The sequence below is a fragment of the Neofelis nebulosa genome, chromosome 13, assembly GCF_028018385.1.
Source record: "Neofelis nebulosa isolate mNeoNeb1 chromosome 13, mNeoNeb1.pri, whole genome shotgun sequence".
NCBI classification, from domain to species: domain Eukaryota; kingdom Metazoa; phylum Chordata; class Mammalia; order Carnivora; family Felidae; genus Neofelis; species Neofelis nebulosa.
In genome coordinates, this window is record NC_080794.1 from 15404389 (window position 1) to 15476477 (window position 72089).

The following is a 72089-nucleotide window of genomic DNA, read 5'->3' on the forward strand; positions in this document are numbered from 1 at the left end:
CCCAGGATTTGTTTGTGTTGTCACAAGAAGGCCACCAGAGTGTCTGATCTCTAATTTTGCCAGGATTTAAGCTCATTATGTTTTCTTTTCATCATTATTTTTTTTTCATTTTTTATTTTTTAGAATTTACATCCAAATTAGTTAGCATATAGTGCAACAATAATTTCAGGAGTAGATCCCTTAGCATCCCTTACCCATTTAGCCCATCCCCCCTCCCACAACCCCTCCAGCAACCCTCCGTTTGTTCTCCATATTTATGAGTCTCTTCTGTTTTGTCCCCCTCCCTGTTTTTATATTATTTTTGTTTCCCTTCCCTTATGTTCATCTGGTTTGTCTCTTAAAGTCCTCATAGGAGTGAAGTCATATGATTTTTGTCTTTCTTTGACTAATTTCACTCAGCATCATACCCTCCAGTTCCATCCATGTAGTTGCAAATGGCAAGATTTCATTCTTTTTGATTGCTGAGTAATACTCCATTGTATAAATATACCACATTTCCTTTATCCATTCATCCATCGATGGACATTTGGGCTCTTTCCATACTTTGGCTCTTGTCGATAGTGCTGCTGTAAACATGGGGGCGCATGTGTCCCTTCGAAACAGCACACCTGTATCCCTGGATAAATGCCTAGTAGTGCAATTTCTGGGTTGTAGGGTGGTTCTATTTTTAGTTTTTTGAGGACCCTCCATACTCTTTTCCAGAGTGGCTGCACCAGCTTGCATTCCCAAGTTTTCTTTTCATTCTTATTATCTGTATCGATTCAGCAGGTGAGAAAATATTTCATGTCGAGTAATTTGCACTGTCTCACCTCTAGTGAGGCTGTCCATTTTTCTCATATATTGATTGTCCATTTTCAGTTCATCTTTACTCCCTTGCCTATGTAGATCATGTGTCCTTCTAAGTTGGTCTTTCTCTTTGCTTCATCAACTGCTGAATACCTTTTGTATATTTATAACATGAGTTTCTCTTCTCTCATATGCACCTGGGTTTCTTCTCTAGACTATTACTTGGTGATTGCTTTTATTTATGGAATCCCTTGCAGAGGAAAACACAAGTAATCCCACAGGTATTCAGACTCTGAGAAACGAGGCCATCTTGCCCTCTGAACTGAAGCCCCTGTGGGCTGTCCACTGTCCTGGCCAGCCTTAGCCTGCCATGCCCCGCAGTGCACCCTGGCCCAGAGCGTAGGAGTAAGTAAGGTACAGACCTCTTTCCCAAGGACAAGCATCAGTGTTTTTCTGCAGATCTTTTACTTCCCTTATTCCAGGGCGTCTCACTTAGGCATGGAATTAAATAACCATCTCTTCATCTATGTTTTTGAAATCTATTGCTAATACCCTGGGTCTTTTAGAGCCTTGACTTTTAAAATACAGGAGCAAAGTGTTAACTTTATTGGTTTCTACGTTTAATTCTTCCATCCTGTTCTTGGAGCAGTGGAGAGAGAATGCGCATGTTATTTCCTGAACAGGGGAGAGTACCATGCTGTAACGCGGAGCGGAGTTTGCATATGGGAAGACACGCCCAAATCTATCAAAATGCGATTACAATAAATGTGAAGTAATATAACAAGTATGATATAGCACAATATAATATCAACATGTACCAAGAGTGATTAAAAAGTAGAAACCATCACTTCCTATTAAAATCACTAACCAAATAAGTCTAGGAAAAGAATTCTAAAACATAGTGACAAACATAAAAAGGGTAAGAACAATCTTTGTAGCAAATGAAGACTTATAAACCATTAAAAGGGAAAACAAGGCAAATATCTTACTGTTAGCATTGATATTTTAACATTGCTTAGAAGGTTCTGGATGACATAATGAAAATAAAATATAAGTATTGGAAGAAAGAGACAAATGTGTCTCCACATTTACATATCTATAAACATCTGAAGAGACCATTTCAATTCTTGGGTGATAATGTAGCAAGAAATAGTGAAATAGCCCAAATTTAAATATGTATAAAATAAGTTTTATTTAAGAGAGTAATATCTCCCCCAAATCCTCTGCAAAATATTTTAGATGGCGTGAACTTATTTTGTATAAATTCACTCCTTGCAAGACATGCTATAAATCATTGATTAACAAAAGTAGAGTAAAAAATAAATGTTTCCTCTTTGCATCTAACTATATGCACATAAATGTGTGTTTGTTTTGTGAGGCCCCCCTACTTCCAAATTTGCTGATATTATCGTCCTTTTATTTTTTAAAACTCTCATGTTGCGTATCTGCCATACCTTAATGCTCCCACTTTATAAATGCCATAATTAACTGTCTTCTCTTGGCTTCCTTTTCTAAATTTTTAAAAATGTTTATTTATTTTGGAGGGGAGAGAGAGAGGGGGGGGGGCACAGAGAGAAAGAGAGACAGCTTGTGAGTGGGGGAGAAGCAGAGAGAGAGGGAGACACAGAATCCCAAGCAGGCTCCTGCACTGTCAACTCAGAGCCTGACATGGGGCTCAAACCCATGAACCCTGAGATCACAACCTGAGCCGAAGTCAAGAGTTGGACACTCAACTGACTGAGCCACCCTGGTGCCCCTTTTTTCCTTTTCTTTCTCAGGCATGCCCCACTGAGATCACACCCTGCTTCCTGCAGTGTCATGAGTTTGGCACCCCTCCATCCTGTGCAATCCCTTGTATCCCCATCAATACCTCTCCTGGGAACTCTAGACCCACACATACATGTATTTCCAAATAAAGTTAAGTCTAAAAGGAAAATTATTAAAATAGGGCAACCCACCACAGAAAAATCAGCTGCACGCTTTGTTGGCAAGGGTGACTTAAAAAACATTCCTCTTTAAAAATGAATGATGAATGAATGTATGAGTGAATGAATAGATAGATGGCCAGTGCCTTACCATCACCTTTGCTATTTAATATCATTTGGAAGTTTCTAGACAATAAAAAAATAGAACACAGAAATACAACCACTTGGAGAATACCCCCAGGATCTCCTGTTCCAGGAGCATATCACAGTCACCATGCACAGCACTGAACCTGCCCCCAGCTCTTTGCAAACACTCACCACGGCTCCTTGTCCTGACTGCCCTCTTCCAAATGAGCCTGTCCCTGTCACTGAGGTTTACACTAGCGAAATCGTCATTCAGTTCTTCCCTCTTCATATTTTTTTTTAATCTGTGTCTGTGACCTTACAAAAATCCCTGCGCCTCTTGTCATTCTGCTGATATTTTCCCCTGTCAAATTTTCAGCTTCACTTGGACTTGTAAAGAAGGTCATTCTTTCTTTAATGAGACTCAAATGCCCAAGCCACTAAACACTATCGCCATATTTCTCTCTATATAGACATTTAAGTAATGTCAGCCATAACAAAGCCTAAACCAGAACCTCAAATGATTTCTGTCACCTCCTAAAGGCCACCCTGCCAGCTATGCCGAACAGAGGTGGGTCCACCCCGGGCCCCACTATACCTTTCGTTAGTGACACTGCACCCCTTACGGTTCTCGCCGATTTCTCTTCCTTTCTGGACGCTGAGATTAGCTTGCAAGCATCCTGCACCTAGGATGCCGTCCTTCTTCATCCATCACACGTTCAAATCTACCCATGTTTTAAGGTACAACTTAAATGCCATTTCCTTAATGAAATAGTCTGGCTAGAAGTCCTCTCTCCCTGAACAGCGCTAAATTTTACTTTCAGGACCCCTGTGACATTTATTCCCATCTATTTTATATCACAGTGATTCTCACCAACCGTTCTCTGTCCTGGGTGAACTTAGGGCTTAGAGTTACAGCCATGACTTGAGCTTTTTTTTTTGTTACCCCTTATTATTAAATAAAGTGCTTTTCATGGAGTAGAGGATGAACACTTAAGTTTTAAATGAATATTTTATATGAAATTGACCACTTGTGATTAAGTTCACCAATTGGCTAAGTTTCTATAAAATAGAAGGTGTAGAAATAGCCTTAAGTGCTTGTGGTTTTAAGGAAACATTACTTTCTGGCTTATGTTTGAGCTTTTAGCTGAGGATTTTATTGCTCCTGTTAGTTCAGAATCCATTAGGAACTAAAATGCGCCTCTGGAAGGTTTTGAAGAGAGAAATTTCTCTCTAGCCCTTGTTAGACATACTCTCGAGGCTGAGTACAGCTTTCAGTACAAGGAACAGAGGGAATGGAAGTCCTGCAGGGGCGTCCAGGGGACTGTACAACGGGTCTCTGTGTCCCCTGTCTCAGTCACATCCATGAGTGGATGTCCCGCTCCTCAGAGCTGGCAGAGAAGGCACTGGCTCACTTCTGCCAGGAAGTAGGAATTATTGTCTTCGTTTTGTCAATGAAAACTTTGGCAACGAAGAGTCATCAGTTGATAGTAATATAGTTAGTGTTATTGATACTGTTACTATTACTGTCGTCCAAATGGTCATGTGCCCATTGGTATGGGAAGTATGTTGGGATCCTCCAGAGGGGCAGAACCAGTGTGCCATATGTATATAGACTACAGCGTGGCAGAATGGACACACACACTTTGCCATCACCGTGACCATAGAACTTATGGTCCAAACGGGAGATCTTTGAGGGTACCTGGGTGGCCCAGTCTGTTAAGCGTCCAGCTCTTGATCTTGGCTCAGGTCGTGATCTCACAGTTCGTGGGAGTGCGTGGGTTCGAGCCCCACATTGGGCTCTGCACTGACAGTATGGAGCCTGCTTGGGATTCTCTCTCTCTCTCTCTCTCTCTCTCTCTCTCCCTCTCTCTGTCCCTCCGCCATTCACGCTGTGTCTGTTCTCTCCAAAACTGGAAAACTTTGAGAACAAAGCCTTTATTTATAATTATGTAAGCCCTCAGGCATAAATTTTACATTTCTTGGGCAAATCAAAGCTGTTAGTAATCCTACTCACAGCTAAAAAATGTGACTCAAAAGTGGTTTCCTAGTGACCATACATCTTCTGATTATCTGCCTTTCTATTTTACCTCCCCACTTGGTGCCCTTTATGATGTTCTAGTCTAACAAGCAAACTATGTTTTACCTTTTTCCTGTTTTGTACCCTGGGTGAGTTAGTAGACGTTATTTTGAATTTTATTTCTCAGGGAATCAAATGATGGAATTAGTATTTTAACTGTCAGATTCACCTGTCACAGGAGATAGTCGTAGGACCCCCCCCCCCCCAATACCGGGATTTCCCCAGAATTTTTCCTATCTCATTTGAAAGATCTTTGCAGTGTTTTTATATGTGCTAGGATTCTCCGTGTTTTCTGGGGGGAAAAAATGACAGATTTTGGAAGTGAAGGAAGTAGGTGTAGGATGGGGGCCACGAAATAGAGGTGGGCAGGACCAGCAGGCCAGAATTGGTGAAAGATGGTCATAATTAACGGCTTGTAGAAAATGACCATCTTGTAGACTGTTTATCAACAGTACGTTCTTGTTCTTGTTTTTCTTCAAACGTCTCTTCAGGGCGAGGCAGCAGGGAGCAGAACAGTGTCACAGTTACTGGTGTGCCTGGGGAGCCACAGCCTCCTGGGGACACATCCCATGGCTGGTAGTGACACTGTGTGTCTGGGTGCGGGCTGTTTCCCATCTTTGTAAGTGAAATGCCTTCGAGTTGGCTGTGTGTTTTATGAGCCTGCAGATTTGCTTCCCCACTAAGGAAGTCGACTGTCCCCGAAGATAAGTCTGTAGGTCCACTGCTATAGACAACCCCTCCTTTAAAAAATATTTTCACGGGGCGCCTGGGTGGCTCAGTCGGTTAAGCGTCCGACTCCTGCTCAGGTCATGATCTCACGGTTCGTGGGTTCGAGCCGCGTGTTGGGCTTTGTGCTGTCAACGAGGAGTCTGCTTGGGATTCTGTGTCTCCTTCTCTCTTTGCCCCTCCCCTGCTTGTGCTCTGTCAAAAGTAAATAAACATTAAAAAAAACTTAAAAGATATTTTCATAAATTCCTAAGCACTTGGCATAGCATCACACAATCCCCATATGGTCCACGGGGTGGTGCATAATCCGCTGTCTGCCTATCATTTCAGCCTCAGCAGATGCAGGATATCATCCACTCGTCCCAGCAGACCGCGTTCCGGGTCCTTAACTCGGCACCCTCACAGAGCGATGTTATCTCTGCCCCGGCTGGTGCAGGCCGCCCTGTCACACATCGTACCCGCACGTGTGCACACACACTTCCGGAGCTAACTTCTGCTCTGGTTTTAGGAGCCTGCCCTTACTCGTTAATCTAAATCTTTCCCTCTCGCACACTCTCCTAGTAAGCCTTCGGAGTATTTATTTTTGTTACTGCTCACTTGTATGATTATTAGTTTAATTCTGGCCCTCTTCAGAATCTAGGTTCCGTAAGCACAGAAGCTGGATCTGTGTTGTTTCCCCCCTTCTGTCCCATCACTGGCCCAGCAGGTGGCCTGGACTCTGTTTGCATCCAGTGTGGGTGAAAATACACACACATTATAGCAGGTGTACGTGATGTTTACACACAGTTTTGTTTCATGTGATGTCTGTTAGAAAATGTGCCTCTCTTATGTTTGTCACATAGAATTGTAGCATCTACTAGAAAAATGTAATCCTCCCGTTCATGGTCAGCCTTTGCCAGTGCAGTTAGATGTTTTCTTTCTTGACTCTTTACTCCAGGTTCCTAGCTTTGAGGCTGTGGCCACATGAGTCACTTTGTAGGTCCTAATATTTATGCACATATGGATGTAATTGCTCGTCTGTTTCATTTCCGGTCCCTTCTGCAGGCTGGCCACGCCTGGCACCCTGAGGAACGCTATAGTACGTATGCTGAACTCACACCTGTGTGCTTCCGGCCTTCTAACACATCACAGTCCAGGGCCTCAACTGTCTTGAACACGCTATGATAATTATTTATAAAAATGTATATTGTTAGGGAAAAAGAGCAGTCTGACCCTTTTAAAATATTATTTTCGTGTTCTCTCTATCCTGCTGAAATTCATCCTTTGTTATCAGTTCTGTACTTCTCTGTGTTCTGAAGTTATAGACATTTGAGAATACTGAGCAGGGTTATGAGCAGTGACATAGCAGCAGATGTGGGTTTCCCTCTGTCCACTTGTTGTTTTGGTACATTCTGTACTTCCCTGGGGCTGTATGGACTTTGCCTTAACCCATCTGCAGTTTGTTACCTGCTGTCCCTTGCTTAAAGGAGAGATCAAGACAAGGCTCTATCTCGTGGGGTCTCTCGGGGCCAGGGTCTCATCCTAGACTCAGACAAGGGTTTTGTAGCAACCTCGGGTGTTCCTGAGAGCAGGGAGCACAGACGGTAGCCGTAGCATACATTTAGAACCAGGAGAATAACATGCTCAGTGAAATAGTGAAACAGCGGTTCTCTTGGGCAGGCCAAGGTTTCCTCTCCCTGCCCCTCCAGCCCGTTCCTTCATCCCGTGGTTCTTTACTTATAATTGCCAAAGTGGGGAAGGATATTTAAAATTTTAACAGAGATATGTGTATTAAATTATTCAGATTTCTGATGCACCTTTTCCTCCCCCAGGTTACGTATTCTCTGGCATAAATAATACATTGGAAACAGCAAGTGAGTTTTCAACTATTTTCTGCCCTTCTTTTAACAGTGCCTCGAATGATTGTGAAATACAGGTCTAGAAGCTAAAGAAAGTCTCCGGGGAGCTTTTCCTTCCGGGTGACTGTGTCTGATTTGAGTTGGCAGCGCTTCTGAGTGATGTCAATACCTGACAGCTGGTGGCCTCTTGAAATGTTGCGAGTTACGTATGGTTTTTATTCCATCTCCTGAAAAGCTCTGCTAGACACAGACTCGAGCGATGTTTGTTTGTTAGCATTTCAGGGGGAAGCATCACATTGTACTTGGATGCAGGAGAGGATCACAAAGCCAGCCGTCTAGACGCTCGGTTTCACAGCCTGGTTTTGGGAACGTGCAGAGCACAGGCATCACTAGACGGGAGTTCAAGTCCTAGCTGTTCCATAATTGCCCGTGTGGCTTTGGGCCTTAACTTTCGTCCCCTATAGTGTGGGTCGATTGCAGAAGATGGCATTACATTTTCGTTTTGTTTTCAATTCTAAAATTGATATACACCTAATATTGAAAAAACTGATAACAGTACAGAGAAGTCTAAAATCACTTACAATAGCACAGCTTAGAGAAATTCAGGGGACTAACATTATTACGTGTTTACTTTGATCCTTTTTTATGCAAATGTATGTTAGTTACATATTTGCATATTCTGTAGGTACATACATATGTTTTACGTGCATATCTGTATTTCCCATACCTATGTTTTACGTATTACAGAATTGATTCATACAGCGGTGCATTCTGGTTTTTACTTACTATATGAACAGCATATCCACATGTTATAAAAAAATGTAGTTTTAGGATTTTGTTAATTCTATGGAAGGCATAATTTATTTAAAAGCTACTGATTGTTATTTAGCTTCTGCTTTTTCATAATTACAAGAATGATGAATGTCCTTTCACCCTAATGTTGGTCCACATTATTTATTATCCAACAGTAGGGAATTATTAGAACGAAGGACTGCATTTAATTACAGTAACCATTTGGAAAAAGGTAAATTCTGCTCTGAATTGTTATTTTCATAGAGATTCAGAAAATATGGGAGGTATTCAACAAGAGCAATAGAAACATTGCCCAGAAAGCTCTTGACTTAGCTTACATGGAGAGGGTCAGCTCGAGTGCTCTCCACCGAGTTCATCCTCAGCAAGACCTTATGTTGATAAAAAAGAATAAAAATGAAATAAGAAAAAAGGTCGAATGACCGTGCGGAAGGAAAGCTTGTATTTCGCATTGTGTGCCTGCTGGTTTCATCAGACTGGCTCTTTGTGGTCCCTACGGGCATTCTCAGGAACAGCGATAGGCGAACACGTGCCGGGAGGTTATTTTGATTGTGTATTTTAGACGCAAAGTCATTGCAACATCTGTGATTGCACCCTCCCGGGTGGCACTTTTCAAACATCCCCTCTACGGCCATCCACCACTCTGCACAGTGCACTCATTTCCGGGAGTTTCCGTCTGCATTCTCCAGATGTGTCACTAGATGGAAGAAGAGGACTTTGGTTAGATTCTAGCGGCCGCATTTCACTCGGTAATTTTCTAATCTGGGATCCATTCAGTTTGATTCCATTACAATAATTCATTTGGTGAGATCCTAGGATAGCTTTTTGTACCCACCAGCATTTTTTTCTGGAGTTATCTGAGTTCTGTTTAGAGCATCCCAGAATGCGTGAAGCCACGGGAATTTGCAGAGCCCTCTTGCTGTGATTTCAGGGTTCCGCCCAGGGTGGCCCCGCTTGGTGGTCAGCCTGTGTGTCTTGTTGACCTACCTGGCGTGGGGGTCAGCCTGCCTCACATCATCAGTCTTTGGCTCACAATCCTTTGGGAGCTCTCTGCCATTTCTCTGGGGACGGGATCGTAGCCCATCTGGTGACCACAGCTCCTTGTCCAGGACAGCTACTCAAATCTACATTCCTGTGTTCCCACCTTTGTAAGCTGTGCATTTCGGGTTTTGTACATACTCGGCCATTTGGCCGTTTGATTGTGCTGAAGGCTGTCTGTGACCTGCCCACCCGGGCGCCGTGCCCCTCTCCTGCCTTGACATGGCCTCCAGTACCTTCCATCCGATCTTTAAAAGCAGGATCCACTCAGTGTAGAGTTATCTCCGTGAACGTGTGTCCACTTAATGTAGTTTATTTCCAGAGAAAGGGTTCCTAGGCATTACCCCATCTGCCGTGACCAGGTCACTGCAACAGTTTGCAAACACGCCATGCGTATACCCAGTGGTGCTACAGGTGATCGCGTGTGTTTTGGTCGACTTCGGCATGGAACAGTTAACGGTAGATCGTGTCGCGTAACAAGTCGTATTTATGTCCTGACTTGCCTCATTCAGCTCTTTACTTTTAAGCTCCGTCTGTATTGCTGTGTGTCCTCTCCATTGTTCTCGCTGCTGCACAGTTGGAGAAGCGTTTCAGAGTGTGCATCCACGATGTTTATTTATTTATCTGTCCGTCTCTCAGTTATGGAAAACTAAGTTGCATCAGACTCTCTGCTATCACAAACAATGCTTTGATAAATATCTTTTCATCTGTACCTGTCTTGCCGTATACTTCGGCAAGATTTTTCCAAGATTTGGATCCTGGAGACAGATCACTGACTCATTGCCTACATGCATCTCACATTTCAGTAGCACTTTCCAGAATGCCTTTATCAGTACATTTCCAGCTCCTGCGGGCAGACTGGTGTTGATGGTGTGCTGCTCTCTGATGTTTGCCTTTTTTTTTTTTTTTGTGCTTGTTGAGTGCATTCTAATTAGATGGCAATGTGATATGGTTCAATTTAATAGATGCGAACTATTTGTTGACTTAGTCCTGCAGATGTCTTTTTTTCAGGTTGTCATCTGTTTGCTGACTTTGTCTGTTGTGCCCTTAGATTGAACTGAAATCCTTGCAAATGATGTAGCGATATGCATCAACAGTTTGCGTTATGGTTTGTGCTTTTTGTGTGTTCTTTAGGAAGACATTTCTCTTTGGTTAAAATTATATTCTCCAGGCATTGTCTCTTTTACTCTCCAGGAGTGTTTTCCTCTACTTCCGTGGTTTTACTAATTGTCTGGCTATAAATCATTTATAAATTACTTTGGTTTCATCAGCCTGTAGAGGGGTACGGTTTATACCTATATAAACAGTGTATACACTTTATACCTGTCATATTTTTCCCATGTATGGCATAAAGTGAAAGAGACAGCAAAATTTTTCTTTTCTCTAACACCATCTACTTATTCAGTACATTATTCCCACATGTTTTTTGGGTGTTACCTTCACCAAATATCAGATTTCCATATGTCATCTACCTGTTCCATCCTTTTACCTTTTCTTTCTATCCTATGTATCCTATGTCTACCAAAAAAATCCATTTGTTTTGAAATGAGTTTGAATGCTTAATAGAATATGTCCTTCTTTCCTCTTTGTCCTTTTTTTTTTTTTTTTCAAACTTTGCTCTTTGTAGATCTTTATACCTTCATAAATTGGCTTTATTAAGTTGATTTAAAAAACAGGGGGATTTTTTTTTATAGCTATGGCACTGAATTTACAGATTATCTTGGCTAGGAGTAACAAGTTTGCTCTATTGGCTTAGTTACTTATTTTTTCCATTCATGGTTGTAAAATAAAACCAGGACTAATATGGGCCTTTTTGACTTGTCCCTTGTCTTAGTCTGTTCAAGCTGCTGTAACAAAATCCCACCTACTGGGTGGCTAAACACAGCAGGAGTGTACTGCTCACAGTTCTGGGGCTAGAAGTCTGAGATCAGGATGTCAGTGTGGTCAGGGGAGGACTCCCTTGGGTTCATAGCTGCACCTTCTCTGTGTACCCTCACATGTGGGAGGTCTAGGGAGCTCTCAGGAGCCTGTTTGGCAAGGCAGCATCCTCACCCATGAGGGTTCTACTCTGTGATGTAAACACTTCCCACCTACGTTGGGAGTTAGGGTTTCAACATGTGAACTGAGGGTGGGGAGACACTGACATTCAGGCCACAGCATCCCTGAATATTACTAGAAATAAATTTAAAGTTTCTCTGTTAACATTAAGATGTTTGCACTGTCCATTTGGTTTGTCACTTGAATGAGCTATCCTACTATTTCAGTTTCCTGAAAGTTGTGTCATAAAGATGTAAATAACATTATAGTATGGTTTTCCTGGAAATATTACATAATCATAAAGTATTATCTTCTACCTAATCATGAATGGGACTTCTGTTGGTGGATTCTCTGATGCTGAATCATTCTTGTATTGCTGATATGAAACTAATCTCATCCTGATATACTATGCAATTAGATTTTATAAATATTCTTTACTTAGAATGTTTAAATCCATTATCATGAGTTGATTGGCTTATAACTTTCTTTTTTGAGTCTCATAAAATGAATTGATCAGTTTTCTGTCTCTTATATAGTCTGGAATACCTTCTGTAATATAGAGATTCTATTTTATGAATGTTTGGAAAAAACATCCTTGAAAAATTGTCGGTATATTTTGTTTGAGACAGAGAGGTGTTCTTCATTGGTCCGGTCTGTTTTTTGAAGTCGCTAATTCTTCTTTAGCAACCCTGGCACTTTATTCTGTTCCAGAAATGTATCCATTTGGTCAATTACCAAATTTATTAGTATGTAACTGGTAATATTTTATTTTTCTATCTATTTCTTAGCCCTGGATATGTCCTTTTTATTTCTGTATTTATTTATTTTAAAGTTTGTTTATTTATTTTGAGAGAGAGTGGTGGGGGGTGCAGAGAGAGAGAGAGGAAGAGAGAGAATCCCAAGCAGGCTCCACTCCAGCAGCAAGGAGCCTTACCTGGGCTCGAACTCATGAACCATGAGATTATGACCTGAACCAAAACAGAGTCAGAGGCTTAACCAACTGAGCCACCCAGGTGCCCCAGTTTTTGTATTTATTTATTTGCATATCTTATTTTGATCAATTTTGATCAAGAGGCTTATCTATTATTATTAATTAATCTTTTCAAAGACCCAACTCTTAGTTTCATTATTTCTCTTTATTGCATGTTATTTATTTTCCTTTTTTTGTTTATCTTGTCTTTTATTAAATCTTTCCTATCCTATTTTCTTCTTTCTTGATTTTGACATTTGTCCAGTTGCTCTGGAAAATAAAAGCATTTAGCTCTTTATCCATATATTGTTTTAGACTTTATTTGTTTGTTTGTTTGTTTTAATTAATCTCTGTGCCCAGCGTGGGCATAGCACTCACAACCCCAAGATCAGGAATCTCATGCTCTCCTGACTGAGCCATCCAGGCACGCCTCTTTGTTCATAGTTTTAATCATTCATTTTCTGATTAATGTATACAAAAGAGTACATTTGTATGGAATACATATTATAAAATTTTACTCCTCTGTTCCTCAGATTTTAGCCTGTAGAGATTTCCCTTAATGGCCAATTCTAATCATTTTGTAACATCTATATTACTTTGATTTTTAACCTGAGTTACTGATTAATATGGTTTATTGATTAATTCCAGATATATTGATGTTTAAAACATTAATGTTCTCAGGGCGCCTGGGTGGCTCAGTCGGTTGAGCGTCTGACTTCGGCTCAGGTCATGATCTCGCAGTTCGTGAGTTGGAGCCCCGTGTCGGGCTCTGTGCTGACAGCTCAGAGCCTGGATCCTGCTTCAGATTCTGTGTTTCCCTCTCTCTGTCCCTCCCCTGCTTGCACTCTGTCTCTCTCTCTCTCTCTCTCTCAAAATAATAGACATTTAAAAATTTAAAAAATTCAAATAATTTTATATAGAAGCATTCAATAAACATGCTCATTTTAGTTATGAAAAATAAATCTAATATGATATGTTAAGATCATATCATAAAAGGCTTTAATAGCTGATCTAATAAGGTAACTTTTGAAAGTTTGAGAACTAAGGGGAAAAATCATACATGGTATATGTTAGGTTAATCTGAAATACAGAGGGAAGGTTTGCTGCAGGACGAACTAGAAGCTTATTCTTATAGGTCAGACAAGCTATCGTTGGAGCCTGAACATCTAGTGGTAGTAAGAAGACAGAAGAATTAAGGACAATAGGACCACAAATTTACTGGATGTGGGAGATAGAAAAAAAATCTAGTAATAAGATAAAGCTATCCTATTCCAGTTGAAGGTATGCCCTGAGAAAGAAATTACATTACTTTGTAATCCTATTCCAAATGCACAGTTTGAATTTAGTCATGAGAAATATCAGACAAACACAACTATAGTGATTATTCTGCAAAATAACTCGGTTATACTCCTCAAAATGCCTAGGTCATAGAAGAGAAGGATGGAGACACATTCCCAGATTAAAGCATGAAGTGACATGATAACTAAATACTGTTTTTTAGTGCTACATGGAACTGCCCTTAGCTTTTGTTAGTTTTTGTTCTAATAGGACCCCTGTGTGGTAACTGGGAAAATATACAATGGTCTTAAGATTAGGTGATATTGCTGTGTCCGTGTCATTTGTGGATTTGGATAAAAGCACTGTGAGTTTGTAAGAGAGTATCCTTTTTCTTGTGATATAATGTTAATATATTTTAGAGTTGTTGTAAAATTTGAAAGCATACAGAATAATGACCAATCCATAGAATTAAATTAGAAATAAAATCAAAATAAATACGAAAGCCTCATGTAATTGAGAATTAAGTTACACATGTCTAGGTAACCATTGGTTTGAAAATATTTTGAAGTAAATAGTAAAAAACTGACATATCAAGATGTTGGAGAGGCTGATAAAGTATCTAAAGGAAACTACTTAAGGACAAATGCTATTAGAAAATAATAAAAGTCTACAGTTAGTTAGCTAAACCTCTCTTCTGAGGCTTAAGAACATGAGCAAATTAAAGCCAAATTGATAGAAGGAAGGGAATGATAAAAGTACAAGAAGTTGATACACTAAAAAACAGAGAAGTAGAGAAAATTAAAGCCAAACTGGGTTCAAATCCCACTCTGTCACTCATCAGCTGCCAGAACGGGGGCACGATGAACCTCTCGGGCCTCAGTTTTCACATCCGTAAGTGGGAGTGTCAAGCGTGTCTATATCAAAGGTTGCTGAGAGTAAACAGAGTGCAGATAAAGGTTAGCACAAGGGCCCAAAGGTTGGCTACCATTATCAGAACCCAAGCTTCCCGATTCCCTGTCCTGGGCGCCAATGCACTGCACTGTTCTTTACGGTTCCTTAGATCTGAGCATCTCTCAGATCTGGGAAAGAAAGTTGTCCATGTTCATGCACCAAGGCTGCGGGCCCACCGAGCACCACGTGGGTGCCTGGAGGATGTGAAAAGCCAAACATTTTTTTATTATTAAATTAATAAAGTCCTAGAAACACTGATCAAAACATAAATGACCAGTGTCAGGAATAGAATGGGACATCACTACAGATCAAAGAGATACAAAAAGGACAATAAGAGAATAAAAACTTTACGCCAATTCATTCAAACTTAAGTGCAATGGACACATTAAAAAATTATACACACACACACACACACACATACACACACATAAAACTTACAAAACCAAGATGAAATAGAAAACTGGAATAACCCCATATGTATTAACATTTTGAATCTGTTGTCAATGTCCTTCTATAAAGAAAGCTCCAAGACCAGATGGTTTCATTGACAAATTTTATTAAATATTTAAAATAAGAGGCCTTGCCAGTACTACACAAATTAAGAAGATAGAAGAGGTGGGATACTTCCCGGCTAGTTTTATTAGGCTGTTATGAGAATGGTACCCAAACCTGCCAGAATCGATGGAGAGAAGGATGCTGTACAGCAATATAGGTCATGAACACGAATGCAAAATATATTTTTCAAAACTGCAGATCATATCCAGCAATCTGTAAAAGGAGGATACATATTTCAATCACTGTGCAATCCCACCTGACTTTTATATAGAAATTAACAAGCTGAGCGTAAAAATCTATGTAGAAAAGCAAAGAACCCAGAAGAACCGAAACAACGTTGGAAAAAGATGAGGACTGATGGGGATGACTCTTACTTCCCAACTTCAAAACTTACTGAAAAGCCACTGTCATCCAAACAAGGTGGTGTTTGCATAAGGATAATCCTATGAATTAGTGCAACGGAATTGAGAGTCGGGAAAGAAACCCAGACATCCCTGGGTAATTTTGCCTCGGGAGGAAACTGTGTAGAAGGCTGGCAGAAAGAGAAAGGCTGTGTTGCTGGAAAAGTTTCTGATTCTTTGTGATTCCAGGTGTACAGGTGACTCTTCCTGCAAGGTTTCAGAACCTGAGGTGTTTCAGTTAATGCATGTTATTTGTGTTGGGTGTTCTGGCATGAGCTAGGGCAAGGGGAATAAAACTGGCCCCAAATTGGCCACGAGGGCATGAGTGCCAGAAGCTCAAGAAAGCCAGCGCAACGGGATCCAGTGTGACATCCGCCCTAGTTCTGGGAAGCGCAGGGAGCGTCTGGAAAGTGTTTTTCATGCCCAAAAGAAACTTAGAAAAACTGCTAATATGAAAATAATTTTCAGTGTTTTTTATATGCATAGCTTCATAGCCATTCTATAATGAGCAGCAGGATGGAAACATTACGAATTAAAACTGGTGAACCTTGCAAGACACTGTTTGAAGTGTGACTTCAGGACTAACCACAAAAAAGGCTGCTGTTCTGGGAAAAAGCGAATCAGGGAAACACGAGTCAAGTGTCAGGGTCAGACTCTAAATTGTGCCTGACGCCACCAGTGGACCTGAAGCCAGAGCCGGTTAGTGTCGGAGAGAAGGCATGTCAGCCCGTCAGCCACAGGATGCTGCGCTTCCCCAAACTGCCTGCATCTTTGAGATCCGGGAAGAAGCAAGGAAGACAAGCACAAACGCCAATCTAAGAAAAAGAAGTGTCTCTGTTTTTTTCTAACGTTGACGTACCCGCCATCTCTGATCTCCGAACCCTCTTCTCTCCGTCCCACGTGTAAACCTGTCAACACCGATGCCGGGTCTGGCTGCAGCCTGACGTGGCTATCCTGTTGTTCAGTGTGCAGAAGATAACGTACGCGTGCGGTCTGGCCCGAGCTGATCATGGCATTGCAGCTTCTCAGACAGAAATCTGTACAGTGGGGCGCCTGGGTGGCTCAGTCAGTGGAGCATCTGACCTCGGCTCGGGTCTTGATCTCACGGCTCCTGAGTTCAAGCCCCACGTCAGGCTCTCTGCTGTCAGCTCAGAACCTGCTTTGGATCCTCTGTCTCCCTCTCTCTCTCTGCCCCTCCCCTGCTCACTCTCTCTCCGTCAAAAATAAATAAACATTTAAAAAAGGTTTTAAAAATTCTATAAACGTAATTTGCAGAAAAACAGCATGAGAAGCACCACACAGTTTCTGTGGAATTTTTTTCTTCAAAAAATAATCCAGGGTTGATTAATACCCTTATTTCAGAAGTCCTACCCCTGGTGAACTCAACAGTAAGCAGTACTGAGAGCTTCCAGATGATGAATATAAAATGGCCTTAGAGGGGGAAAAATAATAACTCTTAAATTATTAAAACCACCTAAAGGAATTTGCAGCCTTAGAACGGAGACCAATCTTTCATGAAGCAGGAAGGTTACTTTCTGGGCTCGGCCGTTTACTTTGAAAGTAGTCAACTGCATATTTTATGTAACTTCCCGTCATCATAAGCAAGGCTGGGTTTGAATCCCAATTATGTGACACAGGTTGTCCTTTCCCCTTTCTCATGAGGATATTGTGCGGCTCCGAACAGATTATCTCCGTAAAACAACACGGTCAGTACAGCTCATGTTAGTATGGGCCCTCGCGTCACATAGTCCTGCTCTCCCACCCAGCTGTGCAGCCTTGAACCGACTCCTTTAAAAGCTTTAGCTTCTTTATCTGCACGGCAAGGATGACTGTATACCTAGTCCATAAGGTTGTGGTGAGGTTACAAACACCATCCACATGTCACAGGAGCACAAAGGATTAGTATCCAGCATTTGCCTCACTCCTGCATCATTGCACAGGCTTGGTAATGCCCAGCCTGACCCCAAGATGTCTGTCTGTCTGTCTGTCTGTCTCTATCTCTCCCTCAGTTTTCTTCTGCACACTGACCTTCCACAACAGTCTTTTCCTCATTGCTAGTTGTCTTTTCAGAATAATTTTTAATATGAAATTTATTGTCGAATTGGTTTCCATACAACACCCAGTGCTCATCCCAACAGGTGCCCTCCTCAATGCCCATCACCCACTTTCCCCTTCCTCCCAGCCCCCATCAACCCTCAGTTTGTTCTCAGTTTTTAAGAGTCTCTTATGCTTTGGCTCCCTCCCTCTCTAACCTTTTTTCTTTTTTCTTTTTTCTTTTTTTTTCCTTTTCAGTGACTCCTTTCTGCCCAGCGCATGAGGTCTGAGACACAACGTCATGTACATGTTCACTGGCCTCAGGATCAGCCTCGTTCAGATATTAGCTCCGTCACAGACTAGTTATTGAAACCATATGACATTTGAGTGACTTTCTTCATCTTGCCGGGACTCAATTTCTTTTCTTTTGTAAAGAAAAATAATATAGTCCCTTTTTTCAGGAGAAACAAGATAGCAGTAAAGCATGTAACCTAAACCTGTTAGATAGTAATTGTTGAGCAAAATTTAGCTGTTGTTTTTCCTAATTGTGGGGGAACTCCAATTATTATAAAGTATTATTTTATATATTCTCAAACACTTCATACTGTAACTGTTTTTATTCTATAATCATCTTTTGTGGCAACAGTTAAAGCAAGCTTATGTCACCTTCAGCAGGGTAACTCTTTAACTGGTATGTCCTGGTGAAAATTTTTCATACAACTTCTATGCATTTTGCTTCACCCGTGAGTCAACATATCACTTTAAATATTTTTAAAGAATCCTCATTAAAAATTTGTTCACAAAGATCTTGAATATTTGAAAAAGAAAGTGGTAGTGTAAATACTTATCTCCCAGATTAAATGGCTCTTCAGGCCTTCAGGTCTCCAGGTTTCACTAGTAAAGCTAAAGAAACGTAATAAAGAAATAAAAATAGATCAAAGAACTCTGTCCAGAACAGGAATGTCTAGTGCATGTTACCTCTGGGCTCCGACACCTTTGCAAGATACTTTCATTTGAAATCATTTGGCCTCGTGAGCCTGGGAGGGACTAGAGAGCTTTTCCAGTAAAACCCAAAGAAATTTCACTGAGTGCATCTCTTCCTTTGGTCCAAAGAAAGCCTGAGCTGAAAGTACTTTTTTTTATAGCCAATTTTCAGTTTCTTCCAAACCAAACACAGATTTTTTTTTTAAGGGAAATTGCAATTCTAACCTGCTGAATATGGGAAAAGAATCAGAGAACAAGGACTGATGAGGAGGCATGTGATATTTTCTGGGGGTTAGTTTTGTCAGAGCTGGGGTTGTTTTTATTCCACCGCTCCTCTGAAGGATGGCAGGAATGTTCCCGTGGTAGCCAGTCTTGCAGAGATTCACCAAGAGTCTTGTGTGCACCACCCGGGCCAAGCTCCTGCTTCTATGAGGAACAGATGATTTAGGGTTTATAGGAAGCCATAAAATGTAGCCCATCGACCTGATGTGGTCTCCTTTGGGGGGAATTAGTTTCTGGATAAACCTGTGTCTCCCTCAGGTACTGGCTTCTACACATGCTGCCAGAAATAAGATCCATTCAGCCCATTTGCAAACACAGCCCACACCCCAATCTTTCAACTTGGGATTTACATGTTTGTGATTATCACCGTTAATTTAAATTTTAAGGGTCAAGATAATCCAGGTGTATTACATCTTAAAAAGATGATGGCAACTCGTAAATATTTATAGAACCCTTACTGAGAGCCAGCCGCTCTACTATGTGGCCTACGTTGAGTTATTTCATACTCATGGGCAGGACGAGGGTAGTACTGTTATTACCCTCCCTATTCCATAGATGGCACTACGCAGGGTAAGTGAGCTCCCGGTGTCACCCAGACAGGCTAGCTCCCACACTGGCGTCCTTACTAGGCCCTATGGTACCTCACACAGTACGACTTTCAGGCAGTATTGTTGGGATCTTTAGTGAGCTATCAGTTTTATCTTTGAAGGCTCATTGGATTTTTTACATTTTAAAACAAGTTTTAGTTCTTTTTTTCTTTTCTATGTAAGCATTTATTGCCGTATTGTTTTGCTTACATGTCCCCGACTCCTTAAGCTGTGCCGAAGTCCAGTTCAGGAGATCAGGCTGCCCCTTAGAGTGTGTCTCTAGCAAAGAGCTTCCTAGAAATCATGCCAATGTGACGGTGTTTGCAGAACAAAGTTGTAGTATGAGCTCTTTAATCAAGTCTGTGAAACATGTGCAGACCCCGTAAAGTCACCTATTTTGCTGATAATTTCTCTTGCAGTCCCAGACATCAAAAAAGCATAAGGGGAAGCATTTTCGAGATGAAGTCATTACAGATTTGCTTGGGGAATGAACTTACTACGAATTAAAGTCACTCACAAAATATTCCTCCTTTCATTTACTTAGTCATTCGACCAACAGTGGCTTTGTATGCCCTTTAGCCAAACAGACTGTAGTTTATTTTTTAGCTTATCATTTACTAATTCTCTGACTTTGAGCAATGTCTTTAAGCCTTTATAAAATCTGTAAGCCTTTATAAAATAAGAATAAATGTTGCAAGCTTATTAAAGGGTTAATAAGGATATCCAATGGGAAAGTACATGTAAAGTACATAGTGTCTGCTTAGGCACTAAAAATGGCCCCTCACACCTGTATATTTTTCTCTTCTAACCTTGCCTGTACCCTGGTCCGGATAAATAATCTTAAGACCTAGCTCAATCCATGAAATCCATGAAGAGGCTTCCTTTATTTTTTTCTGATTTAAGTGTGGATTTTTTCATTCTGGCAATCTTAATCTTTGACAGATATTTTTTAAAAAATCTTTTAAATGTTTTTATTTATTTTTGAGAGAGAGAGAGAGAGACAGAGACAGAGACAGAGACAGAGCACAAGCCGGGGAGGGGCAGGGAGAGAGGGAGACACAGAATCCAAAGCAGGCTCCATGCACTGAGCTGTCAGCACAGAGCCCCATGCAGGGCTTGAACCCATGAACCACAAGATCATGAGCTGAGCTGAAGTCGGACACTTAACAAACTGAGCCACCCAGGTGCCCCATAAATCTTTGACAAATCTTGACACATTCCCAGTACACACACACACACACACACACACACACCATAAAACCTCTCTTCAGACTGTGCGTCCTTCCTCAGCACCCCCATGTGGCATACTTCCACACCCAAGGCCAAATTTCCCCTTCCCCAGCCTTCCTGCTAAAAAGATTTCCAGCTACTCAAGGTCCATTGCACATGCCTTTGCCCTGTAATCTCAATTCGTACAATGGTGTGTTCCTTCCTGTCTGAACTGCTACAGCAATTTGTATGTACTTCTTTTGTGTCAAGTATCTTAGGTTGCCCAGCCTTCCAGTGTCGCATATATGTCTCTGATCTCCACAGCTGGACAGTGCGTCTCCTGGGAATACAAGGCTTCCTCAGCTTTGAATCCCTTTCAGTGTCTGCCACAGTGTAGACATGTAATAAATATTTGGCCAAATTGGATTGCGTGGCTTGGTTGGTTCATTCTCATGGGGGTTGTCATACAGGTCACACAACAGCATGAAATTCCTGCATTTGAATTTTTCTAGCTGCTTATTAAGGTCCATTTACTTCCACTAACAGTTGGACAGGTGGTGGGATCATAAAATCATTTTCAAGTTGTGGATTCAGCTATACTTTTGAATGGTCATCAGTGCTCTTTATTGTAGGTAACTGTGTTGAAAGGCCTTTTGGTATCATATGTATAGTCAAAGAAATGTTCATTGAAAGTAATAGAAGATAATGACTTTAATTTTCTTCTTTGTATTCCCCATAGGGAATATATTTAAGTACAGCCATTGGTAGGCCAATCTGGTACATGGAAGCATCATTTACATATTTTTGACTGTTGTATTACGAGTCAGGTTCAAGTAACCTGTGAAGTATATCCAGCTGTCATGTTTTATTGAAACACAAATAAATAAGCAAAAACAGAACCAGAAACAATCCTTTGGGGCCCTTTAGCTTTAATGAGTCCTTCATTGGTAAGCATGCAGAGGCAAGGTGGTCAGATGGGCCTCTGTTCCAGTCCCCTTTCTGGCCCAGTGCATTTATTAGTGAGTGAGTAAATCGTAGATCTCAGACATTCTCTCACACTTATTCCTGAAGGAAAAGCAACATTAATGGATAGCATGAAGTAAATAGCTTATTCCAGATCCTCTTGTAGCTATACACTTAGACCCAGTTTCAAACACGTCTTTCTGCACTTTTTTATTGATATAATTATTAAGGAAGCTATCATTTAGTTTTGTCAAGGTGTAACATGGGTTAAATCAAGGTTAAATTTCAGTTTCTGAAATTCATCTCAGGATGCACGCATGAAAAGATGAGCCCTTGGGGCGCCCGGGTGGCTCAGTTGGTTGAGTGTCTGACTCTTGATTTTGGCTCAGGTCATGATCTCATAGTTGGTGAGATCAAGACCCACATTGGGCTCTGTGCTGAGAGCGCGGAGCCTGCTTGAGATTCTCTCCCTCTCTGCCCCTCTCTTGCATGCACACACACTCTCGCCTTCAAAAGAAATAGATTATTTTGAAAAAAGATGAACACTTTTCATATCCAGTAACGATGTGTCCTTTCATAAGATACTTGTAAGCATATCTGCACTGAACGTTTTGGCACTAAGTAAAATGTAGGGGAGTGTAGGGTTTTTTGCCAAGTAGAGATTTTACATTTTTGAAAACGTAGTTGATCCTCATTCTTTGCACATTTCATATTTGCTCATTTGTCTGCTTGCTAACCTTCTTTGTAGTTCCCAAATCAATAATCATGGCACTTTTGCAGTCAATTACAGACATGCACAGAAGTGGCAGAAATTTCAGTGGCCTCGCAAGCTCACTCCCAGGGGAGGATGGACAGGGCAGTGGTCTGCCTTCCTGTCTCAGCTGTCATGTTATAAACAAGTGTTCCTTCTGCTTAGCTCAGCATTTTTCACATTTTCACTTTTCACTTTTCCTGGGTGATTGATTGATTGATTGATTTTGTATTTAGTATTTTTTAAAAAGAGAGAGTGTGAACAGGGAAGGGGAAGAGAGAGAGAGAGAGAGAGAGAGAGAGAGAGAGAGAGAATTCCAAGCAGGCTCCACACTGTCAGCACAGACTCCTATGTGGGGCTTGAACTCATGACTGTGAGATCATGACCGAGCTAAAATCAAGAGGCAGACGCTTAACCGACAGAGCTACCCAGGCACCCCGTGATTTTGCTATTTAAAATGTCTCCTGGGGGCGTCTGGGTGGCTCCATCAGTTAAGCATCCGACTTCAGCTGAGGTCATGATCTCACAGTTCGTGGGTTGGAGCCCCACGTCATGCTCTGTGCTGACAGCTCAGAGCCTGGAGTCTCCTTTGGATTCTGTGTCTCCCTCTCTCTCTTCCCCTCCCCTGCTCATGCTGTGTCTCTCTCTGGCTCAAAAATAAATAAAAACATTTAAAAAAAAATTTAAATGTCTGCTGAAGGAAGTGCTGAGATGCTGTCTAGTGTTCTGAGTGCAAGGAGGCTATGATGTGCCTCCCGGAGGAAATGCAGGTATTACATGGAGCATGTTCAAGCAGCGTTATGGTGCCCTTGGCCATGAGTTCAGGGTAAACGAGTCAACAAAATATATTAAAGAAGGTGTCTTTAAACAGACAAAAAATATATATAAAACAAGGGTATGTATTGATGGTAGATAAAAAGGTGACCAAAAGCTTGCAGGAAACTCACCCTGTATTTTCCCTAAGAGCATTGGTTCCTTATTCACTAATTCAGTGTCTACGCTGAGTGTATAGAACCTAAGTACCATGAATAATGAGAATTGCCTATATATTTTTAAAAAAAATTAATTGAAGTATAGTTGAATTATATTGATTTCAGGTATACAACATACTGAATTGATAATTGTATATGTTACGATATGCTCACCACCAAAAGTTGTGGCCATCTCTCACCACACACAGCCATTACAGTCTTACTCCCTATGTTGTATTTTTCGTTATAACTACAAGTGCGACCCCTTAATCCCCTTCACCTCTTTTCCCCATATTCCTACCTCTGCCCCTGTAACAGCCACTAGTTCTAGATGAGTCTGTTTCTCTGTCGTTGCTGTTGATGTTTTGTTTGTTTGGGTTTCTAGATTCCACATGTAAGTGAAATAATATAGTATTTGTCTTTCTCTAAGTTATTTCACTTAGCAAAATTCCTTATAGTTTCATCCATATTGTCACATATGTCAAGATTTCATTTTATATCTTCTTTGTCCATTCATCTATTGATGGACACGTAGGTTGCTTCCAATTCTTGACTATCGTAAGTAATGCTGGAATAAGCATAGGGGTGCATATATCTTTTCAAATTAATGTTTTTGTTTTCTCTGCGTAAATGCTCGGTATGAGAATTCTTGGATTATATGCTAGTTCTATTTTTCATTTTATGGTGAGCCTCCATACTGTTTTCCACAGTGGCCGCATCGACTTAACGTGCTCACCAATCGTGTACGAGGGTTCCCTTCTCTCCACATCCTCAAGAACACTTGTCAATTTTAGCCACTCTGACCGGTGTGGGGTGGTATCGCACTGTGCTTTGATTTGTATTTCCCTGATGATGTGGTTTTGATTTGTATTTCCCTGACGATGAGATGTTGAGCATCTTTCCATGTGTCTGTTGGACATCTGGATGTCTTCTTTGGAAAAATATATATTCAGGTCCTCTGCCTGTTTTTAATTAGATTACTATTATTATTATTACTTGCTGTTGAGTTGTATAAGCTACTTGATATATTTTAGATATTAACCCTTTATCAAGATACATCATTTGCAAATACCTTCTCCTGTTTAGTCGGTTGCCTTTTTGTTTTGTTGATGGTTTTCTTCACTGCAGCAGAAGCTTTTTAGTTTGATGTTCTATTTATTTTTGCTTTCGTTTCCCTGGCCTGGGGAGACACATCCAGCAAATACTGCTAAGGCTGATATCTAAGAGATTACTGCCTATGTTTTCTTCTAGGAGTTAAAAAAGTCTTTTTTTTTTTAATTTTTTATTTGAAAGAGAGAGAAACAGAGTGAGAGCAGGGGAGGGGAAGAGAGAGAGACATAGAATGTGAGGTTGGCTCCAGGCTCTGAGCTGTCAGAACAGAGCCCAATGCGGGACTCAGACCCCTGAGCCTCAAGATCATTACCTGAGCCGAAGTCAGAGGCCCAACCAGCTGAGTCACCCAGGTGCCTCTTTTCTAGGAGTTTTATGGTTTCAGGTCTCACATTTAGGTCTTAGAGAATTGCCTGTGTTTTATGAATTTGTCTCCTGTCTCTGATTGCTGGGTCAAAATAAAACTGAGGCTATATTCATCTTACCTTTGATTTTTATATACAGTGCACTGATATGGTCTTTCTTTCTCCTCCTAATGGTAACCTACATATTCTGTGCCAGTCACATTGCATACAGTAGCTCATTTTGTGTCATCGGCTCAATGATCCCATGAATAAATTGCATCACACCCCTTTCGTATATTAAAATATTGAGACTCATATCTGCTTATCAAAGTTAAAAAATGTAATATTCCATAATATCCCATGACAGTATGCAAGGCAACTGTACTCTTTGATACTGATGGATTGTAAAATGTTAACACACATGCACACACACGTGCACGTGACCCTGCAAACACACACAATCACACAGACATAAAGTATTGTGCAACCTAAACGAAGTCATTCCCTTGCCTTGTAAATTATGTGTTTAATAACAACTATGAAAACGTCTGATGACATAGAAAAGGCTTTCTGCAGTCTGTAATGGATTGGTACAGTACACAATTCAATAAGAATTAATTGAGAATCTGTAGAATTAGAAGCAGTGTGTGAAGCATCATGTTTAAGCACATTTGCCCTAAAACATTTTACATTCTCGTATATACACACAATGCAAATAGCTTAAAGCTAAGCGGGTGATTCCAGTCAGTATTTCCATGTGTTTGGTCACTGGGGAACATTAAGGTAGGTTAATGAACTTTTTTGTATTTACATGATTTAAATTAGCTACGTTTAATTTATCCAGATGATTTTAAGTCATATGATTCTATAGTGCAGGCTGGCCATTTCAGCTTCCGAGTAAACTCTCAGAGCATCCTGGCTTCTTTTTGCTGGAGGTACTGGAGTCCATCTTATGGGCTTTTTTGGTAGGATCCTTCCACACACATCTGAAGCCTGGCTGCCTTCTGGGCTGTGAATTATGCCCATTTGAAATTGTAAGCATCCTCTTTTGTACCTAGCTCTCTCGTGCCGAGCACTTCACAGGACTTTTTCTGCTCAGAATTTCTAGTGCATGAAGTTGGCCTAGACAATGAGTTTTGTGTCTCAACAATTATCCAGCCAGGGGTTGAGATGTCAGTATCCTCCCTTAAAAGCAAGTCCATTATTCAAGCTAGGTTCCAAGTAGTAAGAGAGACCCCACACTCTCTCTCACATACATACACACAAACACACATACCCACTTACGCACTGAAGAGTATGGAAATGCAGAGTCACTATGAAGCAGACATTGCTTCTGTAAGAATTTTTTTTCCTTCCAAATATCTTTATTCTTTCCCTATAGAGACTGAAGTAGGCTAAAGAATAGGATTCTAGGGCACCTTGGTGGCTCAGTCGGTTAAGCGTCCGACTTCGGCTCAGGTCATGATCTCATGGTTCGTGAGTTCAAGCCCTGCATCAGGCTCTGTGCTGACAGCTCAGAGCTGGAGCCTGCTTTGGATTCTGTGTCTCCCTCTCTCTCTGCCCCTTCCCCTGGTCATGCTTTGCCTCTCTCTCTCTCGAAAATAAAATGAACATTAAAAAAATTTGAAGAGTAGGATTCCAAGCATGTTTCTGGCTACCTGCTTGCGAGTTACTTCTTTAGAATTTGTGGTTTTGGTAGGTGTGGGGAGGGGTGATTTGCCAACTCTTGTTCCTGGGTTGGTATCCCAGCAAATATACACAGATAACGTACCCTTTTATCAAGAATCTCAGTGTATATGGATGTGCTCATCTTAACATTCTGGAATGTGAATTGTGTTGCTATAAAAGTAGATGTAATATCTTCTCTGTTCCTTGCGGGCTTTTGCCAAGATTGAAAAATATAGCTCTTTGATGTGTGATGAAATTTGCCACTGCTGATTGCATAGAAAATAATGAAAATAAGTTCCGTGACAAAAGGCGATGTTAACACATTCAAGTCATCTGACCAAAAGTTGTGGTGGTGAGGTATTTTCCCAAGATAATTAAGAAAATGCATGCTAGGTAAGAGAGCTACGTGTACCCCTGGGCAGAGCCACGGACACTGCTCTTCCTGGAGGCACATGTGAGGCTATATTGTATAGCAGAGTGTCCAGCCATGCCGTAACCCTTAAGGAAAGGAAGGTGGCTAGTCACCGGAGGCTTCTAAAACAAGAGAGGGGTACGTTGGTGATGTTGGGGCAAAGCTTCAAATGTTCCAGCATTAGCCTAAAAAGCCAATTCGGCTTACGTGTCGCTATGGGTAGATAAAGACTTGTGGCTTCATGGTCTGAAAGATTCTCGAAGAGCATGTCCTAGACAAGGCTGAAAACCATATTCCATCAGCACATGAGGAAGGGGGTCAGCGCTCTATTTGTCAAAAGGACAAACATGGAGGAAATGTTCCTTTTCATCAAGGTAATTCCACGATACCTATTTTAGGACTGTTTTCCTTTTCCTGTTAGAATAAATTGGCTTCTTTTGCTTTCCTGGATAGTATCCTGAAAAGGATACATACTTTTAAAACAGAAATAACCCTTGATATTCTGAAATCCTAGTTTGTACCTTTAAGTAAGTGTAAATATAGAGGGAAGATGTAACATATTGTCTTTTATAGTAGATGGTCTCCAGCTAAAGTTTCCAGGAAATTTTCATTTCTACATGAATCATTTCTTGAGATCCTGGTTCTTGACAAAGATGGAAAATTTGGGCTCCATTTTTAAAAACCTGATTGAGGGTTTCTGTTAAGTGTCTGACTTCAGCTCAGGTCACAATCTCACAGTTGGTGAGTTCGAGCCTCACATCAGGCTCTGTGCTGACAGCTCAGAGCCTGGAGCCTGCTGCTTCGGATTCTGTGTCTCCCCTCTCTCTGCCCCTTCCCCTCCCCACTCTCAAAAATAAACAAACATTAAAAAAATTAAAAACAAAATGAAACAAGAACAACAGAACAAGGTGATTGAAATGTGAAGACTTGTGTTTGTTGGTGTTTTGATCCATGTGTTCCAGGAGAGCAAATACCTTATTTAGTTAGGAAAGGAAATCACGAGTATGGGTGTATTCCATTACACAAATTGGCAAAATGTTTCCATTTGAGTCCCGGGGGGAAAAAGACTAGCAAAAACGCAGTCCCCCGCTATTTTCCTAAAGCAGACAAGTAAACACAGTACTGTATCTCTTCCCTTTTCAAGAGGACAGAAAGTGTTGGAAGGACACAAATGTTTGGGGAAGCCTGGGGGGTGGTAGAAACTCAGTTACCAGTGTTCTTCTCTGTCCTCCTGGGCTTCATTTCTGTACAAATCAGTAGTTTCTCTAACACTTGTACTAATGAGTATACGGGCATTACTTGTTCCACCCTCACCACACGTTTTCGTGTCAGTAAAACAGACAGTTGAGCACAATTAGTTCCTTGGCAGAACTGTAAATATAGTCGGTCCTGTCCTTCCCTGCCTCACTTCCACATCGCCCAGGCGCCTAGTAGCACAGCTCAGTTGGAAACCGTTTATAGGATCTCGTGCTTACATTTTCCTGGCAGGCTGGTCACTTCTCATCAAGCACTTCTACGAATGCTCCGCAGATTGAGAGGTCTTGACATTAAACACGAGTCGGAGCATTTAATACAGTATATTCCTAGCTTGAGATCAGGTTTAAGAATTCTCTTTCCTTTGGTTGTGACCTTAATTTGTATAGTTGGACTCACTCCAGAATGATTGTAAATTGCAAACACTAAAATGGGAGATTTGGGGAACCTGGAAGTGATTCTGTTTGAAGGTGATGCACCATCTTATAGAACAGGTTGAACGCTTGAAGGACTGAGGTGGGACACAGGCAGGATGACATGTGTGCCCATCCAGACCGTCTTTGTTTCTGACTGCTGTTCCAAAGTAATCGTTAATGCCCTCTTCACATATCTTCGATTGGTACCCATCTTTGATCAGTTAAATAACCGCTGTAGAATAAATCCCTGTAGGTACAAGGTGAGAGTCAATGACTTTTATTCAGGTACCATAAAAGAGAAAGGAGTGCCCCTCTCTGAAGATAAACCATGACTGCTAGTGTGTTATATCACTTTTCTTTCTGTGTATGTCACCAAATATTAGACATTTGCTTGCATATAAATTCTCCCATCCGTTATTCAATTTCAACTAACAAATATTTCAGTAAGTCATAATAATTCAGGCAGCAGGCTCACTATTTGCCAATTATTAATACATTTCTCAAATCTCACTTGGGCATGGTTTGCTCTTGTAAGCATAGATTCCTGGTGAATATGGTCATACCTTGATTATTTTCATTTTTCTGCAGTAACTAATAAAACATATAATGTGAATAATAATGATAGTAATAATAGCTACCTGCCCCATAATTCTTTTCATTACGCTAAGCAGTATATATAGATGAGTTTTTATATGGCATCTCATTAAATACTGTAAAAAAAAAACAAAAACCTCAACTCTAACATGTATTAGGATTTTCCACAGAGAGAGAGAGCAGGAGAGAGATAGACTTATGATTTATTTTGAGGACTTAGCTCACGCAGATGTGGGTCTGAAAAGTCTCACGAGCTGCCATCTGTAAGCTGGACACATGGAAGAGCCAGTGTGTAGTTCAATCAGAGTCTGAAGGCCTGAGAGCCAGGGGAGGCGACGGCTAAGTCTGCGTTCCAAAGGGCAGGAGGAGACCCATGTCTCAGCTCATGCAGTTGAGACAGAGAAGACATAGAAGGAACGGATTCTCCCTTCTTCTGCCTTTTGCTTTATTCAGGCTCTCAACAGATGGGATGATTCCCCCCCACGCTGGGGAGGACAATCTGCTTTCCTCAGTCTACTGATTTAATGCCACTCTCAGACAGAAACTCTGCCCCAGACACACCCAGAAATAGGGTTTAACCCAACTGTCCAGGCAGTCACGTTGACACATAAAATTAACCATCACAAGTCCACCCTTGTCAAACAGGCACCCATGCATATTTCCTTAAACCACATCTAGTCTCCAAATAAAGGCAGTAATAGGATCGTAATTCTACCTAACATGGTACAACTATTCTGCATACAACCAAAACCGCACTAGCCCCTTCACCAGGGAAAGAGATAAATAAAGTCTTTGAGTGCCATTTACTCCTGTCTTAGATGTCCCAGAACGTAAATACTATGATATAAAGTTAATATATCTTGTGTTACATTATAAGGTAATAAGAGAAGAAAGAAATTAAAGATATAAATTCATTCACCTGTTTCTTGGCCATTCGGGCTGCTAATAGCAGTGGACTGGGTAGTTTATAAACAACAGAAATTTATATCTCACAGTTCTGGAGGCTGAGAGTCCAGGATCAAGGCACCAGCAGATTCAGTATCTGGTGAGATGCTTCTTCCAGGTTCATAGATGGCCATCTTCTAACTGTGTCTTAGTGGCTGGAAAGGCAATAGTGTTCTTTGGGGTCTGTTTTATAAGGACATTAATGCCGTCTATGGAGGCTCTTTCCTCATGATCTAATGATCTCCCAATGGCTCCACCACCAAATACCATCACACTGGGGATTATATTTCATCCTATGAATTTAGGGGAGACACAAATATTCAGTCTATAGCAGCATACAAAAATATTCATAACAAAGCAAGAAGGATACATTCTTGACAGTTAAAGTCCTAATTTCTGTAACTGGTCACGTGGTCATAGTTGACATTTAGAACTACTTTCATCTGCTATCTGTATTCTCTTTGCCTTTAGTGAGCATCTCAGCTGGTCTGGTTCTTTACCTGGTAGAATGACCCAAATCCTCATTCTGAAGAGTCTGGGCCATTAGTAGTCCTCCCCAGATTGGGCTGTTAGAGTTTTCCACTGATCCTAATCACTGGGCAAGGTAATAATAAGAGACTCCGTGAGAGATCTCCTGCATTCTGGACATATACTTCCTCGCCTCCATTATGGTATAGTACTCCAGTATCTCCTTGGTAGTTGGGATCAATCATCCTGTACAGGCAGCACTGTAAGTCTTTTCTTTGCCTATTGATTCTGAGGCATGAGAACCCAGTGTCTGGGTGGCAGTCTCAGCGTCCAGTACAGTAGAGTCACTGTCATGTCTCCTGATGGAAGACGGTTCCTCTGGAACTAAGACTTCTTGGCCAGAAGAACATAAGGTTTCAGGAATTGGTCACTACAGGTAATGGCGAATGGTATCTCACTCATTTCCACCTCTTGATTCCTGGGCCTCTGAATCCTGGGTGCGGAAGAAACAGCACCGTATGTGGGATGCTGACTCCGCACGTACGGCCTTCTGGGAGAACCTTGTCACAGCACTGCAAGGTACCACCACCGAGCTGTGATCTAACTGAGCCTTCAGAAGGCCACTCACGCCATCAGTTTAATCGAGCCAGCCACTTCGGGCCTCTTTTTACGGCATTAGGTACTATATAGAAAGACACATCATAGCGGCGTTGTCTATAATTTCCAGCGAAGATGCAACATGTATGAATATGCCCATGACATGACCTAATTGGTAAGGTTGATTCAGTGGTTAAAGAAGAACAGTAAAACCTGAAAGTACACAGTTTCTATTGTTTGTTCATGTAATACCCTCAAAATTTGACCAGATTTTAGGCCAAAGTAAAATATCCATTTCTAAAGCAAAAATAAATAAATATAAAATTAATTTTAAAAATTGGAGAAAAATACAGACCATAAAACCTAGGAATATGCTAGGTGAAAAAAAAAAAGAGAGAGAGAAACAAATAGAGGATTCAGAGCCACAAAATATTAAGATTTCAGAAGAACCGGGAAATAATGGCAGTGATACCTTGTGTACAAACATATATGTGTGTTTGTGTATGTGTTTTTTTGCTATGTGTAGGTACATGTAGAGGTATATTGTATTTTCAACTACGTATTGATTTTTAATTAAAAAGTAAAATAAGGGATATTTTAAATGAATTTGTTATTAACCCAAAATTTATTTTTTTTATTTATTTTTTTTTTCAACGTTTTTTATTTATTTTTTTTTTTGGGACAGAGAGAGACCGAGCATGAACGGGGGAGGGGCAGAGAGAGAGGGAGACACAGCATCGGAAACAGGCTCCAGGCTCCGAGCCATCAGCCCAGAGCCTGACGCGGGGCTCGAACTCACAGACTGCGAGATCGTGACCTGGCTGAAGTCGGACGCGTAACCGACTGCGCCATCCAGGCGCCCCAACCCAAAATTTAAATGACTTGAATGGTTAATTTAGACCATTGGATGGTTGTTTAGCGTATGATTTACATTTTTATTTAAATAACTTGTATAACGTATAACTTTATAACGTGTTTATTTGAAAACATGGTTAATTCTGAAAAGAAAAATGGCCTCAAGTTAATTTTGCACTTTCTGCTCACTTCTTCCTCTCAAGCTCTAAAGTTTATTTGAATGGTTTTTACCAGCAGACAGCTTTTGTGAGAATTAAATATAATGTTAATAGAATGCTGAAGTCTTTCCATCACATGTAAGCAGTGGTTTTTGTTCATTTAAGTGGAAAGAAACTTTGGCATAATGAGTTAAGTGCAGCTATTGATGTAAATAACCACTTTTTCTGCTGTCTGGGCTCAATTCTTCCTCAGATGATTGCATTGGTAACTTGATTAATTCCGTGCATCTGTTTTTTTTATTTTTCTAGTTACTCATGTTTACCGTGGTGTTATACATTCCTCCATTTCTCTGCCTAATAATTCTCTACTGAGAAGTATTTAAACAGAGGGAAGGGAATATTTCTTTATGCCAAATAATGAACCCAGGCCCCTTGGCAACATATTCACACAAAGCAAGTGGGTTTTATTATAGGCTTTATTTACAGAACTGGTAATTTTCCTTTCCACCCACATTGTTTGATATATAATTACTTATTCATTAACTTGTGTAATTATTTTTTCTTCATTATGAGGAAAATGCACTTAGAATAACATTCTTTGGAGTCAGAAGGGGTTTTAACATACATTAATATAACTGTCTATCCAAAGGAGAAATTCTCTGCGCAGCATCCTGACAAAGCACTGTTCCATTTCTGATTAGTTCCTTTAGCAGTGGGGAAGACTGAATAGGTCAGAGCAGTCATAATCTTATTGAAAAACTAAAGTATTCAAAATTAACCCAATATTTATCTAAAGTATTACTTTTTTATAATGTTCACCTATCGTTTTTGTTCTACCTTCTGGAGAAGCAAAAATTTAAGGAACACGCTACTATACAATCAAAGAGGGCAGTTATACATTTCAAGAAGCCCAGAGCGCACCTCCTAAAGCTCTTTGTTTCTTTGGCTATTTTAGGGGCCTTCACAGCCCCAAATTCCTTTCACAGCCACTCTCTTTCTTCTCAGTCAGCTCCATCATTTGTCTCAACAAAGGGTAGGGAATCAGTTAAGACCGTGAGCTGCCATATTGGTCAGCAACACCAGCCACTTCACGCAGAGGCATCGTGGTGGCGACCTTCCCTGTTCACCAGGAGAGGACTTGTTCCGTGGAGCAGTTCCATGCAGTGGGACATCTGTCACGAAGCCTGGCTTATGGACACTGACTTTAGAAGTAAAGCATCCCTGAATTTCAAGACATTCTCATGAGCACAGGCTCTGTGTCCCTTCTGATAGACACACTGGGCACTCCCTCCATTGATTCCGCTTTCGATGCACACACGGTGCTTCAACTCCTCCCAGGCCTTTCCCCGCATGGGAGATGGCGAGAAGCCCTCTCTAGTTTATGTTCCCTGAGTTTTCCAGTTAGGGTATCTTTAGCCTGAGGAGAAGGTCTCACGGCTGGGTCACCTTGGGGTGGCTCTTGTTGGAGCTGTAACACGTGATCGTATCCTTGGCTGTGGGGTCATTCACTCCGTTCTCCGCGTCATAGTCTGCAGCCCCGTCCCCCAAATTTGCACTGTTTTCACAGTTCCTCATGGGCTGAAGCATGCATTGTCCACTACGTGCCCTAATACATTTCACATTAACCGTATGTATTTCATAAACCCATATTTTTTTCCCATAAAAATATATTTGATCAAGTCTGTTCTCTATTCTTTATAACTTAAACTACCGTGTCTTATTTATATTTATTTTGAGAGAGAGTAAGCAAGTAGGAGGGGCAGGGAGAGAGGGAGAGAGAGATTCCCAACCAGGCTCTGCACTGTCTGCACAGAGGCCGACACAGGGCTCGATCCAACAAACTGTGAGATGATGACCCAAGCCAAAGTCAGACGCTCAACTGACTGAGCCAGCCAAGTGTCCCCCTGATTGATTTAGACTCCAGCACTGGTTCTGGCGGTAATCATGGTACAAAGTTGGAAAAACTCACTTATCTCCTTTGAAGTGGTGAGGCAGGTATTGAAAACATGGTCTGTTATATGATTATTTTAGTCAACCCCAATTTCTCTTCTTCTGTGTCTCACTCATCAAACCAAATCTCCACAATCCACTACTAATTATTTCAGTTTTCTTAAATATTAATAAAATTCTTTCTTTTTTCCTATTTTGTCTTTTTTTGGTAATCGGGCATTCATTTCATCTGGGTGAGCTAATTATTTTCAATTCCACATCCCTCTCTTTCTTTTTCTTTTATTTTAGAGAGAGAGTGTGTGCCTGAGCAGGACAGGGGCAGAGGGAGAGGGAGAGAGAATCTTAAGCATGGTCCACACTCAGGGCAGAGCCCAACTGGGGGCTTGATCCTATGACCCTGGGATCATGACCTGAGCTGAAATCAAGAGTTGGATGCTCGACTGACCAAGCCACCCAGGTGCCTCTCAATTATACGTCTTTCTAACAAAAGTAATCAATCATTCTGAGTTTTAAATTGTCCAGAAACTTGATAAGCACACCTTTGATTTCTTCATCCAAAGTAATTAAAGGTGTTAAAGTCCCAGGGCTCTTGCCAAAGGACATCCGATCACTCTCGGCTCAGTGCTCCCTCGGTGTCCCTAAGATAACACTAGCTGCCCACTGTCTATGCTCCCAGAGCAGCCTTTGATGACCCCTCAGTACCTTTCTTAAACATTATACTCAACGGTTTGCCAGTCTGTTTTTATAAAAAGATGAAAAATGGCTTAGGGCAAGGGCCCTGCCTTGTTGAGCATCCCAACCCAGCCTCCAGCAGGTACACAGCGGCCAGTTGTCGACCAGATGCTTTATTCGATTAATTAACCTTTACCACTCGTACTGCCCTCGCGTCAGGTTGATATCGGTGCACTGATCAACACTCTTTTTTCAGTCAGAGCGATACAGAGCTGAGCTGTCATCCACTAGTGGGACCAATGCTGTTTTCTGACAAAATATTAGAGTGGATGATTACCTGGGCAGTTTCTGAAAGTTCGGCAAACTAAATTTGCTGGATTGCTAATCTGATTCACATTAATGCTTTTTTTGCTCTCATTACATTAGAAAATGTAATGATGGCACATTTAGTTATGACTATTTTGTAAACTGTTTATTATTTATTTATTTATTTATTTATTTATTTTGAGAGAGGGAGAGAGAGAGAGAGTGGGAGAGGGTCAGAGAGAGGGGACAGAGAGGCTCTATGCTGACAGCACAGAGCCCAACATAGGGCTTGATCCCACAACTGTGAGATCCTAACCTGAGCCGAAATCAAGAATTGGACACTTAGCTAGCTGAGCCACTCAGGTGCCCCTAATTGTTACTGTTTTTAACATGGTTCAGGAAAAAGGCCAGTATTTTTATTTTAATTTTTTTAAAATGTTTATTTATTTTTGAGACACAGAGAGAGAGAGAGAGAGCATGAATGGGGGAGGGGCAGAGAGAGAGGGAGACACAGAATTGGAAGCAGGCTCCAGGCTCTGAGCCATCAGCCCAGAGCCTGACGCGGGGCTCGAACCCACGAACCGTGAGATCGTGACCTGAGCTGAAGTCGGACGCTCAACTGACTGAGCCACCCAGGCGCCCCAGGAAAAAGGCCAGTATTGTTGTGTGTATGTATAAAATGAAATATAGACTTTACATCCACCATCAGTGAATAGTTGGATTTTTTAATAGGAGATGATGTACGGATTTGTACTAAAGCGAGGCCCCCGGGAGCCACTCAGTACAGTAGCCATCGTGTCCTCAGGTCGCAGAAAGGCCTGTGTGGCGTGCCCCCCTGCTCCCTGAGCCCACGGTTATACAGGAAACAGTTTGCTTTCCTGCCACCACTGCAGCCGTGGAAGATTTTCCTGGCCTTTGTCTCCAAGGATGACAGTGCGCCCCACAAAAGTAAGAGAGCCTCAGGTATGATGCGTAAATTCATTGCTATTTGGCCCACGTATTCTGTTTCTAAAAAGTTGAAATCAGTGGGTAGAATATTTCCTGACAGGTTTACGGTTTAGTTGAGGTGTCGAACATGAACCTGCACTGCACATGGCTTTCTTTTCATTTTCCCTGTGGCTGGGGTATCTGGGAAGGGATTCGTGGTTTCTCCTGGGAATTTGTCTCCAGCACGGACGTGCGGAATTTGGAGATGGCCTACAAGACGTCTCCATCCTCCGGGGGACGTGCCCTGACAACGTCCTGGGCTCTGACCTTTGGGGATTTCATTCCATGATTAGGTTATGTCTGTGGCTCAGTTGCTTTAAGAATGGGGGCTCGCTAGGTAGGTCTGGCTTAATCATCAGAGTCCCGCAGGAGAAAACTTGTCTCTGAAAACTTGTCAGAGGCACTCCAAGCATGGGAAGATTTCATGTGCTTTGCTGGCTGCGTGAAGGTCAAGGGTCCACGTGGAGAGAAACCTGACAATGGCTGCTGCAACCTGGACAGACACCCAGCTGACAGCCGGCAAGAAAATGGAGAACTGGATCCTGCCAGCAGTTTGGGTGAGACCGGAAGCAGATTGGTTCTGTCAGAATCTGTAGGACGGAGCCCGGCCTTGCCATCGGCTCCTTGAGACTGAGCGGAGCACCTGGTCATGCCCCGCAGCACCTCTGCCCTGCAGAAACTTGGACATAATGCATTTGTATTGTTTTACGTCGCCAGGTTGGTGGCAACTTGTTACACGTCCGTGGAAAGCAGACGCGGGCCGTGTCAGGAGATACTTGGTGCCTTAAGACTAAAGGTTTTCCTTAAGGCTGGTCAGTGCATCACGGGTATTATTTATCCTTTCTGACAAGAATGTAACAGGACAGACGTTGTCCTCGGCTACCGTTCTCGCTGAATGAATGAAGCTTTGCTACGTGTTAATCGTTCCCACGGTACAGGTTGCTTTACGTCATCTTTCCAGACTGTCATGGTGAGTTCTAAGATTCTGCATTGCATCTGTTTTTTTATGTCTTGTTATTAGAACCCTTGAAAACAACTAGACAGTGAGCAAATTGTGAAAGCAAATGATGATTAGACCATGTTTCTGGTGCCTTCCGCCGCTGCATGAAGAACGCAGTAAGTGCGTGGCGGTGATCCGTCCTCCACAGGGACACGGGGCAAGTTTGACCAGATTCGAAGTGGTGAGGGAGAGCAGAGGTCCTCTTTACTGCTGTCCCTCATCCGCTGTCCATTGTAGGTCGTCTAGCTCAGCTGTCCTCGCAGGCGGTCCTAGGAGGCCTCCGCGTGTGCCTTCGTTTTATTGAAAGGCATTAGCGGCATTTACTGCTTCCTTCTGCCTCTTCCTCTGCCTCGGACCTCCCCAGACAGTGCGGGCTAGAGCCTTCACCCCTTCTCCCTTCTCCTCTTTTTCCAATGTGACCCCCGTGCAGCAGCAGTGAGGGCAAGGTGCCTTTCTGGTCTCTCGTGTGAACCAGAGTTCTGCTTGAGTTCCTGTGACGTCGCTTATAAAAGGTTAAAAGTATAGACTGTACCCATGTCTCGTCTCTTCCTTTTAGCTGAGTGACCAGAAAAATGGGTTGTACCATTTCTTACAGAGTAGTGCTTCAGAGGGCATCATTTGTAAATTCCTGAGTAAAGGCTCTTGGTGTAAGGTGTTGGCTTTACCATTAAGACACCTGGTTTGGGGGACAGTCTCTGGGCCCTTACAGACCACGTTTTCCTTAGCTTCTGACCCTTCTCATCCTTTCATGAAAATAAAAAAATGGTCTTTTGCTAGCTATAGTGACTCCAGATTTTTGATAATTTGGGATCCCCAGGTAGCAGTCTGAGACAGAGATTAGCATGACTAAGGAAGAGTCATTTGAGAATGAAGATAAATATGTAAAATCCAGGCCTTTGTTTGATGTGAATCTTATTGGCCAGATCGTTGACAGCAGATGTTATAACTAATTTAAATGTTCTACCTTAATTAAAAAACAGTAAGGGATCATTAACATTTCATTTTTTGTTTCACTCCAGTGCATTTAAATAGAGTTCCTTGCTCTTGGAGTTTGGTGGGTCCATGGAGGTGGGGTGGGGGGTGGGGGGTGCAGGGGAGAGTTCACTAAATGAAATGAATATTTAAACAAAAGTTCAAAGCGACAGAACCAAAAAGACATTGTAATCGATCTGTGTGAAGGACTCATAAGAACTTCAAGAAAAGTTTATGAGAATGCAGCATCTCTTAGCAATATGTGGACGATTACAAGAGATAGCACAAAATGAATACTTTTGATAGTTTAATGAGCTATCTTCACTCTGCAAAATTTGCAAATATTTAATGTAAATATGGGCACATACATACCTGTGGATTTTTTTTTTTGCTAGTTCTGAATTAATTACAAAATTACTGCTGGAGAAATAGACTATGAAATCATGTGGTTTGGAGAAATGTTGAAAAATGTGGAAGATATTTGAAGGCAAGCCAGGAGGAGGAACACAACAACAAGAGAAGTAAAAAGGAAAGTCCATAGCTGGTAACAAAAAATGTACCCTTAGTCCCTAAATTTCCAGTGTCAACGCTCTTGTTTACTAGGAGAACCGGCTTTGTCATTGTCCTGTTGAAGTCGCTGAAATTTCCCCATCAATTCATAGCTTTGCACAGTGACTGGGGCACCAGTCTCTGCAATCCAAGAAAGAGCAAAAGAACGATTTTGTCCACTTCAAAATGTTGTTTAAGAATCACAGTGGGGAAGATGGCGGCGTAGGAGGACGCTGGGCTCACCGCGCGTCCTGCGGATCACTCAGATTCCACCCACACCTGCCTAAAGAACCCAGAAAACCGCCAGAGGATTAGCAGAACGGAGTCTCCGGAGCCAGGCGCAGACGAGAGGCCCACGGAGGAGGGGAGGAAGGGCGGCGAGGCGGTGCGCGCTCCACGGACTGGCGGGAGGGACTGGCGGGAGGGACTGGCGGGAGGGACTGGCGGGAGGGACTGGCGGGAGGGAGCCGGGGCGGAGGGGCGGCCTGCCGGCCAAGCAGAGCCCCCGAGTGTGGCTTGCAAAAGCGGAGGGGCCAGATGAAGTGTGTTCCGACAGCAAGTGGGACTTGACATCTGGGAGGTCATAAGTTAACAGCTCTGCTCGGAAAGCGGGAAGGCTGGAGGACAAAGGGAGGGAGAGCTGCTGAGCCCCGGATGGCAGAGCTCAGCTTGGCGGGGAACAAAGGCGCTCGCCAGCGCCATCTCCCCCGCCCATCCCCCAGCCAAAATCCCAAAGGGAACCGGTTCCTGCCGGGGAACTTGCTGGCACTGTGCAAACACCCAACGCTGTGCTTCTGCGGATCCATCAATCCGATGGCGGATCTGACTCCCTGCTGCTGCCACAGGGCCCCTCGCAAAGTGGATTACCGAAGGAGAAGGGAGCTAAACCTGCCCCTCCCGACCCCGTGCACCTTGCCTATCCACCCCAGCTCATACGCCAGATCCCCAGCACCACAAGCCTGGCAGTGTGCAGGTAGCCCAGACGGGCCACACCACCCCACAGTGAATCCCGCCCCTAGGAGAGGGGAAGAGAAGGCACACACCAGTCTGACTGTGGCCCCAGCGGTGGGCTGGGGGCAGACATCAGGTCGGACTGCGGCCCCGCCCACCAACTCCAGTTATACACCACAGCACAGGGGAAGTGCCCTGCAGGTCCGCACCCCTCCAGGGACTATCCAAAATGACAAAATGGAAGAATTCTCCTCAAAAGAATCTCCAGGAAATAACAGCTATCCAACTGATCAAAAAGGATTTAAACAATATAACAGAAAGTGAATTTAGAATAATAGTCATAAAATTAATCACTGGGCTTGAAAACAGTATAAAGGACAGCAGAGAATCTCTTGCTACAGAGATCAAGGGACTAAGGAACAGCCAGGAGGAGCTAAAAAATGCTATCAATAAGTTGCAAAATAAAATGGAGACAACTACGGCTCGGATTGAAGAGGCAGAGGAGAGAATAGGTGAACTAGAAGATAAAATTATGGAAAAAGAAGAAGCTGAGAAAAAGAGAGATAAAAAAAATCCAGAAGTATGAGGGGAAAATTAGAGAACTAAGTGATGCACTGAAGAGAAATGACATACGCATAATTGGTATTCCAGAGGAGGAAGAGAGAGGGAAAGGTGCTGAAGGTATACTTGAAGAAATAATAGCTGAGAACTTCCCTGATCTGGGGAATGAAAAAGTCATTGAAATCCAAGAGGCACAGAGAACTCCCTTCAGATGTAACTTGAATCGATCTTCTGCATGACATATCATAGTGAAAGTGGCAAAATGGAAGGATAAAGAAAAAATTCTGAAAGCAGCAAGGGATAAACGTGCTCTAACATATAAAGGGAGACCTATAAGACTCGTGACCGATCTCCCTACTGAAACTTGGCAGGCCACAAAGGAATGGCAGGAGATCTTCAATGTGATGAACAGAAAAAATATGCAGCTGAGAATCCTTTATCCAGCAAGTCTGTCATTCACAATAGAAGAGATAAAGGTCTTCCCACACAAACAAAAACTGAAGGAATTCATCACCACTAAACCAGCCCTGCAAGAGATCCTAAGGGGATCCTGTGAGACAAAGTACCAGAGACATCGCTACAAGCATAAAACATACAGACATCACAATGACTCTAAACCCATATCTTTCTAAAATAACACTGAATGTAAATGGACTAAATGTGCTAACCAAAAGACATAGGGTATCAGAGTGGATAAAAAAACAAGACCCATCTATTTGCTGCCTACAAGAGACTCATTTTAGACCTGAGGACACCTTCGGATTGACAGTGAGGGGATGGAGAACTATTTATCATACCACTGGAGGTCAAAAGAAAGCTGGAGTAGGGGCGCCTGGGTGGCGCAGTCGGTTAAGCGTCCGACTTCAGCCAGGTCACGATCTCGCGGTCCGTGAGTTTGAGCCCCGCGTCAGGCTCTGGGCTGATGGCTCGGAGCCTGGAGCCTGTTTCCGATTCTGTGTCTCCCTCTCTCTCTGCCCCTCCCCCGTTCATGCTCTGTCTCTCTCTGTCCCAAAAATAAATTAAAAAATGTTACAAAAAAAAAAAAAAAAGAAAGCTGGAGTAGCCATACTTTTATCAGACAAACTAGACTTTCCATTAGAGGCTGTAACAAGAGATGAAGAAGGGCATTATACAATAATTACAGGGTCTATCCATCAGGAAGAGCTAACAATTATAAATGTCTATGTGCCAAATACGGGAGCTCCCAAATATATAAAACAATTACTCATAAACATAAGCAACCTTATTGATAAGAATGTGGTAATTGCAGGGGACTTTAACACTCCACTTACAGAAATGGATAGATCATCTAGACACACGGTCAATAAAGAAACAAGGGCCCTGAATGATACATTGGATCAGATGGACTTGACAGATCTATTTAGAACTCTGCATCCCAAAGCAACAGAATATACTTTCTTCTCAAGTGCACATGGAACATTCTCCAAGATAGATCACATACTGGGTCACAAAACAGCCCTTCATAAGTTTTCAAGAATTGAAATTATACCATGCATACTTTCAGACCACAATGCTATGAAGCTTGAAATCAACCACAGGAAGAAGTCTGGAAAACCTCCAAAAGCATGGAGGTTAAAGAACACCCTACTAAAGAATGAATGGGTCAACCAGACAATTAGAGAAGAAATTAAAAATATATATGGAAACAAATGAAAATGAAAATACAATAATCCAAACGCTTTGGGATGCAGCGAAGGCAGTCCTGAGAGGAAAATACATTGCAATCCAGGCCTATCCCAAGAAACAAGAAAAATCCCAAATACAAAATCTAACAGCACACCTAAAGGAAATAGAAGCAGAACAGCAAAGACAGCCTAAACCCAGCAGAAGAAGAGAAATAATAAAGATCACAACAGAAATAAACAATATAGAATCTAAAAACACTGTAGAGCAGATCAACGAAACCAAGAGTTGGTTTTTTGAAAAAATAAACAAAATTGATAAACCTCTAGCCAGGCTTCTCAAAAAGAAAAGGGAGATGACCCAAATAGATAAAATCATGAATGAAAATGGAATTATTACAACCAATCCCTCAGAGATACGAGCAATGATCAGGGAATACTATGAAAAATTAGATGCCAACAAACTGGACAACCTGGAAGAAATGGACAAATTCCTAAACACCCACACACTTCCAAAACTCAATCAGGAAGAAATAGAAAGCTTGAACAGACCCATAACCAGCGAATAAATTGAATCAGTTATCAAAAACCTCCCAACAAATAAGAGTCCAGGACCAGATGGCTTCCCAGGGGAGTTCTGCCAGACGTGTAAAGCAGAGATAATACCTATCCTTCTCAAGCTATTCCAAGAAAAAGAAGGGGAAGGAAAACTTCCAGACTCATTCTATGAAGCCAGTATTACTTTGATTCCTAAACCAGACAGAGACCCAGTAGAAAAAGAGAACTACAGGCCAATATCCCTGATGAATATGGATGCAAAAATTCTCAATAAGATACTAGCAAATCGAATTCAACAGCATATAAAAAGAATTATTCACCATGATCAAGTGGGATTCATTCCTGCGCTGTAGGGGTTGTTCAACATTCACAAATCAATCAATGTGATACATCACATTAATAAAAGAAAAGATAAGAACCATATGATCCTGTCAATCGATGCAGAAAAGGCAGTTGACAAAATTCAGCACCCTTTCTTAATAAAAACCTTCAGAAAGTCGGGATAGAAGGAACATACTTAAAGATCATAAAAGCCATTTATGAAAAGCCCACAGCTAACATCATCCTCAATGGGGAAAAACTGAGAGCTCTTTCCCTGAGATCAGGAACACGACAGGGATGCCCACTCTCACCGCTGTAGTTTAACATCGTGTTGGAAGTTCTAGCATCAGCAATCAGACAACAAAAGGAAATCAAAGGCATAAAAATTGGCAAAGCTGAAGTCAAGCTTTGACTTTTTGCAGATGACATGATACTATACATGGAAAATCCGATAGACTCCACCAAAAGTCTGCTAGAACTGATACATGAATTCAGCAAAGTTGCAGGATACAAAATCAATGTACAGAAATCAGTTGCATTCCTATACACTAACAATGAAGCAACAGAAAGACAAATAAAGAAACTGATCCCATTCACAATTGCACCAAGAAGTATAAAATGCCTAGGGATAAATCTAACCAAAGATGTAAAGTAAAAGATCTGTATGCTGAAAACTATAGAAAGCTTATGAAGGAAATTGAAGAAGATATAAAGAAATGGAAAGACATTCCCTGCTCATGGATTGGAAGAATATTGTGAAAATGTCAATACTACCCAAAGCTATCTACACATTCAATGCAATCCCAATCAAAATTGCACGAGCATTCTTCTCAAAACTAGAACAAGCAATCCTAAAATTCCCATGGAACCACAAAAGGCCCCGAATAGCCAAAGTAATTTTGAAGAAGAAGACCAAAGCAGGAGGCATCACAATCCCAGACTTTAGCCTCTACTACAAAGCTGTCATCATCAAGACAGCATGGTATTGGCACAAAAACAGACACGTAGACCAACGGAATAGAATAGAAACCCCAGAACCAGACCCACAAACGTATGGCCAACTCATCTTTGACAAAGCAGGAAAGAACATCCAATGGAAAAAAGACAGTCTCTTTAACAAATGGTGCTGGGAGAACTGGACAGCAACATACAGAAGATTGAAACTGGACCACTTTCTCACACCATTCACAAAAATAAACTCAAAATGGATAAAGGACCTGAATGTGAGACAGGAAACCATCAAAACCCTAGAGGAGAAAGCAGGAAAAGACCTCTCTGACCTCAGCCGTAGCAATTTCTTACTTGACACATCCCCGAAGACAAGGGAATTAAAAGAAAAAATGAATTACTGGGACCTTATGAAGATAAAAAGCTTCTGCACAGCAAAGGAAACAACCAACAAACTAAAAGGTAACCAACGGAATGGGAAAAGATATCTGCAAATGACATATTGGACAAAGGGCTGGTGTCCAAAAATCTATGAAGAGCTCACCAAACTCCACACCTGAAAAACAAGTAACCCAGTGAAGAAATGGGCTGAAAACATGAATAGACACTTCTCTAAAGAAGACATCTGGATGGCCAACAGGCACATGAGAAGATGCTCAATGTCACTTCTCATCAGGGAAATTCAAATCAAAACCACACTGAGTTATCACCTCACACCAGTCAGAGTGGCGAAAATGAACAAATCAGAAGACTACAGATGCTGGTGAGGATGTGGAGAAACAGGAACCCTCTTGCACTGTTGGCGGGAATGCAAATTGGTGCAGCCGCTCTGGAAAACAGTGTGGAGGTTCCTCAAAAAATTAAAAATAGACCTACCCTATGACCCAGCAATAGCACTGCTAGGAATTTACCCAAGGGATACAGGAGTACTGATGCATACCCCAATGTTTATAGCACCACTTTCAACAATAGCCAAACTATGGAAAGAGACTAAATGTCCATCAACTGATGAATGGATAAAGAAATTGTGGTTTATATACACAATGGAATACTACGTGGCAATGAGAAAGAATGAAATATGGCCTTTTGTAGCAACGTGGATGGAACTGGAGAGTGTGATGCTAAGTGAAATAAGCCATACAGAGAAAGACAGATACCATATGGTTTCACTCTTATGTGGATCCTGAGAAACGTAACAGAAACCCATGGGGGAGGGGAAGGAAAAAAAAAAAAAGAGGTTAGAGTGGGAGAGAGCCAAAGCATAAGAGACTGTTAAAAACTGAGAACAAACTGAGGGTTGATGGGGGGTGGGAGGGAGGGGAGGGTGGGTGATGGGTATTGAGGAGGGCACCTCTTGGGATGAGCACTGGGTGTTGTATGGAAACCATTTTGACAACAAATTTCATATATTGAAAAAAGAAAAAGAAAAAGAATCACATTGGGGTGCTTGGGTGGCTCAGTTGGTTGAACATCCGACTTAGGCTCAGGTCATGATCTCACAGTTCATAGGTTCAAGCCCCAGGTTGGGCTCTGTGCTGACAGCTCAGAGCCTGGAGCCTGCTTTGGATTCTGTGTCTCCCTGCATTAAAATCAGGGGGAAAAAACATGCGTTAAAATCAGGGGGGAAACCGTCTCTCGCTGCAAACGACAAGTTCAGCTAATAGGATAAAACTTACAATTTTAAGTTAATAGTTTTAAAATCACAAGAAGTCTGTGGTATGGAAGTGTTTGTCTGAATATATTTGATAGGTTTCCGTTTTATTTTAGCTCAGGCATATGAATGTGCAATATTGTTGTGACTGTGTGGTAAGATTACTAATCCATAGTGAAAGGCTGCATTCTTTTTTCCAGATTTATTGAGATATAATTGACATGCAACATTCTGTAAATTTAAGGTATACAATGTAATGATTATGTATATATGTATCATATACATTAATGTTATAACGTATAATGTTATATATATAACAAAATGATTACAACATCCCTTCATATCTATTTTTAGGTAACACACCCATCAAGTCACATAGTTAGATTTTATTTTTTATGGTGAGAATTTTTAAGATCTACTATTAGTAACTTCTAAATATATGAACAGTATTAACTGTGGTCACATTGTTCTACATTATGTCCCCAGAACTTACTCATCTTGTGACTGCAATTTTGTGCCTCCTTTGACATCTTTGCCCATTTTTTCCACCCCCCCCAAAACTGCAGTAATCCCCACTTCACCCTCTGTTCTCTGAGTTTGTCTTCTTTAGATGCCACATATAAGTGATAACTTACAGTATTTTCTTTTTCTGTCTGACTTGTATCATTTAGCAAATCTCCCTCAAGGCCCACTCACATTGTTGCAGATTACATAATCTCCTTCTGATATTTCATTATATATGTTATATACAGTATGTATATTTATTATATTTCATGCACACACAGCCCTATGTATGCATCTCTGTATCACATCTTCATTATCCATTTATCCATCGTTGCCCATTCAGGTTGTTTCCATGTCTTGGCTGTTGTAAATAAAGCTGCAATGAACATAGGAGTACAGATACTATTTCTGCATGGTGAGCTCATTTCCTTTGGATATATGCCCAGAAGTAGGGTTGCTGAATCATATGGTGGTTCTATTTTTAAAATTTTGAGGAACCTTCATACTGTTTTCCATGATAGTGGCCCAGTTTACATTCCCGCAGACAGTGGACAAGGGTTCCTTCCTCCACGTCCTCACCAACACTTCTATGTCTTGTCTTTTTTTGATAGTGGCCACTGTGACAGGTATGATGTGATGTCTTATAATGCTTTTGATTTGCATTTCCTGATGTTTAGTGACATAAAGCACCTCGACATGTATCTGTTGGCCTTTTATGTGCCTTCTTTTGAAAATTGTCTATGTAGTTCTTCTGTCCATTTTTTTTTTATCAGATTGTTTGCTTTTGTTGTTGTTGTTGTTATTGAGCTGTATGGGTTCTTTATATATTTTAGATGTTAATCCCTTATCAGATATATGGTTTGCAAATATATTTTTCCAGTTTTTTAGATATCCAGTTTTTTTCAGTTGCCTGTCATTTTGTTGATTGTTTCCTGGCTATGTAGAAGCTTTTTAGCTTGATACAGTACCTCTTACCGACTTTTGCTTTTGTTGCATATGCTTTGGGTATGATATCTAGAAAATCCTTGCCAGGACCCATTTCAAGGAGCTTTTTGCCTACGTTTTCTTCCAGGAATTTTACACCTTTAAATCTTATATTCAAGCCTTTAATACTTTTTGAGTTAATTTTTGTGAGTTGTGTAATGGGGGGGGGGCATTTCACATTTCTGCCTGTGGTTATCCGATGTTCCCAGTACCATTTATTGAAGAGACAGTCCCCTCTCCATTGAGTATTTTTGGCTTCCTTGTCAAATAATAGTTGACCCTGTAGGTAGTGAGTTATTTTTGGCTTCTCAGTTCTGTCCCGTGGGTTTGTGTGTCTGTTTTTAGCAAGTGCTATACTGTTATGATTATTATAGCTTTGCAGGATAGTTTAAAATCAATAAGTCTGATGCCTCTGGCAGTGCTATTCATTCTCAGAATTGCTTTGGCTATTCATAGGCTTTTGGGGTTCCATACAAATTTTAGGATTGTTTTTTCTTTTTCTGTGAAAATAGTCCCTCGGATTTTGGTTAACATTGTATTGAATCCATAGATCTGTTTGCTATAAGCCTCACCTCCTTTTTCCTTCTCCATCTGATTCCCAGTCGTCAAGCCCCACAGATTCTCCCAGCAACCCCTGGGAGACCTAACTGGGCCACCCAGGAAGTGTCCCACCGCACTTGGGGGTGCCAGAGGCTCATCCTGAGCTCTCTTTTCCTCCTGGAGAAAGGATAGGCCCCAGGAAGGGCCCTGTGGTGTGACGCTGTCTGGCATGGGGGAGATGCCACAGAACCAGAGCATTGCCATACCTGCTACCCACATAACCTGGTCCTTCTTGGTCTCTGTGGGCCGAGAGAGGGGGTCAGCCTTACCTCCCCAAGTTCTGGAATTTTCTCAGTGGTGTCTTATCTATGGATTCTTTCTGGTTGGTCTTTTTGTGAGGGGGACTGATGTCAGGAATGACCTGTCTCACCATCTTGGTGACCAGAGGCTATGTACTTGAAGGACTGTTGCCATGGATGTAATTTCTTGCCACTTGCTATGGATAGAATATTTTGGCTACATGTAGTCTCTGTTTTGATTTTGTCATGAACTAAGTTTTAAGTTACAAAGTAGGAGCAGGAGGACATTACAATGATAACTTCTTAATGGTCATTTTAAATCTTAATAAATTTGATTGTGTGTGTGTGGGGGGGTACTCTTCCCCAACAAATTACTTGTACGTACAAGTGAGTTTAGGTATGTGTATCTTTCTGGAGCTTCGATATACTGCCATCCTGTCTCCAACAGAAATTAAAATATTCTTCTACACAAATATAGCCATAGACACAAATAATTTTATGCACTATGTTCTTGGTAGTAAAAAAAAAATGATGTTGGATTTTTTTTAAAAGAAGACTTATAGAGTCTGATAGGAAACACACACGTCTTCCCAAGCATCTTTTCTGTATTGTTTAGTCAGCAATTACTTTGTCTGCTTTGGAGCTTAAAGGTATAAATTTCACACACACACACACAGACACACACACACACACACACACACACACACACACATTAATGTTGGTATTTGTCGTCTACTATCTCCCATTAGGTCTGTGAGTAATTAAGATTAAGCAGATGGTCATACACAGCATTTATAATGTTGTTTACATTTTTCTTAAATAGAACTATAAAATTTTATGCTAAAGCATAGGCACAGAATTCAAAACTGAAAGTAAGCTATTAGCGAGGCTTTTATTAATGAGCCCATTAAACTTAACAAGTAAACAGAGGAAACACAACTCTCAAGTTCTCTGCAGATCTTTCTGTAGCATAGATGTTTATTAGACTGCCTGCATACTTCCAGGTAGCACTGGCAGGGCTCAGGGTCAGGTTGCTCAGAAATAGCACAAGAGGATAGGGGCAGGGCACCGACCGCCCAGGGCAGCCTGTCACTCAGGACCTCGGCCGGCTGCTAGACTTCGGGGGGGGACACATGAGGAATCTTGGAATTTCGGAATGAAAACCTAAGCCTGAGGCTTAAATAGGTGTCACCTTCTGAAACAGACATGGAGACAGACATCCCAGCAGTCAAGACAGAGTTGAAGACCTAAGATGATCATGCTGTTCAGTGTTAATATTTTAAAGTCTTGGACATAGACACAGCGTGATGGCCAAGTGGAGAAGACGAATCGGAAATTCAGAGAGGCAGGCAGGGAAAGAAAATTTCGACCAGGGGAAGCTTTCAACGATTCCAGCGAGGGCCAGACCAGGTGCTTGAGTCCAGGTGTGGGCTTGTGGGGAGACGATCCCTCAGTGAGGTGGGGAGCAGGAAGGCCTAGGGGGGGTGCTCATCCGAAGTGGAGACAAGGTGACACGGAGCCCCTGACGCCACAGCGAGGTTCTGGTAGGCTGAACCAGCTCCCACGTCCTGTGGAAAGCTTCCCTACAACTGTGGTGGGTGGGATCGTCTCCCGCCCTCCAGACGTCCCCGGCCCTCACCTCCGGAACCTTCCCTGGCAGAAGGGTTATGCACTGTGGTTAACTTAAGGATCTTCAGACATGGGGAGTATCCCAGACTTGACCGGTGGACCCCGAGTAATCACCAGCGTCCTCGTAAGAGGGGGCAAGAGGGTCGAAGCAGAGAAGGTGCGAAGAAGTCTACTGTCCTCCAAAGCCCCACTCTACAAGTGCACTGACGTTGGCCTGGTGAGACCCACTGTGGACCAGGGACCTCCAGAACTCAGAAGTCCATGGCAGTTTTATACAGTAGCGATAGGAAACTACAACAGCCACACTATTATTTTTTCTCAATAGAGGGCTAGCAAATGCTTTTTTGATTCCTTAGGTGTACCCAGGGAAAGGTTTAAAATCATCCTTGTAGTCCGTTTTCAGTTTCCTGTGAAGTAAAGGTGAGCGTTCCCTCCCTGAGTGTCCTCTTCCCGTTATTTTTTGTGGTTTTGTGGTGACAGTTGTTTCCAATTGTGAAGAATAAAAAAAAAAATGCAAACAAAAACCCACTCCTGTAATACACTGTTGATGCAGATTACTAATGAGAATGCAGTGTGTCAAATTCCACAGTGTTGTAAATATCCCAATTGCTCAGTTCGGGTTTTACCTGTTCTTCCAAAATTTTCCTCATCCACTCTTGCAACACAGCCTCGGGTGGGGTTCTGGGAACTTCATCAAGTGCAAAATACAAACACTCTTCCTGCCAGCCTTCATCGTCTCTTGAGTTCAGGGAGGTTATCTTTCCGCACCGACTTTGAGCAGGAAAGCAATGGCATTCATTACTCCTCCTGCCTCCGTGTTGGTTTGGGGATAAACCCACACCTGATGGTAAGCTTGTTGCAAATTGTGTCCCTGTGTGCCCTCACCTCTGAGTCGCTGTTCTGACATAAATGCTGGCTTTCACTTAGTGGGGGCCTCAAATATTTTCTAAATGTGTGCTTTGCAAGCTACCTCTGGGCCCACAGTCTTACTTTTCATGCATTCAGAAAGCAGTATTTTTAGTTGGGGTGTAAGCTGTTGTTAGTCTACTAAGTTATTCTTAAAACAAATAGGAACCAAAAAAAGTACATGAAGTTCTCTTTTGGTTCTATTTGTTTGGAGACTCTGAAGCTCAACACTGACCTCTGCTTAGAGGTGGACTTTTTTTTCTCTGCCACAGAGAATGAGAATGATACAATCTCAAGATCACATAGTATCAGATATGAGAAGATAGAAAATATTTGCAAATTATAAATTTGTAAGAAAAGAGCAATAATATTTGGTAAGGTAATGGTATAGGAAGAGTAAAAACATATTGGTGAAAATTAGGCCAAGTTCTTGTTATGCTTCCCACATAAAACCTTTGAGAGAGACGGAGCAGGTTCGCCAAGGACAGTGGTCAAAACAACAATCTAAGATGTTACTTGGTTTCTAACTCACCCCAGCAGCTGTATGCGGCCGGCAGAAAACTCGGATCGCTCATATCCTGCTTCTCTAAGATTTTGTCAGCTAGTTTTTAGAAGTTATGCAGACTCCTGAGAAGTAACCAAAATGCACCAAGGCAGCAGATTAAAAATATAACTTTGAGGGGCGCCTGGGTGGCTCAGTCGGTTGAGCATCTGACTTCGGCTCGGGTCATGATCTCGCGGTCCGTGAGTTCGAGCCCCACGTCGGGCTCTGTGCTGACAGCTTGGAGCCTGGAGCCTGCTTCGGATTCTGTGTCTCCCTCTCTCTGACCCTCCCCAACTTGTGCTCTGTCTCAAAAATAAATTAAAAAAAAACATTGGGGCGCCTGGGTGGCGCAGTCGGTTAAGCGTCCGACTTCAGCCAGGTCACGATCTCGCGGTCCGTGAGTTCGAGCCCCGCGTCAGGCTCTGGGCCGATGGCTCGGAGCCTGGAGCCTGTTTCCGATTCTGTGTCTCCCTCTCTCCCTGCCCCTCCCCCGTTCATGCTCTGTCTCTCTCTGTCCCAAAAATAAAATAAAAAACGTTGAAAAAAAAAATTAAAAAAAAAAAAAAACATTAAAAAAATTAAAAAAAAAAAATATATATATATAACTTTGAATAAGACTGCAAGAGGCACATTCCTGAGATGTTTGGGTTTTTTTTTTTGTTTTTTTTTTTTGACTAAGCCAATGTGGACATAAGTTTAGAATTCTACATCTCTTTATGAAATGACACTTGAGTTACTCTCTTCGTCTTACATTCTTATCAGAGCATTTCTGTTAGATTTTTGTTTGACTTTGTTTTTCTGGTTTTGTTTTGTTTTGATTTTGCTCTTTTCTTAAATCGTCTTCGTGGATCTCTAGCACAGATACGATTTCCTGTCCGCAGGCTCTATACAAGAGTTATTAGCAGCTACTTTTCATTTTACGTTTTACTCTTGCTGTCTGGGTTCACATTTGTAATACCTGTCTTTGTTTCTTATTCTAGGGGTAAAAAATTCTTCAGGGGACAAATACTGTAACTAGGTATGTCTTTTAAATGGTGTTGATTTATGGAGCAGGCACGTTACCAGTTTTCTGGATAGTGATTTCTGCCTAATAAAAAGTCTGATTCTGTCCTCTCCTTTCTCTCTGGATGAAGTTGATCCTCTCATACGTCTTTAAAACCGCCTTCTCCCCTTTCTGCTGTTCAATGTAGTTGGTAGCTGAGCGCTGTGTCTTTTTTTTTTTTATACATGCACTCTATCTCAGCAAAGGTGCTGGGAGAAGTCGGCCTCTGTTTTTAACATCACTGTCTACTGTTTGTTTGTTTTTTACTCTTTCTTTTTTTTAACCACAAAGTTTCCGTTTGATTTTTAAGGCAGTTTGGTGATAACTTTGTTTGTGTTTGTAATGGCCCTTGCAGTATTATTTTTTAAACTGAATACATGTAAAAGGCTAGTAAAATTCTTCAAAAATCATAATCTTGTAGCATCATATATTCTTAGGTTGGAGAAGGCCATGACGATCATCCTTTGACACATTTTATTGTGTGTCTTAAGGCCTACGATGGTATCCATCCAAGTGTTCTGATGTAGGAAGTTGGGTTTCTATCTGGCTAGGATAATAATGCTCGGTTTCTATTGAAATCACTATACATGAATTTCTTTCTATTCAATGATAGGCTACTATTTCCAGACACTTTATAAATCCGGCTTCAGTTCAGGGCGCTCCTGGAAATTTTTTTAAGCACCGCTCAAGGTACTTTCAGAAATGTTCCATTAATGAACCACTAACAAAATGTTCATAAATTCTGTTCTGTGACTAGCCACGTTTGGTACAACCAGTTGGCACACGGATACCAGAATTACTAAATGACACAAAATGACGACGGGTTCATGGATGTGCAAGTGACAGATCTGGAGAGCCACTTGTCAAGCAAGTGAATGAAGTGAATTAAAAGTCAATTTTGCACACCAAATTGTGATGTGGGTAATGGCGGTGTTGTGAGAACCAAGTGCTTGCTATTACCAGTACTCTTCACTTCTCCTCTGAACGATGACCTCTCTGCTCACGCTTCTGGAGCTCAGCAGCTAGTGGTCACAGAATTCCAACCGGGTCCTCTGCTCAACGGTGATGCATAGTGACCGCTGTGTGTTCTCATGACCTCTTACGTGCACCACATGTTTCTGTGAGCGTTAACTTCTCAGGAGTATTATTCTGTTTTATGAAATGTGGTACATATACCCGTGTTCAAACATGAGGTCGTTTTCAATGTTAAACTACTTGGAATTTTTTACATTAGTAGCTATAGTTTTACATAGTAAGATACAGAATAGTATAAAATATGCATTGTGAAAGATATATGTCATCAAACCAGTGATTTCTACACTGATATACCATCTCATTTTAAAAATGAAAAAGTACAGAAGTAAATAAAGTGGGTTGATTCAAATATATGAACCAGATAATAGAACACTATGTCAGGTAGGATGGCAAAAAATCATGGCAGTAGTTACACAAAGGATTGGGATTTAGAGTATATTAGTTAGAATAGCAGCCTACTTTAAGGACAAACCAAAAATAATCCTACCTTTTAAACCAGAATATAAAAACTTCAGCTATAGTCTCTCTTATAAAGTGCTTTGAAAAGTGCTTTGAAAAACACTAACGCAATCTTTATGTTCTGAAATATTCATATGGCTTCCATAGGGATCACTTAGAACCAGCTCAAAATAATTCTTAAGAATTAAAAGAAAGTGGTTCAATGTTATTTTCTTCTTAAAAAAGTATTTTAATTTTACTGTTTTTCAAGCTCATTAGCTATTTTGTAACATGTCATACATATCCTTAGCTTCAGATCGGTGATGTGCCTACAGTTTGCATAAGACTGATGATGTAAAGACACTTTGAGGGAAATTTTAGAAATCTTAAACAGGTTTCAGACCTGCTTGGTATTTTTTCTCCAATTCAAAATCCCAATGACGTATTTTTTTCAGCAGTTTTTCTAACTCACAATAGGATTTCTTTTTTTTTTCTTTTTTTTTTTTCTTTTTTTTTTTTAATTTTTTTTTTTAACGTTTATTTACTTTTGAGACAGAGAGAGACAGAGCATGAATGCGGGGAGGGTCAGAGAGAGAGGGAGACACAGAGTCTGAAACAGGCTCCAGGCTCTGAGCCGTCAGCCCAGAGCCCGACGCGGGGCTCGAACTCACGGACCGCGAGATCGTGACCTGGCTGAAGTCGGACGCTTAACCGACCGAGCCACCCAGGCGCCCCACAATAGGATTTCTTTATTTTTGTATTTCTATTCCCTGTGATCTACAGGGACAAGAGATACTCTCAGTTCAATTGGTTGACGAGAGCTTTCCGTCTTTTTTTCCTCTGTCCTTCAGGGACACAGAAGCCTTCCACAGTCATTAACTAAAAGAATATTCCACAGTCACGAAGGAAGGAGGTCCAGCACAAATTCCCTTTAAGCCTCATTTAACTGTACAATTAACTGGTAAAAATACAAATTAATTAAAAATAAATGATGATCCAATTTTATAATTTGGTTTGAGCCTGTGGTCTTATGTAAAGACTGTTTTCAATCAGTTGTAAGAAGCCAGATGGAGGAAAAGATTTGGCCCGGTGATGTCACTGTATTTCAGAAGTGTGATTTTACTGTGTGTAACGTAAGTGAGTCCATCACATCAGTGTTAACTCCGAGGTGTAACTGGTGGGAACGCATCTTGAAAAAGTTTAAATTAAATGGAAATCTGTTAGGAATACCTGAGTGTCCCAAGGAATCCAAAGACAGAAATATAATTCGGCTTTAGGAAAAACTAGAGACCCAAACATTATTAGGAATTTTTTTCATCTATATTCTATCACATACCAGCTTTATTTTAGACACTGCTTGTGAGATGGTACTGGATCAATAGTGTCAATTATTACTAGCAGATTTTTAAACTTTTGTGTGTTGACATAACTTCAGACTTAGAGCAGAGTTGCAAAGAGTAGTACATTTGGTTTGTTTTTAATAACTGCTATTTTTATCCATTATATTTTAACATTATGTTGTATTTTATTTTATCTTATTTTATTTTTTGTTGTAGGAGGAACATAAGTTCCTCTGCATTGGTTTAATCAGCCGTGTTGCTGGAACTTTCTAGTTAAACTTTTTTCCTTTGGGAATCCACCAACTTGAAGGCGTATGCAGTATGCTTTGTAACTATCCTTTAAAAAAATCTCTATTTTCTTCCTTGTGCGTGAAGCAAAAGCAGAATGGCATGAGGTAGATAGAAGTTTGCCTACAAATTCTGTCAGGTAGCAGTACAAATACTGTCTGGGTCTATGGTTGACTTTTTGGACTCCTCAGGCGACGTAGTCATTCCTTCAGACATTGAGTTGCAGGCTACACACCTTCAAGTAGTTTCTGTAACTTAAGATGCTGAGTGCGTAGTTCTGTGACTGTGTGTCTCAAACACTGAATCCTCCGTTTAATAATTCAGGACAGGTCCTTCACCTTTCTGCAGGTCAAGCAAGAACCGGGGAGTTTACATTTCCCATAGAATATAACAGGCATTTCTTATTCTAGTGAAAGGGTAATACGACATTCTGTAAAATTTGCCCCATTATATTATGCTATTAAAATATCTCAATATTTTCCAAACCTTGACCATTTCCTGGTTGTTCTTCTCAGCCCTGACGCTGTGATCAGAGGCTGTTTTTCTCTGCCTCCTCCTCCTCCAGCTTCCCTCAGGGAACTGACTCTCTTCCCAGTGGACTGAGCCCGTCTCCAGGAGAGGACACTAAGTCTGGTGTGTTTGATCTTGTTTGATCAACCCCTAAAGTGTTCAGTAAGACTACAAGATTGCTTTTTGTTCTTCAGTTTTGGAGATAAATGGAACTGTTGAGGTGATTACAGACATGTAGATTTTTCCCTTTTTTTTTTTTTAAATTGAGGTCTCATTAATGTACCGTATGTGTAACTGACATACGTGTTAGTTTACTAACATTACTACAAAATGATTTGATGTTTATATATGTTGCAAAATGATCACCACAGCGCCTGTTTACCATCTGGCCCCATACATCATCATAGACATTTTCCTTGTGATGAGAACTTTGAAGATCTATTCTCTTAGCAACTTTCAAATATGCACTTTGTTTTACAGCGGCAAGCTTGTCCCTTTGGACCCCTTCCCTGATTTTACCCAGCTCCCACCCCCTGCCTGTGGCAACCACCTGTCTCTTCTTTGTTTCTATGAGCTTCTTCTGTTTGGGTTTAGGCTTTAGATTCTCACAGTGCATGTACAAGTGAGATCATACATTTGTCTTCCTCACCAACACTTGTTGGGTTTTTGATTCCAGCCATTGAGACAGATGATGAGTGATGTGGAGCATCTTTTCAGGTGTCTGTTGGCCATCAGTGTGTCCCCTTTAGAAAAATGTTCAGATCTTCTGCCCATTTTTAAAATCGGGAGTATTGGGGGGGGGTTGCTGTGAAGTTGTGTGAGTTCTTCAAATAGTTTAGCTATGAACCCTTCATCCAGTATATTGGCAAATATTTTTCCCATTCCATAGGCTCTTTCTGATTTTGTTGATGGCTTCCTTTGCTGTGCAGAAGTTTTTTTAGTTTGATGAAGTCCCAATAGTTTATGTTTGCTTTTGTTGCTTCTGCTTTTGCATCAGATCCAAAAACTCATTGCCAAGACTTATGTCAAGGAGCTTACCGCTGTGTTATCTTTCCAGTTTTATCATTTCAGGTCTTACATTCAAGTCTTAGTGTAAGATTACCCAGTGCTCATCACAAAAAGTGTATTTTTTAAGCTTATTTATTTATGAGAGAGAGCCAGAGAGAGAGAGAGGGAAAGAGAGAATCCCAAGCAGTCTCCATGCTCAGCGCAGAGCCCAACGTGGGGCTCAATCTCACGAACCATGAGATCATGACCTGAGGCAAAACCAAGAGTTGGACCCTTCACTGGCTGAGCCACTCAGGGCCCCACAATAAGTGTAATCTTAATCCCCTTCACCTATTTTGCCCCACCTCCCCTTTGGTAACCATCAGTCTGTTCTCTGTAGTTGAGAGTCTGTTTCTTGGTTTGTCTCTTGTTTTCTTTGTTCATTTGTTTTGTTTCTTAAATTCCACATATGAGTGATATCATATGATATTTGTCTTTCACTGACTGACCTAGTTCACTTAGCATAGTATCCTCTGCATCCCTGTATATTGTTGCAAATGGCAAGATTTCACTCTTTTAGATGGCTGAGTAATATTCCATTACACACACACACACACACACACACCTATACCACATATATATATATATATATACACATACACACACACACATATATATATATATATATATATATATATATATATATATACATACACACACTACATGTATATACCATATATATATCTTATTTATCCACTCATCTGTTAATAGACACTTGGGCTGCTTCCATATTTTGGCTATTGTAAATAATGTTGCATAAACATAGGGGTACTTGCATCTTTTTGAATTAGTGTTTTCATATTTTTAGGGTAAATAGTAGTGGAATTACTGGATCATGTGGTAGCTCTATTTTTAATATTTTAAGGAATCTCCATACTGTTTTCCACAGTGGATGCACCAGTTTGCATTCCCATCAACAGGGCACAAGGGTTCCCCTTTCTCCACATCCTCACCAATACCTGTTGTGTTTAGTTTTGTTTTGTTATTTTGTTTTGTTGTTTCTTGTGTTTTTTTATTTTAACCATTCTGACATGTGTGAACTGTTATCTTATTGTGGTTTTGATTTGCATTTCTCTGATGTCGAGCATCTTTTTATGTATCTATTGGCCACCATATGTCTTCTCTGGAGAAATGTCTATTCATATCTTCTGCCCATTTTTTTAATTGGATTACTTGTTTTTTTTGTGTGTTGACTTGTATAAGTTCTATAAGTTGTATAAGTTGTATAAGTTCTTTATATATTTTGGATATTAACCCTTTATTGAATATGTCATTTGCAAATATCTTCTTCAATTCACTGGGTTGCCTTTTAATTTTGTTGGCTGTTTCTCTTGCCTCAAGAGACATATCCAGAAAAATGTTACTATGGCTGATGTCAGAGAAATTACTGCCTGTGCTCTCTTGTAGGATGTTTATGATTTCAGGTCTACATTTAGTTTCTTAATCATTTTGAGTTTATCTTTGTGTGTGGTGTAAATAATCGGTGCAGTTTTATTCTTTTGCATGTGGCTGTCCTCTTCTTCCAACAGCATTTGTTGAACAGACTTTTTCCCATTGCATATGGTAGCCTCCTTTATCAAAGATTAATTGACCATACAATTGTGGGTTTATTTCTGGGCTCTATTCTGTTACATTTATCTCTGTGTCTGTTTTTGTGCCAGTACCATACTGTTTTGATTACTATACTTGTAGTATACCTTGAAATTGGGGATTGTGCTACTCCAGCTTTGTTCTTTTTCAAGATTGCTCTAGCTATTTGGGGTCTTACATGGTTCCATATAAATTTTAGGATTGTTTGTTATAGCTCTGTGAAAATGTTTTGGTATTTTCATAAGGACAACATTAAATCTGTAGACTACTTTGAGTAGTATAGACATTTTAACAATATTTGTTCTTGCAATCCATGAGCATGGAATGTTTCTCCAGTTCTTTGTGTCATCTTCAGTTTTTTACATCGCTCTTTTAGAGTTTTCAGAGTACAGGTCTTTCCCTTGTTTGGTTAAGTTTATTCCTAGGTTTTTATTATTTTTGGTGCAATTATAACTGGGACTGTTTCTTCATTTCTCTTTCTGCTACTTTATTATTAGTGTATAGAAATGCTATGGATTTCTGTGTATTGATTTTGTTTGTGGTGACCTTACTGACTTAATTTATCAGTTCTAGTGGAGTCTTTAGGGTTTTCTATAGAGTATCATGTTACTTGCAAATAGCAAGTTTTACTTCTTTATTACCAATTTGGATGCCTTTTATTAAAATTTCTTGTCCGATTGCTGTAGCTAAGACTTCTGGTACTATGTTGAATAAAAGTGGTAAGAGTGGACATCCTTGTCTTGTTCAGGACCTTAGGGGAAAAGCTCTCAGTTTTTCGTCATTGAGTATGATGTCAGGTGTGGGTTTTTTATATATGGCCTTTATTATGTTACTATATGTTCCCTGTAAACCAACTTGGTTAAGAGGTTTGATTATGAATGGATATTGACTTTGTCAAATGCTTTTTCTTCTTCTATTAGAATGATCAGATGATTTTTATCCTTTCTTTTATTGATGCAACATATCACATTGATTCATTTGTTCATATTGAACCACTGTTGTATTCCCAGGAATAAATACCACTTGATTGTGATAAATGATTTTTTAATGTATTGTTGGATTCAGTTTGCTAATATTTTGCTGAGAATTTTTGTATCTCTGTTCATCAGACATATTGACGTGTAGTTCTCTTTTCTTGTAGTGTCTTTATCTTATTTTAGTATCAGGGTAATGCTGGCCTCAAACAATGAATCTGGAAGATTTCCTTTCTTTTCTATGTTTTGGAATTGTTTAGGAATAACTCTTATTTAAATTTTTGGAATAATTTGCCTGTGAAGTTGTCTGGTCCTGCATTTTGGTTTGTTGGGAGTTTTTTGGTTACTGATTCATTTTTATTCATGAAACACAATAGTTCAGATTTTCTATTTCTTCCTGCTTCAGTTTAGGTTGGTTGGATACTTCTAAGATTTTATCTATTTCTTCTAGCTTGTTCAATTGTTGGCACATAATTTTCCATAATATTCTCCTAAAATTCTTTGTATTTCTGTGGTGTTGGTTATTTCTCCTCTTTCATTTCTGATTTTGTTTATTTGAGTTTTCTCTCTCTTTTTTTTTAATGAGTCTAGCTAAATTTTTTTATCAATTCTGTTGATCTTTTCAAAGCACCGCCTCCTGGTTTTCTTTGATCTTTTCTATTGTTTTATTTATTTACTTAAGTTTCTATTTCATTTATTTCTGCTCTAATATTTATTATTATCTTTCTTCTACAAGTTTCTTATTTTGTTTATTCTCTTTTTAGCTCCCTTAGGTGTAAATTTAGGGTTTTTGTGGGGTTTTTTTTGTTTGTTTGTTTTTAAGATTTATCTTGATTCTTGAGTTAAGCCTGCATTGCTATAAACTTTCTTCTTTGTCTGCATCCCCAAATTTTGGACTGTTGTGTTTTCATTTTCATTTGTCTTCATGTATTTTTTTATTTCCTTTTTATTTTCTTTGTTGTCTCAATCATTGTTTAGTAGCATATTAGGCTAACCTCTATGTATTTGTACTCTGTCCAGATTTTTTTCTTGTGGTTGATTTCTAGTTTCATAGCTAGTTTCATAGCTTTTTGAACATACCATGTTCAGAAAATGTACATGGTATGACTCCAGCCTTTTTGAATTTGTTTAGACTTGCTTTGTGGTCTAATATGTGATCTCTTCTGGAGAATAGTCCATGGGCACTTGAGAAGAATGTGTATGGTGCTGTTTTAGGATGGAATATTCTGAATATATCTGTTATATCCATCCGGTGTCATTGAAAGCTGTGTCATTCAAAGCCACTGTTTCCTTGTTGATTTTCTGTTTGGATGATCTGTCTATTAATGTAAGTGGGTGTTAGATTCCCCTACTGTTATTGTAGTATAATAGTGCAATAGTATCAATTAGCTAATAGTATCAATTAGCTCGGTTATGATTGTTACTATCTGCCTTGTATTTGGGTGCTCCGTATTGGGTGCCTAAATTGTTATATCTTCTTGTTAGATTTTTCCCTTTATTATTATATAGTGTGTTTCTTTGCCTCTCGTTACCTTCTTTGTTTTAAAGTCTGTTTTTCTGGCGTGCCTTAGTGGCCCAGCCATTTAAATGTCTCTTGATTTCGACTCGGGTCATGATCTCACAGTCACAAGATTGAGCCCTGAGTTGGGCTTCATGCTGGCTGTGTAAGATCTTCTCTCTCTCTCTTTTTCTCTTTCTCTCTCTCTCCCTGACCCTTCCTCTCCCTCTCTCTCTCCTCAAAAAATAAAAAAGAGAAAGAAAGTCTATTTTTCTGATATATTGCTGCTCTGGCTTTTTTTGACATCCATTTGCCTGATAAACAGTTCTCCATCCCCTCACTTTCAATCTGCAGGTGTGTTTAGTCTGAAATGGTCCTCTTATAGGCAGCATGTAGATGGGTCCTGCTTAGTTCTACCTCCATAAGCTTCATCATGGCAAAGGGTTGTTATGAAAAGTAAGTAATATAGGTTAAGAATCTGCCACAATGCTGGGTACCTAGTAAGCATTTAAGAAATGATAGCTGTTACCATTATTAATGTATATTTTAGTGGCAATACAGACAACTGTATTCCTGGAATATTCCCTCATAATAATGACTTCCCAGAAGTCCCCAGTGATTGTGACTTTCTTAAAGCTGAAATGTAGACATGGCTCAGATTCCACTAAAGAATAATAATAGAACTTTTATGTCTTCCCAGGTCATGAGTAAGCAGAATAAATGGGTAATATTCTAAAACAGTTTTACTTTTCTTGACGTGGCAGCTTCATCCGAGGTCATGCAGATAGTTCTGGCGCTCAGGGAAGCCACCCTGGGAAGGGTTCCCCTGCCAATAAGGACAGGGCTGATTAAAGAGTCATTATCAACACTGCTACTGTTGCTGTGTTGCTGTTGCAGGGAAAAAGGCGTGTGCCCTAGAAGCTGACAGACTAAGACTGCCAGATGAAGCAAAGCTCTGGGGTTGGGTGGGGCAATGACTCTTCTCAAAGTTTAATAATTCATCACAAAAGAAATTGGAGTTTTCTAGATCCACTAGTCTCTGCCGTTCTAACAAAGTCTGGGGTATTACCTGGTGACCTTTGCTGAAGTCACTCCTAGGCCAGTAAGGAAGTTCATTTGCGTAGAGTGGGAATTTTGGTTTGGTTATCCAAACGTTACACCTTTCTTCCATAATAAGTCATGTGTGACTTCTTTTCTCTGTCGTAGTTTTCGTGAGTGCAAGAGCTGTCTGCTCATTTTACCTGAGTGCTGACGTAATTTTGATTTTTATATATTATTTCATCACTAAAATGTATCGTTATATTTTTACTATTATTGTTACTTTTAAGTTTATTTATGTGTTTTGAGAGAGAGAGAGAGAGAGAGAGAGAATGTTAAGTAGGCTCCTTTCACGCAGCACAGAGACCCATACAGAGCTTGAAGAACCGTGAGATCACGACCTGAGTCAAAACCAAGAATTGGTTGCTTAACTGACTGAGCCACCCGGGCACCCCTATAGCGTGATGTTTTAAATGATCTGGATTTCAGGAGAAATGAGTGTAACCTTACTTATCATAGATTTTCAAAAGTAACTCTGGTAGTTATTAATATAAACAAATTACCAAAAGTCACATGTACACCATAATAATTACCATTATCTGAAGAGGCTTATCTTAGTAGAATGTATTTTTCACATTGTTCATCTATTGATCTACTTGTCAGCTGTGGGGTGTCAAATGAAAGTTCTTGTCCATATTTGTTGGTTTTTTTTTTTAATTTTTAAAAAATTTTTTTAACATTTACTTATTTTTGAGACAGAGAGAGAGCGTGAACGGGGGAGGGTCAGAGAGAGAGGGAGACACAGAATCGGAAACAGGCTCCAGGTTCCGAGCCGTCAGCCCAGAGCCCGACGCGGGGCTCGAACTCACGGACCGCGAGATCGTGACCTGGCTGAAGTCGGACGCTTAACCGACTGCGCCACCCAGGCGCCCCTCTTGTCCATATTTGAACAGGTCTTTGTCCCTTCCTGAATTCAGTACTCCGTCACTGAACATGTTGCAGGAGAGAAGGCTGTATATGATTAATATATTTGGTCTCATATTGATTGGCTTAACTATATTCCAACAACTGTGAGAACCAGAGCATGGTCTGACTGACTTACGTTAAGAATTTATTTTTAACTTTACTGCTGTAATAACCTAAAGCAGTGATTACATAAACAGAGCTATTCCAGACCATAGAAGCCTCATAACTGGCACTTAAAAAAATTCTCCAGCGTTAAAATTCCATGAAATTCTAAACCCACAAATTCACATGAATTTTAAAATTATTGTTTATAGGGACGCCTGGGTGGCTTAGTTGGTTAAGTGTCTGACTTCAGCTTAGGTCATGATATTATGGCTCATGAGTTCAAGTCCCGTGTCGGGCTCTGTGCTGACAGCTCAGAGCCTGGAGGCTGCTTCAGATTCTATGTCTCCCTCTTGCTGCCTCTCCCCCGCTCACTCTCTGCCTCTCTCTTAAAAATAAGTGAACATTAAAAGAAATTACGTTTTGTAAAAATAGTCATTATTTTCTTCCCCTCACCTTAGTTGGTGCCATCCCAGTCTGTTTAACCTAAGAAACCTAACAGTCAGACTCCTGCCTTCCTCATGGGAGAATGGGATAAGAGTCATTCCTATTTTAGAATATTGCTGTGATGGGGGGAAAAAAAGAGAAAAATGCATGATCTATTGTATATATGAAGCTTAGCAGAACACCTAACACACACACACACACACACACACACACACACACACACACACACACATATATGGAGTTGCCAATAGAAATTATTAACAGTTGGGGCATCCAGGGGGCTCATTCGGTTAAGTGTCTGACTTCATCTCAGGTCATGATCTCACAGTTCGTGGGATCGAGGCCCATGTTGGGCTCTGTGCTGACAGCTCAGAGCCTGGAGCCTGCTTCATATTCTGTGCCTCTGTCTCTCTCTGTCCCTCCCCTGCTTGCTCTCTCTCTTAAAAATAAATAAGCATTAAAAAAAAAAAGAAATTATAACAATAAAGGTCGTGGTAACCACTGCTGTCGTTACTTGCTTACATGTCCGTCTGTCTTCATTTTAGAGTTAGTTCTTGGATGGTAAGATCCTTGACCAATTGATACTTTCATTTCCAGCTATCTCAAATAGCTGGAACATATATCCAGCTGGAACATATATCCAACATATATCAGTACTCAGTAAATATTTCTGGATATATAGAACTAATCATGGTCCTCAGACATCTCTTAACCATTTCCTGCAAAAACTATTGTATCTGAATAGCTTTTGGTCCATGTGGCATCTGCATCAAAATTAAGTGAACACCTTGCTGAAAATGCAGGTACTGGGCCTCCCCCAGACCTACTCGCTCGGGATCTCTTGAGCGTGGGTCCCTAGAGCTGTATTTAAATAGGTTCCACAAATGAACCTTATCCACCCATATGTTGGAAAACCAGTGTCAAAGGTTTTCTTAATCTCCAAACTGTCTCTACTCTTATGTGTTGGAAAGATTTCTCCAAAATACTACTTTCAGTATTTTGTATTCCCTCTACAAACCTTAAATACTTACCCAATTACCGATAAGACAGAATGAAATTATTTATCTCAGCAATCACAATCAAGAGGCTTATGGAATCTGGTAACAACATTCCAGGGCAAACCATGACTCTCTAAACCAGTGAATGATGAGTCTACTCATCCTGTGTTACCCGTTCCTGCCCATGTGCCTGGGCTCACACCATCTCTCTTGTGCTGTAAATGGTCTCCTCTCCCCTGTCCTCCTTCTCTCTCTCCTTTTGCTTTTTCCCTCAAGCTCAGTGATTCTTAACTTCAGCAGAGTATTAGAATTATCTCGGAATGTTTAAAAAATGCTCATGTCCTGGCCCTTGTTCAGACAGATGGAATCAGAGTCATTGGAGGATCTGACTCCCAACTACAGTTTCTATCCCACATTATCTCAGCTAGAATCAACTCTTCCTCCTTTGAAGTCTTTGGAAACACCTGTTATCTGTTCTAGTGGCCCTATGCCATCCGTTATCGTTTATCCTTGAATTCCTTCTTAGAAACAAGCTATTCCCATGTTGCTGATATTATTAATTGGGAAGCATAGATTCTTGATAAATATGTATATTGGAATAAACAGAGGGTGGCCATATTTTTAGCAATGAGAAGAGAAGAGATGCTACTATAGACCTTTGGGGCAAACATTACCTTTTAATTCCTAGATCTAAAAGTAACTTCCTAGGGCACTGTCTGGCTCAGTTGGTGGAGCATGTGACTCTCCATCTTGGGATTCTGAGTTCGAGCCCCATGTTGTGTGCAGAGATTACTTAAAGATAAAATCTGTAAAAAAAAAAAAGTAACAGTTCCTTCAGTTTTCTCCATAAAGGGCAGAGGTATTTAGCATTTTCAGGAAGAAAGGAAATTATCAAGAGATGTAGGTTTTTTAAAATGTACAGTAAGTGTTGCCATTTTGGAAATTGTGTTTTCTCTCTTCCCTACCTGCTTGCCTTCCACAAAAGTAATTAATCATAGATATTCCAGACCAGTTTCATCTTAGGACATAGGAGTAAGAATTTATATTTAGAACTGGAATTCTCAGGGCTCTAAGGTGGCCTTCACAATATCAGAATATTAACATAAAAACTGAAAAATATCAGACAACTCTGAAGATTTTTTAAAAAAATTCGAAGTCTGATCATTTCAAATATCTGGGAGTTTGGTCTTAGGTAGGAAAAAGCTAGATCTCTTTCCTCATTAATAAAAATCATGACGCTTTATAGAGGCAGCTTTACTCCTATCTAACCAGCCACAAGAACCTATTGGCCATCAGTTCTGTCAGAGACTCTATTTATTAGGTGCTAAACTTGGTTTTTGTGAACTTTGTGGTATTCCATATGCTAAGAGGATTATATTAATCTACTTTAAAGTTTATTACATTGGCCTAGAGCCGATTACTAATCATATTTATAAAATGAAAATGGGTTGGGCAGCTATCATTAGATATGCCTCAAATGGAACAAATTGACTAATTTCCTAATTTTAGAAAATTAGTTTAAATATGAATGCTTGTGTATTTTCACTAGGAGTTTGATTTACAGAATCGTTACTATACGGGACTGTGTGTATGGGGACCTCCTCCTTGGTTCTCTGCAGCACTAGCCAGGACCCCACCTACAGAGTCGGGAACAGACTTTGAATGTGAAAAAAAGAGTGGGAGAGAGAGAGAGAGAGAGAGAGAGAGAGAGAGAGAGAGCGCACGTCTAATGAGGTGTGTGCCAAGTAGAATTGTCATGATCTTTTTGTTTGGACCCCCATTTTATTCAGTGAAAGTCATGTTCTTGATGTAATTTTGTTTTTGTATTCTTAGTGTTTGGTCAAGTAAAATCATCTCAGCCCAACAGGATAAGCTCTCGGCACAAGCGAATCTTCCTAATGCTGGGCCATGTTGTCAGTGAGCCTGGAGGAACCGCGTGTTTAAGTTTAGTTTTGTTTCTGCTGTGTTATGGAAGTTAGAGATCCAGGCTGCAGTTCAGTTGCAGAAAGTGGCCAGAGGCTGAGTGCTTTGTGCTCATCTTTTGATACATTTTCCCTTTACTCTGAAAAAAAAAAAAAAGAAGAAGAAGGAGGAGGAGGAGGAGGAGGAGGAGGAGGAGGAGGAGAAGGAGAAGAAGGAGAAGAAGAAGAAGAAGAATCCTTTCTCTTGTTCCGGTTTTCCCATTGTGTTGAGATCGCTGGAGGTAAAAAACTGAAAAATTTGTGATAAAACTAGAAGTATCTTTGACTCCTGATGGAGGGGTCCTTCTGCTGGGCCCCGTCGGAGCAGCTTGGCTCCGGATGCAGCTCTGGGCACTTGTGGCTGGAGGTACCCCCGAGGCAGGTTGAGAGCCCCACCTGCCACACTGCGGAGAGACTGCTTGCCTGTTGCTCAGGGGGGGGGGTGGGTCTGGGAACACACCCCTGCAGAGAGGTGGCACCCCGGAGTTAAGTGGGCACTGTCCCCGCTCCCCTCTAGGAAGGAGGGCAGCCATGGGTTGACCACCATCCAGCGGGCTGCAACCAGTGTGCGGGTCCTCGGCATACGAGACATCAGAACCTGAGCTTCTGCGCTCTAAAATGCAAAATGGGGGCGCCCGGGTGGCTCCGTCGGTTAAGCATCTGACTTCAGCTCAGGTCATGGTCTCACGGTTCGTGGGTTCGAGCCCCACGTCGGGCTCTGTGCTGACAGCTCGGAGCCTGCTTTGGATTCTGTGTCTCCCTCTCTCTCTGCCCTTCCCCCGCTCATCATCATCATCTCTCTCTCTCTCTCTCACTCCCACTTCCTCTCCCAAAAATAGATAAACATTAAAAAAGACTTAATGCAGAAAGAACGAGAGAGAAGAGTCCTTCAGTTTTGGATAACCACTCCATCTTCTCCAGCGCCGTGTTCCGTATCATAGTATGAAAGAGGGCTTTGAATTTGCATTGGATTAAATAGAGAATATGCCTCATACGCAAAACAGACAAAGATTTATCTCTGGAGACCAGGAATTTAGTGAGCTCCTCCTTCCTAAGAAACACACATCATTTTATCTTTATTTCTCATAACCACTCTGTGAGGGAAGAATTACTTTTATTATTTTAAGCCTATAAGGGAACTGAAGTTTTGCCCGAATTATTGAGTTAATGTTAGCAGAGGCAAGATTTGAATAAAGATCTGTTCAATTCCAAACCTAGGATTTTTTTTTTTTAATTAGGATTTGCTGTCTCTAGCTCTTTTCTTTTTCTTACACATTATTGATTCTTATTGACCAGCTCTTTTGTTTATTTCTGACCCAGTTTATGTAAAAAGGAGAACAGCACTCGAATGAGATCCACTCCACTCATATCCAGGTATACAGGTAAAGAAAAATCCCTTAGCAGACAACACAGTTAAACAAGATGTTTAAAACCTGTGTCAGAGTAGGATGAAAACAAATCCAGCTCCTCTGTCTGAATGGCGAAGTGCGGGGCATCCCAGGGTCGGGAGATAAAAGTGAGCTGAGTTCTTTTGGAAAATAATTTCTTTCCCCTCAGCCTTTCAGTGTGAGAGTAAAGAACAAATAGCGATGAGCAGAGCTATGGGCTTTAAAGGGATTGCGTCTTATGTTTTTTTCAGCACCGTTTTGTACAATCAGTGCGCCATTTATTACGCATGTTGGGTCACCCTTGAAAGAGAAGGAGGGAAGGGTGGCCTGGGGAGGGCGCTGGGTGGCACTTGTAAGGCAGGACTGTCTGGAGCAAAGCGGGATGTCTGCGCGCTCTCTCGAAAGTCACCTGCATGCTGCCCAGCTGTTCTGTTGTGTACAGAAAGCCAGGAATAATTCAGAGTGCCGTCTCATTTGTGATTCTCCTTGTGCCTCCCCTCCTTCTCTCCCGTCTTTGTTGTTCCTCCCAGAAAGGTCTCCCATCACATCCTCTGAGCCACTCAGAGACCACTCCAGTTCACGCTTGGCATCTTCTCTTTCTCTCTCTTTTTCTGATTAGGAAGCAGACACATTCCCTATCAGAAGAAGGTTGTTGGGTTTTACTTCCTGGAAACACCCTGAGAATAGAAATCTAAGAATATCTTGGGCACACATTTTTTTTTTTTAAGGAATAGCTGTAAGTGGTACACTCCTAGATCTATTTTGTAAGGGTTAAAAAAAAAAAAAAGCTTATTTTTCCAAATGTCTAACAGACTATCACCTTCCTTCCGGGAACGAGTCTCAAGCAGGACTGTTGTTTTCCCGCACGGCTAATGATGTGGAGACATGTTTGTCTCGGCTTCTCTGGAAGCAAGATGGGGGCGGGGGGGGGGGGGGCTCATTCAAAACACACATTGATCTCTCGTCAAAATGCGCCGACTGTGATGATGATTTCTCTTTTTCTAATGTATGTGTTATTTAGTCAAAAGGAATAACAACTTATGTGAATAATGAGGCCCCTCACCGTGCTTGAATACTTTTGTTCATGTATCAGCGTGTTGATAAAGCCCATATTCAATCATGGTTTACATATGTATATCGCAAGGGTACACCCCAGATTTATGGAGGAAATAAATGAGTCTCTCCAACTATCTGTAGTGAGAAAAAAGGAATTATACTTTTGCATACAGTCACTGAGTCCAGATTCCACTCATCATCATCATCATCATTATTATTACTATTATTATTTTGAGAGTAGGGAGGGAGGGGCAGAAGGAGGGAGAGAGAATCCCAAGCAGGCTCCACACCGTCAGCATAGAGCCCGATGCAGTGTTCAATCCCATGACCCTGGGATCGTTACCCCAGCCAGAATGAAGAGTCAAAAGCTTAACTGACTGAGCCACCCAGGGGCCCCTCATTAGTGTTATTAAAAGAAAATTAAAATCACCCGTTTCTACTCCTTTGTCTATACCTGCTTTCCAACTTAAGGCTCAGAATATTTGTAAAAAACCAGGAACTGTATAGTTTCATGAATCTAATTGGCAGCCGTAAGCAGGTGTAATATAAGTAGGATATAGAACTGAAGCAGGAAATTGCAGTTTAGAATTTAGTTTGGAATACAGCCATGTCATTTTGAAATTGACAGACTGATTACCTAGAAGGATTCTATTCATTTATATGATTATAGCGAAACAGCCAAAGGAAACTTCCAGTAAGTGGGTAAGTGCTGAACGGGTGGGTGTCATTTGAAAAGACGTGGCAGGGGCGGGCGGAGAGAGACCCTCAGCAGCGGGTGGGGGTCTGGGCCCAAAGCCCCTTCTGACACAAAAACGAAATGAAACCCGCACTTTCACCCTGGCTGGAAGTGAGGAGGAATCACTGGGACACGCACCTCGTGTACCTCTGAATTGGAGAGAAAAGGTCAGGGGGACAATCTTGGTACCTGCTGCACAGTCTCCAGTGGTCAAAGAAGTGCAAGTTCACTGCGGCATGAACCTGGCAGGAGGAAGCCGGGCAGGCCTGTCCCACTGCCCTAACGGCGTCACACCTGCAAGAAATGCACCTGTCACTTCACTCACTCGCCTGCTCATTTTCCCAGTACCTTCCGGGTACCCAGACCTCTGCCTTGGGTGGAGAAGGCTACACTAGGCTTGTTTAGATACAAGCACACTGCACAGCCCACAGAGGTGCGTCTGCTTCTCCGCTGGGCCAGGTAGGTCCCTCGGGCCGTGGACCAGTGACAGCAGCAAGGCTGGAGGCTCCGTGGGGCGTGGCCTGGGGTCAGTCTAGCACACACGGCACGCAGGAAATTTCCAAGAGTTTGATAGTTCTGCATGAGCGGAAACCATCTATAATTTGGAAACCAACAAGGAACGTTAAGACCAACAAGGATCAGACGTTGTAGAACAGCTTAGGGAATTCGACCACCCATGGGGAGTCAGAAGAAAACATCCAGAGGACTAGAAACCTGGAAATATATTTGATTTTCATCAGCCTGGTGCATCTGATCACATTGTCTCCACGCAGTCACCTAAAGATCTCCCAGATCTTACTCTCAAACACTTCCTCCTTCCCCTCCCTACACCAACTCAGTCCACTTTCCTTACTTCCCCTAGACGTGTTTTTCTGCAAATATCACTTCTCTCCTATGATCATCTGTTGTATCTAATCACCCGGACGGCTGTGACTCCCTCGTGTCAGCTGCTGCCGTCCCCACTCCTCACGGGTCAGACTCTGCTGCACTTCATATGCTCTGTCCTGTCTCCTACCTCTCGCTTATTGGGCACCTGCTAGACATTGTCTGGAAAAGACACAGTCATAACTTGGTCCTTTCACCTCCTTATTAAATACTTACTCCAAACCCATAAGGGCCAGAGAGAAGGCTAGGGCAGAGGATAGAGCAGGAAACAAGGCAAATGCAGTCCTGCCCTCAAGGAGCTGACAATATTCTACACTAGTTTACTTCCTCACATTGTAGTAAACACTTTCTTGTGTGCCAGGGCCAGAATAACAGCCCCTCCCAAGGGTATCCACCTTCTAATCTCTGAACCCTATGAATATGTGACCTTACATGGCAATAGGACCTTAAAGTTATAGACCTGAGATGCAGGGATCATACTGAATAATACCCCCGGGTAAAATTGAATCAAGAGACTCTGAAAATGGAGAGGCTTTCCCTGCTGTCGTCCGAGAGATGTGACCACGGAGGAATGGTTAGAGACATGGCAGTTTGAGAAGAGTTTGATGCCCTGTTGCTGATTATGAGCTGTGCCGGGCCACGTGCACGGCCATGGAGAGACCAGCCCCAGCTGGCAGCGGGCAAAGAAGTAGAGGTTCAGCCCTGCGACCACATGGAACTCTATTTGCCCCTCCTTGCTGGGCACATGAGCCAGGAGACAGATTTCACCCCCAAGAACCGGGAGAAAGGAACACAGCACTGTGACACCTTGAGCTTTCTCAGGGAGATCCATACTGGACTTAGGATCTGCAGAACTGTAGGATCATAAGTTTATGTTATCTTAAGCATTTAAAATTGTGACGATTTGTGATGGCAGCAATGGACAATGAATGTACTGTCCACATCGCTCTTTTAACTCAAAGACACAGTGAAATCGGCAGAGCTGCCTAACTTCTGCCCTAGTCTTAAGTGACATACTTGTAACCTGTCTCTGTCCCCAGCACACGGCACATCTCCTGGGGAATGGCAGGTATAAAATTGTGACAAATTGAGAGGGCCTATTTTTTTTTTAAAAGATAGGAAATGAGAAATACTTCCATGCAAAATGTTTATGCTAAAATACATATTGGGCTGAACTGAAATAACGTTTGAGAAAACAAAACTTTAAGGCAGTATAAAACTTTTGAGAAATACTGGAGAAAAAAATTGTTAAATGAATCTGTTGAAACACCTGAAATAGGATAAGAAATAAAACAAGCTGAGGGGCATCTGGGTGTCGTGTTTAAATTCTGGACAAAAGCAGATCAAACGAAACGGTGGTTAGTACGCAGTGTGGCGGTGGGAACTCTAAGTGAGGAGTCTAAAGGGATAGATAGCTGTTGAGAGACAAGGGAGTAAAGAGCAGCGGGGAGGTCAGGGTCAGCCAGGTCGGGTTTCAGGCCTGCAGCATCTGCCTCTCTAGGGGAAAGCTGTCTCGAGAATGCAGGAGCAGGAGAGGGTAGCCCTATGGTGCCAGGTAGGCAGAAAGGGTCTGGAACTAGTGAAGATGAGAAGCCAGAGGACAGAAAGGTACCAGGTAGGCTGTCGGAGAACAAGAGGGATGCGGCAAAGTCACAAGCCCTGGGAGCTGAGGCAGGTCCTGGCCTCCAGGAGGAGTCAGCTGGCAGCTTCCGTAAGGCTCGTGATCAAAGTGGCCCATTGGATGGTTGGCTTTTGAGTTTCATCTCTGGTCCTGGATAGAAGTGAAAAGAAGAGGCCTCTAAGGGTGTGGAAAAGCTGTCTATTTTAAGGCAAACTACATCTGAACAAGTAAGAAATGGATTAAAGAGAAACCATCAACAGAAGCACTAGAAATGCCCCCAAATAAATGCACGTTTCTTACAACAGAGGCGGCCGCTCCAAATACGGCGTTTCAGTGGCCGCAGGACCAGCATCTACCGCTGGCATTAAAAAGGTGATTCTGTAAGAGCAAAAAAGAAGATAACAAATCCCTTTCAAGAAGAAAGCCCACATTTTGTGTGATTCCACCAAGAGGAGTTGTCTGGAACTGGGAAAGCAGACAGAAAGTAGGTTCGTGGTCGCCGGGGGCTGTGCGAGTCGGGGTGGGGTGGGAGCC